The 68,610-nt window shown below is 35.2% G+C and overlaps 3 protein-coding genes and 1 pseudogene across 3 annotated transcripts; 1 reads left to right on the top strand and 3 right to left on the bottom strand.

Moving 5' to 3' along the window:
- Positions 1-32,991: 32,991 nt before the first annotated feature.
- On the top strand, positions 32,992-34,753 carry LOC149621030 (beta-1,4-glucuronyltransferase 1-like). The gene is made up of 2 exons (XM_089855322.1): positions 32,992-34,502; positions 34,577-34,753. Exons 1-2 carry the CDS (start codon positions 34,288-34,290, stop codon positions 34,596-34,598), a joined length of 237 nt encoding a protein of 78 aa, XP_089711448.1. The 5' UTR covers positions 32,992-34,287; the 3' UTR covers positions 34,599-34,753.
- Positions 34,754-44,437: 9,684 nt separating this feature from the next.
- Positions 44,438-46,621, bottom strand: LOC149621029 (beta-1,4-glucuronyltransferase 1-like). Its single transcript, XM_089855321.1, has 2 exons — positions 45,111-46,621; positions 44,438-45,036 (listed from the first exon to the last, which is right to left on the bottom strand). The coding sequence occupies exons 1-2, from the start codon at positions 45,323-45,325 to the stop codon at positions 45,015-45,017; spliced, it is 237 nt and encodes a 78-aa protein (XP_089711447.1). The 5' UTR covers positions 45,326-46,621; the 3' UTR covers positions 44,438-45,014.
- An 11,352-nt stretch (positions 46,622-57,973) lies between these two features.
- On the bottom strand, positions 57,974-59,283 carry LOC149621028 (uncharacterized; annotated as a pseudogene).
- A 7,049-nt stretch (positions 59,284-66,332) lies between these two features.
- LOC149621027 (uncharacterized) lies at positions 66,333-67,556 on the bottom strand. Its single transcript, XM_089854681.1, has 2 exons — positions 67,016-67,556; positions 66,333-66,367 (listed from the first exon to the last, which is right to left on the bottom strand). The coding sequence occupies exons 1-2, from the start codon at positions 67,554-67,556 to the stop codon at positions 66,333-66,335; spliced, it is 576 nt and encodes a 191-aa protein (XP_089710807.1).
- Between the last annotated feature and the right edge of the window lie 1,054 nt (positions 67,557-68,610).

The following is a 68,610-nucleotide window of genomic DNA, read 5'->3' as shown; positions in this document are numbered from 1 at the left end:
GCTCCGATACGCAAACTGCGAACGCGGTCACGTGGGTGTAACAACGGACAGACAGACAGACACACACACAGACAGACAGACAGACAGACACGGCCGTTACAGAACCTCTCCTGGACTACGTCACACGGAGAGGTAAAAAACTGTAGCCCCGATATTAAATTCATCCCATTCCCCAAACATAAAACCAAATTTGACCTATGGGTTATTTTTGTGCTCACTGCAGAAACGCACGCTTTACCAGCTATTGCAATTGTTTACTTCCTAAGCTAATTTAATGGACTTCTGCCATGTGTAATAGAATAATTGACATACCTAGTAAGCCATGAATACAACAAGCGTGAACAAAACGATGCATCATCTTCTTTTGAATTCTTTAAGGTTTAAAAGCGAGCGGCAAAATCAACTACTATTATGCCAACTTATGTAAGGTAAACCAATGATGAGTTTTACCGATTTGCCTTCCATCGCATACGTATGTTTTTCATAGTGAGGAAATGTGTCAGTCAACGAGTGTAGTACAAGGGTAACTACTATTAAAGGGTATTTCACCAATTCAATAATCAGGCCGAAATAATCATTTTTGTCGTTCTGAAAATATTCTCATATTTTTACGTCGCTTTGGCAGTATTTTCAATTAAAAAGAGAAACCTTTACTTACTTGCAAAAAGAACTTCATGATTGTCGATCTCAGTTTAATTGTTTCCGTCAGAGTTAAGAGAAGCCAAAAAATTGTCAGGATTCCAGACAGCACCGGACCACCCCCTCTACCATAAATAATGAGAATAAGCGCCAGGATCTGTGACATGAAAATTCAATTTATTTCACCAAATACTCTTGGAAAGTTGTTTTATGAAATTTTTTACATAAGTTCCGAATTGCAGGATGACAGCTAAATCATCCACGACCTCAAAATACCCGTAGTAAACTGATTTTCCAAATTTCAAAACGATGATTGCGGCCAATAACAAAACCAAGACCTGAAAATGCAAAGAAAAGACATTTTTAAAGGACGTTCTACGAAATAATATTATTCATTTAGTAGTGGAAATGTTAATTATTTGCTTGTGTTTCCACGACCTCTTCATCTGCAGGGCCTATAATCGTTAGAGAGTAAGGATAGCCTAATAACCAAAATATTTCTCCCAACTTCATTCACCCCTTTAATATTGATTTTGCATGCGAAAATTAATACTGATTTTGCATACGAATATTTTTTTTTTATTTTACTTTGTCTACGAAGGGATTTCCACACTAAGCCTGTGGCTTATTTACAGGTGGGTCCCTTTACAATGCATAGAGGGGTGGTGGCTAGCCCCTATGCCACAGCTAACCTACAGCGCCCTATACTAACTATTACCGTTAACCTCAGCAAGTTTTTATGGAAAGGAGAAACCGGGTTAGACCGCGGAGGAAAACTCCTTTTAACAAGCGGGGAGAGAACTTGCAAACTCTACGCAGAAGGATTTGTTTCCAGATTTTCAACCGGTGCCACAGTCCGGGATCGAACACGGGATCCTCTTGCTGCGAGGCGAAAGCGCTAAGCGCTACGCCACCCCACTTACTGATTTTGCGTAAGAATATTAGTACTGACTTCGCATACGAATATTAGTACTGATGTTGCATACGAATATTAATTCTGATGTTGCATACGAATATTAATACTGATGTTGCATACGAATATTAATTCTGATGTTGCATACGAATATTAATACTGATGTTGCATACGAATATTAATACTGATGTTGCATACGAATATTAATACTGATGTTGCATACGAATATTAATACTGATGTTGCATACGAATATTAATACTGATGTTGCATACGAATATTAATACTGATGTTGCATACGAATATTAATACTGATGTTGCATACGAATATTAATACTGATGTTGCATACGAATATGACTTGATACTGGCTTTAATCAAAAGTAATTATAAGAAACCTTTCCTAAGGGAGGAAAGTGTAAAAAGGCGAATTTTTTCCAAGACTTCGTACCGCGAATGTCCCCGCGCACTTATACGGCCGTAAACAAGGTAAAAAAAAATAGGGCCGCGTAGAGCGTAGAAATACATTCTCTGATCTCTCGATTGCGTCGGCTGCTTAAGTTAGTCAATCTCACAGATTCATTGTAATTTTTAACTTTATTCGCCGGGAGTGTGGCGCACTACTGTAAGCCAAGCTTCTGGGCGGAATAGTTTGGGGGAATACGACACATGTCGACGATCCTACCCTATAGGTGCCGACTGTCTCGTGTCCGCCGGAGGTGACTTGACCCCCACAGGGCCCACACCCTTTCCGTCACCTCCCAAGTAAACCTCATTTCCTTCCCTGATTATTCACATACTGAAACCTGAATAATCGTATCCTTGTCGCGGACCTATGGACCCAAGTTACATTGAAACCTCTTAAAAATAATTTTAACTTTTCCATAGTACTAATTCATGCATTAATTTTAGAGTTTGATGATAATCAGGCAGACTAGATTTTAGAATTTTCTTAGGTCTTTCATAAAATTAATCTCTTACCTTGCCTAACAGTATACATAGATTTGGACCAGTTTATTAATTGCAAATCTATAGGAGAACAAAGGCTGGGACCACTCCGGAGACCGGTTTATTATTTAGGACACTAGGGGGTCTATGGTCCCAAGGACTAGTTTAAAAAATATCCTTATTTCCCAGACTGGACTCTGAATATAATATTTGGCGGTTCGAGGATGTCTCGCTAGTTTTAACGTTACGCTTATGGCGTCTTTTATACTTCCCTCCCGTTGGAAGGTTTATTATATTACTTCTGCTTTAATGTATTCGATGTAACTTTTCTCGTATTATGTTTACTGTTTTGAAAAAATTCCTCTATGTGGTTAAAATTTCAAAGAGATCATTGCAATAGTTTTTCTTATAGAAAATAAAGTTGCTTATGGTGGTTTTTATTTGCATAAAATTATTCAGCCATTTTGGTTAAAACAAGACGACCCAAGGGCTCGTAATAGTAGCCCCATCGTACGAGTGAATAGCCCCTCTATATCCTACCCTATTGAGTGGATAGGTATATAAACATCACCCATTGATTAGATAAGACATTCGAATACCGGGCACGCGACTCTCAACTTCGGACTACGGACTACTGGACTCTTATACGTACGGGTATTATCTAGCAAACTCGCGCTAGCGTTATTTTAGTATATATTTTAATTGTTGTCTAATAAACTATAATTATCGCACATTCGCCTAATTATTAACGTTTATAAGTACACAACAAAATGGCGACGGATCGCGAGATCGTAAGTTAACAAAAAAAAATTTAGTTTGAATTCTAAATACCGGAAACCGATCCCGCGTAAAAAAAAATAAAGAAAACCCCTTAGATCAGTACGTCATAGGAAACCGAAAGTTTTTTTAAGTACAGTAGCGATAAAGTCCGCAAACGTTTATTCACGTGAAAACCGGGGAAATCGACACAATGGCCGCGTTCGGACGATTAAATACATTCGATAGTAATAACGAGTCGTGGGAACAATACGCGGAACGCCTGACAGCCTACTTCGTCGCAAACGAAATAGTCAATGTGGATACCAGGAAAGCTATTCTCCAGACGGTCCTAAGCCCAGATACATACAAGCTTTTGCGAGACCGGATACGCCCAGCAACGATTCAAGACAAGACATTCACCGAGCTGGTTGCCGTTCTTCACAACCATTTCAACCCTAAACCATTGCGCTGTATAGCAAGGCTACGTTTCCATCGGCGACACCGTCAGACCGGCGAATCAGTGGAGACCTACATCGCGGAACTTCAAAACTTGACGCAACATTGCAACTTTGACAAAAGGGAGGAAATGATCGTGGACCAGATCATTTTCGGCATCAACAATGATGCAATGCAACAGCGCCTTATTGCGGAAGAAGAAGAGAAAAAGACGATTACCCTCTCACGCGCCACCACTCTTTTGGTAGCTATGGAAAACTCTAAGCGTAGCATCGGGGAAATGAGATCGGAAGATACCACTAAAATGTCTCAGGTGAATCTCGTCCAATCTAAAGGAAGGCATCGACCAAAGAATGGACATGATATCCAAAAATCACAAAAAGGGAATCAACCCGCGTCAGCTAAGTCAAACTACGCAAACAAGCACCAGAACTCAAGAACAGTACCAGACTTCTGTAAGTGCATCCGATGTTTGAATCCTGACCATTACTCCCGCGATTGTCCATATAAGACCGCCAAGTGCTCCAAGTGTGATCGGATAGGCCACTTGGCAAGAGCATGCTTGGATCCACCGGAAAAATCCAGGACGAGGGAAATCCATAGAAAACCACATCAAGCTAATTATGTACAGACAGCGAACGAGAGCGAGTTAATTCATGTCCACCATTTTCCGGAATACGATGTGGATGTCTGCCAAATCCAAGATATTACACCAAATCCAAGCCGTGTGGCGCACATTCGAGAGTCCAAATCGAAACGTCATAGCTCGGAACATCCAAGGGCTGTAAACGCAGTACAGGACCACAACGAAGAAGTCCCACCACCTGACGTTGTAACCCTTGATGTTAATGGAACAGCCGTGTTGTTCCAGCTGGATAATGGATCGGGACATACCATGATGACACGGCAGGAGTTCCAGAAGCTCGTCCCTGCCGTACACCTAAAACCATTTTCACGAAAACTAGAATCATACACCGGAAACGAGGTCGAAGTCATGGGGCAAGCCGAAGTCCACGTGACCTACGACGGTAACGAAGATACACTACCACTGGTGGTTGTCAACTCCAATGGACCAAATCTCTGCGGCCGAAAGTGGCTTTTCTCAAAACTGAATATTTTGCCGTCGGTATCACACCGTAAGGAAAGGATTAATGCCGTGGAAAGCGAACCCGACTTAAAGAAGATTCTAGAGAAGCACGCCGAACTCTTCACACCCGGACTGGGAAAACTCAAGAACATCAAAGCTCACTTACATGTGAAACCGGAAGCAACTCCCAAGTTCTGTAAGGCCAGGACTATTCCTTACGCCCGTAAAGATGCAGTCGAGAGGGAGCTGAGACGCATGGAAGCTGAGGGAATTATAGAGAAAGTAGACTACTCTGCTTACGCATCACCGATCGTTGCCGTGCAGAAACCGGACGGCGGAATAAGAACCTGTGCAGATTTTAAGTCAACCCTCAACCCTGTGTTAAACATCGATACATATCCGCTTCCCAAGGCTGAGGATATCTTTGCCACGCTGGCGGGGTGCAAGTTCTTCTCCAAGCTGGACCTAAAAGAAGCTTATAACCAGATAGAATTGGACGAGGACTCCCGGAAATACACGGTCATCAACACCACACTTGGTTTATTTCGCTTCAACCGCCTTCCCTTTGGAGTAGCCTCAGCTTCTGCTATTTTCCAGCGAATTATGGAGACTGTCCTCAATGACATTCCTCAGGTCACGCCTTTCCAAGACGATACGTTAATCGGCGGCCGCACCCAACATGATCACCTAAAAATTCTTGACAGAGTTCTCCAGAAACTACGAGACTTTGGCCTAAAATTGAAGAGGGAAAAATGTAAATTCCTACAGACGGAAGTTGAGTTTCTTGGACACAAACTCGACAAAGAAGGGATACATCCACAGGAACAAAAGATGACGGCCATAATGAACGCTCCAGCACCACATAACGTCGAAACCTTACGATCGTTCCTCGGTTTACTGAACTATTATTCCCGCTTCTTGCCAAACAACGCTACACGTCTCGCTCCACTCTACGCCTTGCTGAAGAAAGAATCAGAATGGTCCTGGGGTAAAAAGGAAGAAGCAGCGTTCCTCGAAGCGAAACAGTCAATCACGTCATCCAACATCTTTGTTCACTACGACTTGTCGAAGGAGATCACTCTCGCATGCGACGCTTCACCGGTGGGGGTCGGTGCCGTTATCTCCCATATCTTGGACGGAATCGAAAAACCAATTGCATTTGCCTCGCGCAGCCTAACTCCTGCCGAAAAGAACTATTCTCAATTGGACAAAGAAGGCCTAGCGGTGATCTATGCAGTCAAGAAGTTCAAAGATTACCTATACGGAAAGAGATTCACCATCTATACGGATCACCAGCCATTAATCACGCTACTGGCCGCTCACAAACCAGTATCCATCATGGCAGCCGCCAGGATTCAACGTTGGTCCCTTATCATGGCAGCGTATTCCTACGAAATAAAATTTCGCAAGGGCTCAGCTAATGCAAACGCGGATGCCTTAAGCCGGTCTCCTTTGCCAATTGGGAACGTTACAAACACTCCAGCTCCAGCTGAATATGTGTTCGCACTAAAAGAAACGACCGATAAAGGACCTATCACATCGAAGTTACTGGCTGAAGCTACATTGGCAGATCCTACGCTCCAGACACTTCGGAAGTACATGACAGACGGGTGGCCAAAATCAAACAGACCTCCAGATCTTGAAGTCTTCTACAAACGACGTAACGATCTTTCCAATATTGGAGAAATCATCCTTATGGGAAATAGGATTATTATTCCCGAAGCCCAGCGCCAAGACTTCCTACTAGATCTACACGGCTCCCATCAAGGCATCGTCGCCATGAAAGCAGTCGCACGTTCACGATTCTGGTGGCCACGGATCGATGCTGATATCGAGACCCTCTCAAAATCATGCAAAGCCTGTCAACAACACGCACCTATGCCAGCGACCCAGTATCATCCATGGCCAACTCCTACTAAGCCATGGGAACGCGTACACGCTGACTTCGCAGGTCCCATAGACGGCCGATATTTACTAATTGTGGTGGATACATATAGTAAATGGTTCGAGATCGCAATAACTACGTCCCAAACTTCACATGCAGTTATCACTTTTCTTCGGGAATTAATCGCGCGTTTCGGGGTAATGCTTACGCTCGTTACAGACAACGCTACGTGCTTTACCAGTTCGGAGTTCGCGTCGTTTATTAAGGAAAACGGTATTACGCACTTACGGTCAGCACCTCATCATCCAGCCTCCAACGGTACTGCGGAACGCGGCGTCAGAACGGTAAAAGACCATCTAAAGAAAATCTCGCATGCTTCGGAAGCCGCGCAAATTATAAATAACGGTCTTAACGTACACGCGTCCGGACCTCTTGAGAAAAGAATCGCGCTGATACTCTTAAACCACAGACGCACGCCAACATCAAATGGACACTCGCCAGCTGAACTTATGCTGGGCCGACCCATCGTGACGCACGTAGACTTGTGCCATCCGCGAAACGCCACGCGCAAACCGCCGCTAAATAGCACTAAATACTTCGTTAATGACGCGGTTTACGTTCGCTATTTCGGGTCTGGTGAAAACTGGATTCCTGGAACGATCACTAACATCCTTGGGAATATGATGTTCATCATTGATACAGCAAATGGCGAAGTCCGACGCCATAGGAATCAGCTTCGTCCACGAACGGAACCACGGATCCCAAGAAAATCAGTTTCCCGAGCCATCGACCATCCAACTAAGGAGTTGCCTGTCTGGCAACCAGGACTATTTGCCTTTGCCCAAGAGGATAATCGACTCCCAGCAATACCAAGCTCGTCTCCGGTCACCAGACAATCACAATCCTCAACACACCTTCAGAGGACCGGAACTCCACCAAGGACTTCATCCAAATCCGATGCCATCCGCAAACCAATTGACGCCGATAACACTTCTATCGCCAGAACAAAAGCTCCGCGCACACGAAGAAGTCCAGCTCGGTACCAACCCGCGTAAAATACAATTAACGAACCATCCCATTATCCGAATAGACTATCCTTCCAAAAAAAAAAAAAAAAAAAAAGGGTATTGTCGCGTCCTAAGAATAAATGAACTAGGTGGCGCCACCAATTAATGTAAACGTAAACACACCCCCTTAGAAAGGTATATAAACATCACCCATTGATTAGATAAGACACTCGAATACCGGGCACGCGACTCTCAACTTCGGACTACGGACTACTGGACTCTTATACGTACGGGTATTATCTAGCAAACTCGCGCTAGCGTTATTTTAGTATATATTTTAATTGTTGTCTAATAAACTATAATTATCGCACATTCGCCTAATTATTAACGTTTATAAGTACACAACACTTAGGTCTTTCATAAAATTAATCTCTTACCTTGCCTAACAGTATACATAGATTTGGACCAGTTTATTAATTGCAAATCTATAGGAGAACAAAGGCTGGGACCACTCCGGAGACCGGTTTATTATTTAGGACACTAGGGGGTCTATGGTCCCAAGGACTAGTTTAAAAAATATCCTTATTTCCCAGACTGGACTCTGAATATAATATTTGGCGGTTCGAGGATGTCTCGCTAGTTTTAACGTTACGCTTATGGCGTCTTTTATACTTCCCTCCCGTTGGAAGGTTTATTATATTACTTCTGCTTTAATGTATTCGATGTAACTTTTCTCGTATTATGTTTACTGTTTTGAAAAAATTCCTCTATGTGGTTAAAATTTCAAAGAGATCATTGCAATAGTTTTTCTTATAGAAAATAAAGTTGCTTATGGTGGTTTTTATTTGCATAAAATTATTCAGCCATTTTGGTTAAAACAAGACGACCCAAGGGCTCGTAATAGTAGCCCCATCGTACGAGTGAATAGCCCCTCTATATCCTACCCTATTGAGTGGATAACTCCTCTATACCTTACTCTAATGAGTGAATAGCGCTATCTCTTACAATTCTTAAATGATTTACCGTGCATTTAATCACAGTGAATAGCCCCTCGATGCCCTACCCTAAACAGTGATACAATTATTACCAGTATAAATTTACTTATGCCGTAATTGTTAGTATTCCGGCGAATCGAAGAACAGATAGTTTTAGTGATTATCCCCTCGATGAGTTTACAAGTACTTAACGCTCAATTAATACACGTACAGAAAGTTTTAGTTTATGACATAGACTTGTGCCGACGCATAATTTTCGCATCTTATAAATTTCTAACATGAACTTATGGCCAGAAGCGTTTGAAAGAGAAAGAATTCGGTAAAACACCCAATAATTGTAATATCCCGGTGCCTTAACACCAATCTAAAAAGAACGTAAGTAAATACTTGCTTTTGCTTTCAAAATTTCCCTCGATTTCTTTGAATGTTGAAAGAGGGGAGCTGTCAAACTCTTATTGTCGACGGGTGAGAGGAATTTTTAAGGGAGAGTATATGGCTTAACCTAACTATCATAATCCCCACCCTTTTAAAATACACGAACGAAAAATATCACCTCACCACAATTCTCTCCAATGACGATCGAAAAATTTTATACTGTCTAAGGCAGCTGTTCTCTTTCACGACGCCCACACCACCACCAACAGGCCAGGTCAAACTAAGACCCACATCGTAGATGTTCATCATACGATGTGGCTAAAAAGGGAAATTTTCTCATAGAAGTCGAATGTGTTAAGTAGTGTAGAAAGCCACTCTTGGACTTTCGTCGTTTAAACGCGAATATAGCGACGTTACACATAATTAAACTAGGTTATCAATTAAAGACAATGAAACTAGATTATCCATTAAAGACAATTAAATTACATTACCGATTAAAGTTAATTAAACTAGATTACCGATTAATGGTAATTAAACTAGATTACCGATTAAAGTTAATTAAACTAGATTACCAATTAAAGACAATTAAACTAGATTACCGATTAAAGACTACCGCCTACCAATAGTGAATTAAGTTACCAACCGCCTACCAATACTGAATTAAGTTAACGACCCAGTAGCGTCGCTAGGGTTTGAAATTTGGGGGGCTAAATCTGGACAAAATAGTTATTATAAGAACTTAATAAAAAAAATGCATAATGGGTTCTTTGGAAAATGTGTAGACCTTTAAAAACTATACCGTAAATTTGTGTCAACGTGAAATTATTCGTATATTAAAGATATAGAATCTTTTATTGATTAATCAAAAATGTCTTGATTAGAATCAAGACCTTAAAAGTATCGATAAGACTGAGGTTATCACTTGACTGAATTATATGTTTTTTCTTAAGCATGCCTTTAAATTTCAATTAAAAAGAAAAATTAATATCTGACCCTTCAGTCAAGTGATAACCTCAGTCTTATCGACACTTTTCAGGTCTTGATTCTAATCAAGACATTTTTGATTAATATCTGTTCCTTCAGTCTTCATTTGAATTAAGATTGTTTCAAAATTTTGGCTTTAAACGAGAGCTCAAACACCATGCTAAAGTCCCTCTAACGGCGTATATAAAAAATTAGGGCTAAAATGCGTGTCTCTAACAGTGCTAAAACACCGTAACTTCAATACCCAAAACAACGTAAGTCACAGTAAGTGTTTTAATGATAAAAATCAATACTTAAACTTAATTTTTCATAATGAATCTATGGGAAGGCACATCACTGAACTGCTATCTTTCATTTAAGATGGTTCCCAAACGTAACGAATGAATAGTTTTCTTTATACACCATCCCAATTAAGGTCATTTTTCAAAAAAATCCCATGTTATCTCTATGGAACAATATAGTATTTTTCACCAAATGTCGGATTAATTTTATGGATTCTAAAAACATCCTTAGCAACTTTTTTCCTTATAGAATTAACTATTAGTTGAAATTTTAACCACAAAATTAGGGCCTAAATTTAAGTTCACTGGCAAAATTTCAAAGCAGCAAACACAATAGGAAAAAATTTACGGCCAATCAAAGAACCCTCCTTTAGCATTAGAGGCAGAATCAAGTCTTATCTAAGAGAGCGACCGCTCTCCTAGAATAAAGACTACGGAACCCATTATGAAGGATTTTCACTCGTCTTAAGTTTATTTTTAGTTTTGGTTAGCTTTTAGTCCACACTATTGGTACTCCCTTCGAAAGAACACGAAATATTTTACTGGTCTCCCTCTGTTCTTTTCTTCAAAATTTTACTGTTTGATATTGAAATTCATCTCTGCAGAGATGAAACTTAACGAATATATCTTTATAATTTTTTATATATTACTACAGAATTTTAGGTTGCTAACAGCAATGTTTTGGTAGGGTTTACGGATTATTTTTGGGGGGGGGGGGCTAAGTTTGGGATTTGGGGGTGCTATAGCCCCCCCCCCAAAAAAGCACTAGCGACGCCACTGTAACGACCACCTACCAATAGTGAATTAAGTTATCCACCACTTACTAATGATGAATTAAGTTACCAAGCGCCTTTCAAGGGTGAGTTAAGTTAAGTTACCGACGGCTGTTCTTTAATAACTGGGGCAACTAGAAAATTATGAAGCCAATATACTAACGTAGATAATAGTATGGACTGTGTTCAGATCTATGCAACATTGTACTAACAATAGTAGTTGGACATAACGTTAACAAAGTTAATTTTGTCTGTTTTTCATCGAATAAAGTGAAAATGTGGGGAATATTTTTTGATAATTCGAGGCAAAGTGTAGTTCTGTAGCTAGTAAAGACAATTTTAACTCAATATTACCATAATTTTGGTTAATTATTGCATTTCAAAATGAATTTGATCCTAACTTAGCTAGACCAAAATGGATATATATACTAAGCCAAATCATCTCCACGGCACCGAGCTCAGTATCCAAAGCTTGGAGCAGGTAAATCCTGCTGCCTCGAAATCGAGGCTCTAACGGTCTGGAGTGGACCCAAAGTTAATTACACACTTAGATTATGCCTACATTTAAGATTAATGGAATAGTCAGATTTCATTACATTGCCTCTTTTACAGCAAAGAGAATATAGGGGAGGAATGGAAAACGGGGGCAAAACTTGTCACTCTTTTCAATGCGCAGTACCGAGGCATTTCCGTTTGAGACATTAAATGGTATGTAGGTGGCGCGACTGAGCCGGAAACTCCCTCGTACCGCTAGTATAATTTAGGCGTAACATAACCATTTACGCTTGAGGAGCGGGGGAGGTTCCACTCCGCCCTTATATTCTCTTTGTTTACAGGGTTGTTAGGGTCTATCTCTACCACCTAACCCACACCCCCAATTTGGTATTCCTCCACCATAATTTTATCTATTGTCCTAATAGTTAGCTGCCACCTTTTCCAAAATATTCTCCTAATAGTTAGCTGCCACCTTTCCAAAATATTCTCCTATGAATTAGTTGCCACCTTTTCCAAAATATTCCCCTAATAGTTAGCTGCCACCTTTTCCTAAACATTCTCCTACTATTAGCTGCTACCTTTTCCAAAATATTCTCCTAATAGTTAGCTGCCATCTTTTCCAAAACAATGGTTCCAATAATTCGTTGCCACCTTTTCCAAAATATTCTGCTATTAATTAGCTGCCACCTTTTCCAAAATATTCTGCTATTAATTAGCTGCCACCTTTTCCAAAACCATGGTTCCAATAATTCGGTGCCACTTTTTCCAAAATATTCTGCTATTACCTGCCACCTTTTCCAAAACAATGGTTGTAATAATTCGTTGCCACCTTTTCTAAAATATTCTCCTATTAATTATCTGCCACCTTTTCCAAAATATTCTCCTATTAATTAGCTGTCACCTTTTCCAAAATATTCTTAAATGTGTTAAAAATGTGTATGGCCCTAATAACCCTGAAATAAAAGAGGCCATGTAATGAAATCTGACTATTCCATTAATCTTAAATGTAGGCATAATTCAAGTGTGTAATTAACTTTCGGTCCACTCCAGACCGTTAAAGGCTCGATTTCGAGGCAGCAGGATTTACCTGCTCCCAGCTTAGGATACTGAGCTCGGTGCCGTGGAGATGATTTGGCTTAGTATATATATATCCATTTTGGTCTAGCTAAGTTAGGATCAAAACACATTTTGAAATGCTAAGATTAACCAAAATTATAGTAATATTGAGTTAAAATTGTCTTTACTGGCTACAGAATTACACTCTGCCTCGAATTATCAAAAAATATTCCCCACATTTTCATTTTATTCGATGGAAAACAGACAAAATTAACTTTGTCCAAATACTATTGTTAGTACGATGTTGCATAGATCTGAACACAGTCCATACTATTATCTACGTAACCATTTAAGCTGCATAATTTTCTAGTTGCCCCAGTTACTAAAGAAACCCCGTTTTATGGAATATTTTCAAAACAGTAAACAGATATTAAAAAGTTATTTCCAATCAAATAACAATCCTTATACCCTTATAATGTATTTTCACTGAGAGTTTTTTGAGTACCAGAAACGCGTTTAACCTAAATTTATCTACAATATTTAAAAACAAAATATTCTACAGGGCCGGTAGGCCCTTGTAGATATGACATGACACCGTTCCGTAATGTTAAAGACAAAGTCACACCTTTTAGGGTTAGCGTCCCCTAGAAAAAGCATTAAAAAATTTTCGTTTTTTTAACGCAATTGTCATAGGCCATACGGAAAAAGTATAGCGAAGTTAGTTTTCGGAATACTTCTAAATTAACAAGCATTTATTAAATGGGAAACTTACCTGTTTCGATTTTTAATTAATGAATTCTAATTTTTGTAATTTAACTAATTAAGATAGTACAGACTGTTAAAAAAGTCTTTGCGCGTTGCAGTTTTCGCACATATTTTACTATATTTCAAAAACTATTCAAGCTAGCGCTCTGGAATAAAGTGCGTTATAAAAGTTTTGCATTTCTCTTTCATATTTTACCCGTTCCACAGTTGTCCTTTGCATACTTATACCGGAAACCGGAAATGTCAAAATTATCAACTTTGAAAATATTGAATTCTCGAGGATATAAATGAAATTTTCGGATTCCTTGGGGTCGATTCATATTTGAAAAGTTTTCACCAAATTCAATTCGGATGAATAGGTCACGAGTAATCAGCCTTTATTCAAAATCTGGCAACTTCGATTTAAATGGCGATAATTCATAATCGAGTATCGAATCTTTGTCGTAATAATGCTTGTTAGATGTTATGACACTTTATGCATATATATGATTGGTCTTGTGGCGCGATACTTTGAAACAATTCAGGCGCTCGTTAAAGGGATGGTGAAGTCATGGAGAAAAGGTGAAGTGGAAAATTAAGTAATTTTTTATTGATTCTTCTATAAGACCAATCTGCATAGTGAATTATCCAGGAAATAACACCGAACGATTTTTATACGTCAATTAGTTTGAAATTTCATGGATAATTTTAAATAAGGATCTCCGACCAATCGCGTAGAGCCCTGTCCTTTTATAAACAATTTTCTCGTGGCAGGTTCCGTGTTGAATCAATTTATTGCGAGATTTGAAACAATTTGCGTAATGTGACAATTGTGGCGCGAGACATGGAGCGTGCCACGAGAATTTTGTTAACAAAAAGGCACGTCGTTACGCGATTGGTCGGAGGTCCTTATTTAAAATTATTCTTGAAATCTTAGCCTAATTTGAATATTAAAATCAATGGGAGGTATTTGCTAAATTTTTCATTATGCAGACTGGTCTTATAAGAACCGATAAAAAATCACTTTAATTTCCACTTCCCCCTCCCTTTAAGAGAAAACTCGCGTCTTTTGAAGAGGAGAAGCGCTTTGAAAATAAATATTTTCAAATAGCAATTGTTATTTGGGCCATGATATCATAATATTTAGAACTCATATTAATTACGTCTAGGTCTTCAGCCCGACTCATTGCAGCCTAGTGAAAATCTCATTCATGATGGCATATGCGCTTCACGAGATCCCTACAAATAGACATATTCAACTATTCCATTAAGAAACAACTTCAGAGGAGATGGCTTCTATGCTAGGAAGGTTCGCTACGCGATTGAGCTTCGCTAAACGGAGCCTGGGGTTGCCTATAGCCTCCCGCGTATAGAGCAAATGTCAGGCCATTGAAAGATTTTATTTTAGAGGTAGGAATAGGGAACAGAGTAATCTAGGCACGTCAAAGTCCCGGACCCCCTTCGTCGGGACGGTGGGATATGAAAGAAGAGGCGGGTCATAGCGACAGAGGTAAAAAGGAATTACGTATTTTTCGCCGTCCCAGTCAGTAACGTCATAAAAACCTAGTTTAAGTGAGCCAATCTGAAATTTTAAACTTTTAATTACGTGTTGGAGGGAGGGGCTCTATATTGGTCTATAAGTCGGACTGAATTAAACACTGACCGTTCTCTATTCCTACTTCTAAAATTAGATATATCTCTGGTGAGGCTTAATAATAAAGCCGACCGCAACCAAAGCATGGGAAAGGCGTATTTCAAAACTGACGTTCAAAGCTACTGATGGAAAAGCCAAAAAATTAAATGAAAAAAAAATGAAAGCCGGCAACAATGGTCACAACTGAAAATAACAGCTAACAGCTAAAACGAGCCCGAACGGTAAAACTTGAAGTTAGTCTCTGCGCTGCTGGTCTGCTACTCCTTTCGTTTAGTTTCTATGGCAAGATTACTAGCTTTGGGAGGTATTGGGATATTAGGCCATTTTGTGTTTTAAGACTTTTATTGTGAAGGAAAGAAAACAAGCCATGTTTAAAGATATTTCGAATAACTTTTAATATCTTTATAAGTTTAAAAATATCTATAAAATTATTTGGACGAAAATTTTCCAATAACAAGATTTCCTTCGAGTTTCAAATTGAAGAATGTTCGTGTGCTTTATTGAACTATTCTTTTACAAACAAGGCAGTCACTTTCAGTTTTAAATGTTGCTTGATTTTTTATTGGACCTCCCCTAGCCTTTAAAGGGAGGATGAAGAGGAAAACAAAGTGATTTTTAATCGATTCTTCTTCTAATTATATGTTCATTTTGCATAGTGAAACCTCCAGGAAATAAAGTCTCCAAATGATTTTAAAATTCAAATTAGGCTCAGATTTTAAAGATAATTTGAAATAAGAAAGTCTGACCAATCGCTTAACGCCCTGGCTTCCTATTAACAAAATTCCGCTCTATATCGTGCACCACGATTGTCACATCGTGAGAAACTTTTATTAAATCTCGCGATAAATTCCATTGGGCATGGAGCGTGCCACGAGAATTTTGTCAATAGGAAGGCAGGGCGTTACGCGATCGGTCAGAGGTTAATATTTTAAATTATCCATAAAACCTAAACCGAATTTGAATTTTAAAATCATTCTGAGATATTTCCTGGATGTTTCACTATGCAGAATAGTCTCATAATTAGTAGAAGAATCGATAAAAACACATTTGTTCACTTCACCCTCCCTTTAAACACATTCTTAGTCTTATTCTTAAAGACAGACATAAAGTCTAATGAAATTAGGAGGTAAAGCATTGTAATATTCAACAGATCCGCCCGGTTCGCTGGTATTCTTTTCTGCGTAAGATTAACCAGCCCTAATCGTGACCGGTATTAATATAATTAATAAGCTAACAATTATTCTTATCTAACATAAAAAATAGTTTTAGTGTATGGTTTCAGGCTCTGAAGGACAATTGGCCAGCCCATGCGTCCCGACTCGTTGCAAGATTTCGGGCGAACGAAGAAAGTGACGCTTTTCACGGGGCTGTTCTTTCGCCCGACTTGAACCCTATTTAGCGTTTATGTCTCTCTTTAAATAAAAAAAGGGTTTAAGGGCTAGGGGAGGTTAAGTAAAATATTAAGCAACAATTGAAACTGAAAGTGACAGTCTTGTTTGTAATAAATAGTTCATTAAAGCAAACGAACTATCTTTAATTTAAAACTCGAAGGAAGTCTTGTAATTTGAAACTCGTAGGAAGTATTGTTATTTGAAAATTTTCCTCCAAATTTTATTAATATTTGTCAGCTTTTAACTAATTATTAATAAAGATAATAAAAGTTTTCGAAAAATTCTTCAAAAAAGGCATGTTTCTTTCCCTCATAATAAAAGTCTTAAAACACAAAATTCCCTAATATCCCCATTACTCCCTAACTGCATTTATCACGCCCGAAGTAATATATTTATATAAATGATCGAGCAAGTAACTGCATTGATGTTTTTTTTCACTACCCCTCGATGCCCAATAATAGTATTTTTGCCATAGAAAATAAACAAAAGGAGTAGCAGACCAGCAGCGCAGAGACTATCTTCAAGTTTTTACCGTTCGGGCTCGTTTTAGCTGTTAGCTGTTATTTTCAGTTGTGATCATTGTTACCGGCTTTCATTTTTTTTTTTTCATTTAATTTTTTGGCTTTTCCATCGGTAGCTTTGAACGTCAGTTTTGAAATACGCCTTTGCCCATGCTTTGGTTGCGGTCGGCTTTATTATTAAGCCTCACCAGAGATATATTTAATTTTAGAAGTAGGAATAGAGAACGGTTAGTGTTTAATTCAGTCCGACTCATAGCCCAGTATAGAGCCCCTCCCTCCAACACGTAATTAAAAGTTTAAAATTTCAGATTGGCTCACTTAAACTAGGTTTTTATGACGTTACTGACTGGGACGGCGAAAAATACGTAATTCCTTTTTACCTCTGTCGCTATGACCCGCCTCTTCTTTCATATCCCACCGTCCCGACGAAGGGGGTCCGGGACTTTGACGCGCGCCTAGATTACTCTGTTCCCTATTCCTACCTCTAAAATAAAATCTTTCAATGGCCTGACCTTTGCTCTATACGCGGGAGGCTAAAGGCAACCCCAGGCTCCGTTTAGCTGCAATGAGTCGGGCTGAAGACCTAGACGTAATTAATATGAGTTCTAAATATTATGATATCATGGCCCAAATAACAATATTTTCAAACCGCTTCTCCTCTTCAAAAGACGCGAGTTTTCTCTTAAAGGGAGGGGAAGTGGAAATTAAAGTGATTTTTTATCGGTTCTTATAAGACCAGTCTGCGTAATGAAAAATTTAGCAAATACCTCCCATTGATTTAATATTCAAATTAGGCTAAGATTTTAAGAATAATTTTAAATAAGGACCTCCGACCAATCGCGTAACGCCGTACCTTTTTGTTAACAAAATTCTCGTGGCACGTTCCATGTCTCGCGCCACAATTGTCACATTACGCAAATTGTTTCAAATCTCGCAATAAATTGATTCAACACGGAACGTGCCACGAGAAAATTGTTTATAAAAGGACAGGGCTCTACGCGATTGGTCGGAGATCCTTATTTAAAATTATCTATGAAATTTCAAACTAATTGACGTATAAAAATCGTTCGGTGTTATTTCCTGGATAATTCACTATGCAGATTGGTCTTATAGAAGAATCAATAAAAAATTACTTAATTTTCCACTTCACCATCCCTTTGACGAGCGTCTGAATTGTTTCAAAGTATCGCGCCACAAGCAGAGTTGGGCACTCCTCCTTAGATAGATTTTTTTCCTATCAAACTATCATAGATGGCGAAACTATCAATTCTTCTGGCTATATTTTAGAGTGGAACTCCTTCTTAGATAGATTTTTTTCCTCTCAAACTATCATAGATGGCGGAACTATCAACTCTTCTGACTATATTTTAGACTGACATTGATGGTTAGATAGATATTTTTCCTCTCAAACTATCATAGATAGCGAAACTATCAACTCTTCTGACTATATTTTAGACTGACACTGCTGGTTAGATAGATATTTTTCCTCTCAAACTATCATATTTGGCGAAACTATCAATTCTTCTAGCTATATTTTAGACGGGCATTATTTGTTAGATAGATTTTTCCCTCTCAACAAATCATAGATGGTGAAACTATCAAATCTTCCTTCAATATGTTAGATTGGCTCTCATTGTTAGATAGATTTTTTGCCTATCAAATCAAATTGAAATCTTTAGGAACGACTAAATTAATCGATTATTTAATTTCCGGACTTTAAATTTGATTGTTTTCGATCAAACTGATTTGGGCTCAACCTACTTTTACTCTGTTTAATCGATTCCTGATATTTCCTGATTTTGTAGAATTTCTAATATTTTCATATATTCATATAATTTCCATAATCTCATTTCTCAAGTTTGACTTTTAACTGTCTATAGTTCAAAAGCTACTATCCAAACTTTTTCAAATTATTCGCCCTTGATTTAATCTAAACCATCTACTATAAACGGTTAACTAATAATAATTAAAGGCAAAAATTGCAATTAAAACTGTGGGTAATAAAAATCAGAAAATCTACACTTTAATTTATCTAATTCTACGTTTGGATGATTTCGTGGAATCGTTCTTCCTCCTCGAGTAGTCGTTCACATCAGTGACAGCACGGAGCTTCTATATACAAGAAGCTCCGTCTTCACAGTTTGAACTGTTGAACCATCGTTTATTTTATTTTTATTTATTTGTTTGAGAGGGTTATAACGACTACCAAGTACAGAATCTTCTTATAGAATAAACCTACACTTGCTAACGTTCAAATATATTAAAAACTTCGATATCATTCAAAAAACGACTTATCTTTCCAGAAATTTTCATAACTATCAAAATTGCCTATCAAAGATTAGCACATAATTTTTTAAAATTAAATCAGAAAACAGATGTCGCCAAATAAACTCACTCAAAGAATCAATTTATTTCTCAAGGAATAATGCCTATCATTTTTTATGATTTCTAAAAGATGGGGTTAGTAGCCAGATCACGTTGAGAATCGATATTTTTCTCTAGAAGATTTCAACGAATCAATGAATCATATCAACTTCGAGTGCACTTTCTAAGCTATCAAACTCAATCGATCATTATAATTCAAATTTTTCTCGAAAATAACTATCAAAATTGATACTTTGATAGGGGCAGATTTAGTTTTCTATCGTATCAAGTGGTAAAACTATCAAATGATATGATAGTGCCCATCTATGGCCACAAGACCAATCATATATATATGCATAAAGTGCCATAACATCTAACAAGCATTATTACGACAAAGATTCGATACTCGATTATGAATTATCGCCATTTAAATCGAAGTTGCCAGATTTTGAATAAAGGCTGATTACTCGTGACCTATTCATCCGAATTGAATTTGGTGAAAACTTTTCAAATATGAATCGACCCCAAGGAATCCGAAAATCGCATTTATATCCTCGAGAATTCAATATTTTCAAAGTTGATAATTTTGACATTTCCGGTTTCCGGTATAAGTATGCAAACGACAACTGTGGAACGGGTAAAATATGAAAGAGAAATGCAAAACTTTTATAACGCACTTTATTCCAGAGCGCTAGCTTGAATAGTTTTTGAAATATAGTAAAATATGTGCGAAAACTGCAACGCGCAAAGACTTTTTTAACAGTCTGTACGTCAAAAAACTACTTTTGGGTCAGAGGTCAGCCTAACCTTATAGCGCGTTTAAACCTATTTTCTTCATTTCGTTCTCGTTGACAACTAGAAGGTCCTAAGTTTGTGGGTGCTAACAAGTTACGTTGACTAATTGTAAATGTTGGCTTTCTTGCTGATTTTCCTAATTTCTTAGCAGTAGTCTGTAGACTCTAACAAATTACTTTGGTAATTTTGGTATTTCGTCCGAGCTTGAGCACCTTTATATGTATTTTCTAATTAACTGTAGCACCCTTAATAAGAAATAGGTCGTTATCAGGTCGAATTTTCGTCTAGAAAAGTAATTCAGGTAAATTATTACAGTTAATAGAGGTTTTTAGGTAGGATTGCACTTTACGTGACCCATCCAACTAACAATGGTTTCTAGTTAATTGGACCATGAGGAGTCCGAAAAAAATAGTTAAAAAATTATCTGGCCGCCGCAAGTTGGTCAAAAAATTTTTTGAAAATTTTAAAATCCATGCACTTACCGCCATTGAAGTCGCTATCCGCTTAACGCATTCTGCACTCAATCTGGCAAAAGAAAGCCGAGGGGACTCTAAAAAATTGACGGACTCGCGCCGGAGTTATAGCTATGGAATTTTTTAAGCTTGCGGAAACCGTTTATTTCTGATAAAAGGACGGATATATAAATGCGAGAAAAACTGAAATGTTGGTGAAAATCGTTGAATTTTTAGGAATTAGATAATTGATAACGGTAAATTTTGGAAAAAGCCGTCAAATTTTTCGGGAATATTTTTTCTTAAATGTGTCAAATCCTTGGTAAATTTGATTTTTTGTAAAAAAAATTTAAATAAAAAGCATAGAGCTATTGCAACTATGTTTTAGAAAAGGTGTCAAATTATAGGGAAATTAGAAAATGTCAACGTCAATATTTCAGAAAAGGAGTCTAGTTTTTTTGCAACTATATTTTGGGAAAGGCGCCAAATTATTGAGAAAGTACCAAATATCAATATCAATATTTTGTAAAAGGCGTCAATTTATTTCAACAAAATTTGGGAAAAGGCGACAAATTATTGGGCAGTTAGCAAATGTCAACATCAATATTTTAGAAAAGGTGTCAAGTTATTTCAAATATATTTTGGAAAAGGCGTTAATTTATTTCAACTTCACTTTAGAAAAGGCGTCAATTTATTTCAACTATATTTTGAAAAAGGCGTCAATTTAATTCAACTATATTTTGGAAAAGGCGTCAATTTATTTCAAGAATATTTTTGAAAAGGCGTCAATTTATTTCAAGAATATTTTTGAAAAGACGTCAATTTATTTCAACAATATTTTGGAAAAGGCGTCAATTTATTTCAAGAATATTTTTGAAAAGACGTCAATTTATTTCAAAAATATTTTGGAAAAGGCGTCAATTTATTTCAACAATATTCTGAAAAAGGCGTCAATTTATTTCAACAATATTTTGGAAAAGGCGTCAATTTATTTCAACAATATTTTGGAAAAGGCGTCAATTTATTTCAACAATATTTTGGAAAAGGCGTAAATTTCAACAACATTTTGGAAAACGCGTCAATTTCAACAACATTTCGGAAAAGGCGTCAATTTCAACAATATTTTGGAAAAGGCGTCAATTTATTTCAACAATAATTTGGAAAAGGCGTCAATTTATTTCAACAATATTTTAGAAAAGGCGTCTAGTTATTTCAGCAATATTTTGGAAAAGGCGTCAATTTCAACAACATTTTGGAAAAGGCGTCAATTTCAACAATATTTTAGAAAAGGCGTCAATTTCAACAACATTTTGGAAAAGGCGTCAATTTCAACAATATTTTAGAAAAGGCGTCAATTTCAACAACATTTTGGAAATGGCGTCAATTTCAACAACATTTTGGAAAAGGCGTCAATTTCAACAATATTTTAGAACAGGCGTCTAGTTATTTGAGCAATATTTTGGAAAAGGCGTCAATTTCAACATTTTGGAAAAGGCGTCAATTTCAACATTTTGGAAAAGGCGTCAATTTCAACATTTTGGAAAAGGCGTCAATTTCAACATTTTGGAAAAGGCGTCAATTTCAAAAATATTTTGGAAAAGGCGTCAATTTATTTCAACAATAATTTGGAAAAGGCGTCAATTTATTTCAACAATAATTTGGAAAAGGCGTCAATTTATTTCAACAATATTTTAGAAAAGGCCTCTAGTTATTTCAGCAATATTTTGGAAAAGGCGTCAATTTCAACAACATTTTGGAAAAGGCGTCAATTTCAACAATATTTTAGAAAAGGCGTCAATTTCAAAAATATTTTAGAAAAGGCGTCTAGTTATTTCAGCAATATTTTGGAAAAGACGTCAATTTGAACAACATTTTGGAAAAGGCGTCAATTTCAAAAATATTTTGGAAAAGGCGTCAATTTATTTCAACAATATTTTAGAAAAGGCGTCAATTTCAAACATATTTTAGAAAAGGCGTCTAGTTATTTCAGCAATATTTTGGAAAAGACGTCAATTTCAACAACATTTTGGAAAAGGCGTCAATTTCAAAAATATTTTGGAAAAGGCGTCAATTTATTTCAACAATAATTTGGAAAAGGCGTCAATTTATTTCAACAATAATTTGGAAAAGGCGTCAATTTATTTCAACAATAATTTGGAAAAGGCGTCAATTTATTTCAACAATATTTTAGAAAAGGCGTCTAGTTATTTCAGCAATATTTTGGAAAAGGCGTCAATTTCAACAACATTTCGGAAAAGGCGTCAATTTCAACAATATTTTGGAAAAGGCGTCAATTTATTTCAACAATATTTTAGAAAAGGCGTCAATTTCAACAACATTTTGGAAATGGCGTCAATTTCAACAACATTTTGGAAAAGGCGTCAATTTCAACAATATTTTAGAACAGGCGTCTAGTTATTTGAGCAATATTTTGGAAAAGGCGTCAATTTCAACATTTTGGAAAAGGCGTCAATTTCAACATTTTGGAAAAGGCGTCAATTTCAACATTTTGGAAAAGGCGTCAATTTATTTCAACAATAATTTGGAAAAGGCGTCAATTTATTTCAACAATAATTTGGAAAAGGCGTCAATTTATTTCAACAATATTTTAGAAAAGGCCTCTAGTTATTTCAGCAATATTTTGGAAAAGGCGTCAATTTCAACAACATTTTGGAAAAGGCGTCAATTTCAACAATATTTTAGAAAAGGCGTCAATTTCAAAAATATTTTAGAAAAGGCGTCTAGTTATTTCAGCAATATTTTGGAAAAGACGTCAATTTGAACAACATTTTGGAAAAGGCGTCAATTTCAAAAATATTTTGGAAAAGGCGTCAATTTATTTCAACAATATTTTAGAAAAGGCGTCAATTTCAAACATATTTTAGAAAAGGCGTCTAGTTATTTCAGCAATATTTTGGAAAAGACGTCAATTTCAACAACATTTTGGAAAAGGCGTCAATTTCAAAAATATTTTGGAAAAGGCGTCAATTTATTTCAACAATAATTTGGAAAAGGCGTCAATTTATTTCAACAATAATTTGGAAAAGGCGTCAATTTATTTCAGCAATATTTTGGAAAAGGCGTCAATTTCAACAACATTTCGGAAAAGGCGTCAATTTCAACAATATTTTGGAAAAGGCGTCAATTTATTTCAACAATATTTTGGAAAAGGCGTCAATTTATTTCAACAATATTTTGGGAAAGGCGTCAATTTATTTCAACAATATTTTAGAAAAGGCGTCTAGTTATTTCAGCTATATTTTGGAAAAGGCGACAAACTATTGGTCAATTAACAAACGTCAACATCAATATTTTTCGGCAATTTGATAAATGTAAACACCATTTCCAAAATATCGTCCTTTACATTTACCAAACTCAGGAATAATTTGACGCCTTTTCCAAAATTTTGTCCTTTACATTTATCAAATCCAGGGATAATTTGACACCTTTTCCAAAATATCGTCCTTCACATTTATCAAATTCAGGAATAATTTGACACCTTTTCCAAAATATCGTCCTTCACATTTATCAAATTCCCGAATAATATGACACCTTTTCCAAAATATTGTCCTTCAGATTTGTCAAATTCAGGAATAATTTGACACCATTTCCAAAATATCGTCCTTCACATTTATCAAATTCCCGAATATGACACCTTTTCCAAAATATCGTCCTTCAGATTTGTCAAATTCCCGAATAATATGACACCTTTTCCAAAATATCGTCCTTCAGATTTGTCAAATTCAGGAGTAATTTGACACCTTTTCCAAAATATCGTCCTTCACATTTATCAAATTCCCGAATAATATGACACCTTTTCCAAAATATCGTCCTTCAGATTTGTCAAATTCCCGAATAATATGACACCTTTTTCCAAAATATCGTCCTTCAGATTTGTCAAATTCAGGAATAATTTGACACCTTTTCCAAAATATCGTCCTTCACATTTATCAAATTCCCGAATAATATGACACCTTTTCCAAAATATCGTCCTTCAGATTTGTCAAATTCCCGAATAATATGACACCTTTTCCAAAATATCGTCCTTCAGATTTGTCAAATTCCCGAATAATATGACACCTTTTCCAAAATATTGTCCTTCAGATTTGTCAAATTCAGGAATAATTTGACACCTTTTCCAAAATATCGTCCTTCACATTTATCAAATTCCCGAATAATATGACACCTTTTCCAAAATATCGTCCTTCAGATTTGTCAAATTCCCGAATAATATGACACCTTTTCCAAAATATTGTCCTTCAGATTTGTCAAATTCAGGAATAATTTGACACCATTTCCAAAATATCGTCCTTCACATTTATCAAATTCCCGAATATGACACCTTTTCCAAAATATCGTCCTTCAGATTTGTCAAATTCCCGAATAATATGACACCTTTTCCAAAATATCGTCCTTCAGATTTGTCAAATTCAGGAGTAATTTGACACCTTTTCCAAAATATCGTCCTTCACATTTATCAAATTCCCGAATAATATGACACCTTTTCCAAAATATCGTCCTTCAGATTTGTCAAATTCCCGAATAATATGACACCTTTTTCCAAAATATCGTCCTTCAGATTTGTCAAATTCAGGAATAATTTGACACCTTTTCCAAAATATCGTCCTTCACATTTATCAAATTCCCGAATAATATGACACCTTTTCCAAAATATCGTCCTTCAGATTTGTCAAATTCCCGAATAATATGACACCTTTTCCAAAATATCGTCCTTCAGATTTGTCAAATTCCCGAATAATATGACACCTTTTCCAAAATATTGTCCTTCAGATTTGTCAAATTCAGGAATAATTTGACACCTTTTCCAAAATATCGTCCTTCACATTTATCAAATTCCCGAATAATATGACACCTTTTCCAAAATATCGTCCTTCAGATTTGTCAAATTCCCGAATAATATGACACCTTTTCCAAAATATCCTCCTTCAGATTTGTCAAATTCCCGAATAATATGACACCTTTTCCAAAATATCGTCCTTCAGATTTGTCAAATTCCCGAATAATATGACACCTTTTCCAAAATATTGTCCTTCAGATTTGTCAAATTCAGGAATAATTTGACACCATTTCCAAAATATCGTCCTTCACATTTATCAAATTCCCGAATATGACACCTTTTCCAAAATATCGTCCTTCAGATTTGTCAAATTCCCGAATAATATGACACCTTTTCCAAAATATCGTCCTTCAGATTTGTCAAATTCAGGAGTAATTTGACACCTTTTCCAAAATATCGTCCTTCACATTTATCAAATTCCCGAATAATATGACACCTTTTCCAAAATATCGTCCTTCAGATTTGTCAAATTCCCGAATAATATGACACCTTTTTCCAAAATATCGTCCTTCAGATTTGTCAAATTCAGGAATAATTTGACACCTTTTCCAAAATATCGTCCTTCACATTTATCAAATTCCCGAATAATATGACACCTTTTCCAAAATATCGTCCTTCAGATTTGTCAAATTCCCGAATAATATGACACCTTTTCCAAAATATCGTCCTTCAGATTTGTCAAATTCCCGAATAATATGACACCTTTTCCAAAATATTGTCCTTCAGATTTGTCAAATTCAGGAATAATTTGACACCTTTTCCAAAATATCGTCCTTCACATTTATCAAATTCCCGAATAATATGACACCTTTTCCAAAATATCGTCCTTCAGATTTGTCAAATTCCCGAATAATATGACACCTTTTCCAAAATATCCTCCTTCAGATTTGTCAAATTCAGGAATAATTTGACACCTTTTCCAAAATATCGTCCTTCACATTTATCAAATTCCCGAATAATATGACACCTTTTCCAAAATATCGTCCTTCACAGTTATCAAATTCAGAAATAATTTGCCCCCTTTTTCAAAATACCGTCCTTCACATTTATCAAATTCAGGAATAATTTGCCACCTTTTCCAAAATATTGTCCTTCACATTTATCAAATTCAGGAATAATTTGCCACCTTTTCAAATTATCGTCCTTCACATTTGTCAAATTACCAAATAATTTGACACCTATTCCAAAATATCGCCCTTCACATTTATCAAATTCAGGAATAATTTGCCACCTTTTCTAAAATATCGTCCTTCACATTTGTCAAATTACCAAATAATTTGACAACTATTCCAAAATATCGTCCTTCACATTTATCAAATTTGCAAAAAATTCATCGATTTTCCCAAAACATTTCAGTTTTCGTCGCATTTATATTTCCGTCCTAAACGGTTTCCGCAAGCTTAAAAAATTCCATAGCTATAACTCCGGCGCGAGTCCGTCAATTTTTTAGAGTCCCCTCGGCTTTCTTTTGCCAGATCAGAGAGAATTTAGAAGGGGAGTGGAAGGGGTGGTTTGGAATGTAGCGCAACGTCGTCTGCTAAACGTTATCTAGGCAGGTCGATTTCCGGTATGATGCGTTTGTAACAGAGAGATTTTAGAACACGTGACCGGAAACTCGCCTACCCCAAAAAGCTCAACGCGACATCTTGTTTGAGCGTCATCACGTTTAATAGAATCAAAGGGGGGCCTTCCACTCCCCTTCTAAATTCTCTCTGGCCAGATTGAGTGCAGAATGCGTTAAGCGGATAGCGACTTCAATGGCGGTAAGTGCATGGATTTTAAAATTTTCAAAAATTTTTTTGACCAACTTGCGGCGGCCAGATAATTTTTTAACTATTTTTTTCGGACTCCTCATGGTCCAATTAACTAGAAACCATCGTTAGTTGGATGGGTCACGTAAAGTGCAATCCTACCATTTGTTCTTCTTGGCGAACGAGTTTCTTATTTCTTTTACTAAAAGTTTCTCTAGTAATTTTAGTTTACCACTTGACGGTCCATAAGAAGAATGCCTAGCAGACGTAAAAGTTTGCAAAACCTCGAACTTGGAGGCGGTATTATTTTAGTACTGGAGTGGTATTAAGATAAGAAAAGAATGCGTGTGGCACGTCTGCGGGGTGGGAAATAAGGATTTTTTAAACTGGACATTAGGCCAGCGATCCCCCTGACCTTGACGTGCCCTGGTCATTGGTCTTGGACACGAGCGACTAAAGCCCCAACACTTTTGGGGGCCGAAAGAGGGGTGCCTTGTGGGCGGGAGAATCTCGTCTGGCCTTCATTGGACGCTTTTCGCAGGTCCTTTTGTGTTTTCTCCTTAAACTGTCGCGATAATAGCGTACAAAGGCACAAAATGTCAGTCCAACATTGATATTCAGTCAATTCCTCTTCCATTTCTTTATCACTGCGACAAGAAGTATGTATCTTACTACTGGAGAAGAACGTGTTTCATTATTTTCAAAGCTCATGCTTTTAAAACGTAACTAATGTCAATTATTTAAACTAATTACAAAATATTACTGATAATTATGTTTCACTTATTAAAATATGTGTATTGGATGGAATGCTTTTCTTTACGAGTTTCTGTCTGCGTTTTTTCTCGGCTTTTAAGTGAAAGAAGCATGGAGTTATTAAAGGGGATGTGAAATATATGTAATATTAATAACGGAGATTGAACCCGCCAAATTCAGTTTGCAGTATAGGGACCGTCCATAAACTACGTCACACTCTTATGGGGGGAGGGGGTTTCTAAATTTGTGACGGTCCATGTCAAGGGGGGGTTCTTCGATGCGTGACGTCACATTTAGCATTGATTTTGTTACGAAGTCAGTAAGAGGGCGATTGGCTCTCTTATGTTATAGAAGAAGAAAGACAACATTCCATAGTCCACCGTTACAATAATTTACCAAAATTGTTATTCCATCATCGCTTAAATAGTAGAAAATTTAAGCAATTATCTACTATTTACACCTTTCTATATAGCCAATTTAAATAGCGCATTTAAAATAAACAGCGTAAACTCTCTTATGTCTCTGTTTATTCGCCCCTATTATTTGTGAGGATGAATCAAATCCCCCTGCCGATTGAAATGGTTTCGATTCTTTGGCAAATTTTCTAAATCTCAAGCTTGATAAGTCTGTTTTCGGTGACAGTGTCGAAACCTAAAAAGTGTGCCCCTTTAACTAAGCTTTATGGAACTTTTTTGAAGCTTATAAAAAGCTCATCCAGACACTAAAATTCTAAAGGTCAATCAGAGGGAAAAAGCTAAAAACGGAAGAGAACTTGAATTTTCAGCCGAGCAAAATATTTCTGAGAGGGCGGCATATCACTCAAGAAATTAATCAAATTAAATTTGTAAATTAAGTTAAATCATAGTGCGGAGGGGGGGGTTAAAGAAATGTGACGTGGTTTTTAGGGGAGGGGTCTGAGAAAGGCGTGACGAAGCGTGATCTGGGGGGACGGGGGGGTCAGAAAATGTTTTTTTTCTTGCGTCACGTATTTTATGGACGGTCCCAATTTTAACATACAACATTACGAAAATTTCAAAGACTTGGAAAACTAAATTTTTACTGAAAAACAATTACTTAATTGCCGGTGCATTTTTTTACAAAAAAAAAGCTTTATCAATGTCTGCTTCCTTAAAGAGAGCGCACGCCCAATGGTACCAGACTTTGCAGGATTCGCATTCAACCATATTCACATAAGAGTTTATTTTGGGACACAATCCACATTTCCAGTTTTCACGTTTCATTTGAATGATTTGATCAACCGCAACTGCGGAGTCGCTTGTAAGATAAGATTTTGAGAACTGTACAATTTCTTCAGTTTCGTTAATTACATCGTCCGAAATTTTTTCAGGATCAGCTTCAATCTCTTCCTCTTGGATCTTTCCTGACCCAAAAATTGCTTGCGTAACTTTGTCTTTATCGACGAAATACGACAGAAATCTTTCAATATTTTCTTTCTTTTGTATGCTAAAATTTCTTGCTAGTTTGGTCATTTTCTTTCGTTTTTCCGTTGGGTTTTCAACTAAAATTTCACGAGAAATTGGAGAAGCGGTATAAGAGTGATCATTTTTATCATGCACATCTTTAATTCGACCATCTTGCGTTAAATGACTGATTAAAGATGCTTTCTCTACGATGCTTGGTTTACAGTATCTGACATTGGCATTATTTCTCGTCTTGACAGTGGAAAAGAACCTATTTTGTTTCTCAATATTCTTGTTATGTGGTGTACGTTTATTTGACGTGACAGTGTTCTCGCATGAAGATGTAGATCCAGGCAGTTCTGAAACTGCAGATAAACGCAAAGCTTCCTTAGACCTTGAAAAATTTATTTCCAGGAGAGCCTTCGTAGATTTTATCTGTTTTCTCACGGTTTCTATGATATCATCGTTCTGGCAATTTCTTGCAGCCCCACATATAAGCCTTTTCTTTTTAATCGCCTTTCTTCATTTGTTGTTTATGGGGGTGGGGTTGGGTGTTCGACGTCTTACTAGAGGGGTTAGGAAGATGCAAGACAAACACCTACCTCTTTTTTCACTAATGATTCAACCTCGCTAACGCTAGACAAGATGTTAGAATGCAGTCAGTTGTGGAGAGTTAAGGCCTTTTAACGGGAACGAGGGGCTCATAAAATTTCTGAATCAAAAGTGACCGCGTTTTTGATGGTATGTGTCAATTGAGAGTCAAAATAGATTCTAATCCAAATTTTAATATTCAACATAATATTCAATCTTATTCATAAATTTCACACACGTTTATAGGGGTCAAAATAAAAATTAAACAAAAAATTAAAAGTAATATCCTCTATGGAATGTCTCCTTTAAGTTTCAAATTTAAATTTCAGGGGTGTTTAGGTTCAAATCGTACAGTTATGCACTAAAATAATAATGTTCAAAAATAGAAAGTTAGGATTTTAAACAAGTTGGGAAAACCAAAATATTACCTCTCCGAGTCAAGACGACTACTTACAAACTTATTTACCCAGATATGGAAATGTTTCTTAAGTTAAAATGTATGAAATATTAAAGCAGTATACAAAGCATAGCAAATATACTGTAAATCAGACGACATTTTACATCCAATAATGATATACTTGTACACATTAAAATCATCCGATGGGGGAGAAACGGGAAATGAAGAGATAAAACTTTGGAGGGATACTACCTTTACGTGTTTGTAAAGGCCCAATTTTCTACTCCTCAACTGTATGCCCTCTATGTTCAAAGCCATATTCACAATAGGGTTGCCATGTAAACACTATCCTCTCGTTTCACCTCAACGATTTTCTTAGTTTTGTCAACATGACTGTTAACGTTACATAACACCAAAGCTTATTTGTGGCTACACACACTGAAAGCACGAAAAAGCATGAAAACACGAAGCTATAATCCGATTACGATCAGACCTTTCACTGGTCTGGGCTGCGTTCAGCAGAGCTCACCAAAAAAGACAGCGGATTTTGGAAATGTTTACCGGTGAGCTCTGTCGTCATAGCTTCTCTCCGGTCATCGACGTTTTATAAATGACGCTAGCGCAATAAAGCGTGCAAGATACCAAGGCTTAACAAAAATTGTATGATAACATATTTATAGAGATAGATAACAACTTTTATAATTAAAATTAGAAACTAGCATATCTCTCAAAATTCTCGCGTGATCAACTGGTTTCACGCCAATTGAATAGCTATAGTCCCAAAGAGCTATTTGTATTAATTCATCCATGGTTTTTTCGCCAAGCTGAGAACTACACGTTTTACGTCACGTTATCCAAAAAGCCGACTATTTTCTTTGAGAACCGCGCTAGCTCAGCGCTAAGCACCGTGACGTCAAAATTCAAAAACAAAATCCCGTTATGTAGGACACTGTTAACAGCGCTGGGCTCTGCTGAACGCGGCCCAGATTTCCACCATGATTATAATATCTAAGCCTAAAGTGTACTTAACATCCATTTTAAATAATAATATTAAAAAACAATTTTGGAATATCAAAATGAAATAGAGCTTTAAAGCTACAAAAGTACTAAATGCATCATAATTACGAAAAGTATTTCCACATATTCACTTTATATTAAGGATAAAGGGAATATTATGGTTCTGTAGGATTCCTTTACACATCAAAACAAAACGAACTTCTAACGCAGCGCACTACTGTAACAACGGACGGACACACACAGACAAAAGCATAGACTGCTTTTTAACTCTTTCCGTATTAATTTTGAATTGAGAAACAAGATTATCTTAAATATTAAAATGAATATAATTAATATTTAATATTTTCTTCGCTAGTTATTCGCCTTATTGAACGTTACATCGTTTTAAAAAAGAACAATTAAACATTCTTGAGAGACTTGACTAATATTGGCGTTTGAAATGAAGCATACGCCGGTTGCTTCGCCTTATTCAAATAGGTAGTATATAAGGGTGTCGAACTACAGTTAAAAGCAAGAACAACCGCAATTGCGAAAACCTATCGTGGACAACCCACCCTAGGGAGGCTAGACGTTTCTCGTAACCCTAGCTGATCGCCGCGAATGTCTTAAACCAAACGATGACGATGGAGTAGAAGCCAGGTGTGCAGACTGGTGTCCATGTGGGATGGGCAAAAACAAAGACCAGAAGATGGTGGTGTAGAAGCCAGGTGTACAGACTGGTGTCCATGTGGTATGGACAAAAACAAAGACCAGAAGATGGTGGTGTTAGAAGCCAGTGTGTACAGACTGGTGTCCATGTGGGATGGACAATGACCAGAAGATGGTGGTGTTAGAAGCCAGTGTGTACAGACTGGTGTCCATGTGGGATGGACAATGACCAGAAGATGGTGGTGTTAGAAGCCAGTGTGTACAGACTGGTGTCCATGTGGGATGGACGAAGGCCATAAGATGGTGGTGATTAGAAGCCTGTAAGTACAGACTGGTGTCCGTGTGGGATGGAAAAAGACCAGAAGGTGGTGGTGTGAGAACTCGCCATAGAGTAGCCATTTCCGTGACTGTGAAAGCAGTTCGGAAATGGCGAACACGTTTGCTCCGATTTGGAAACTGCGAACGCGGTCACGTGGGTGTAACAACAGACACACAGACAGACACACGATCGTTACAGAACCTCTCCGTGACATACGTCACTCGGAGAGGTAAAAATGAATGAATCCGTCAACCATAATCTCAGTTCTTTAACCATAGTTTCAAATCAGTTTATCAAAATAGTTTCAAGTTTTTAATTTCTTACGACAAGTTGCTCCTCTTCCATATTCTTCTTAAGGGTTAAGGGTTCTTTTTTCTTCTTTCTTGTTACGCGATTTAAGGGTTTAATTATGTTTTTTTCTTTTCTTTCTCGATTTAAGAGTTTAATTCAGGATCTTTTTTCAGGTTACACGATTTAAGGGTTAATTATTATTTTTCTTTTAATATTTCGCGCACTCGAGTAGTATATCCCCCCACTTCGTACCTCCGTAGGTGTAGAATGTAGGTGTAGAATGTAGGTCAAGGTCACCAGTGTAAAAGTAGGTCAATGACCTATGACGTAATGAGTGACGTAATCAACGACCCCTCGCCGCCGGGGAAGCCCCTCGCGGGGAAACCCGCGCGCCCCCTCGCGGGAAAATACCGCGCGCCGCCTCGCGGGAAAACCGCGAAATTTGAAAACCGCGCGCAAACTCGCGGTGAGTCTGCGCATGCGTATGACGGTCTCTTCAACTGTATCTGTGACGTCATTGGCGAGAAAACACCGTGCGCCGTCTATTGGGAAACTCCTCTCTTCTACAACTGTATCTGTGACGTCATTGATAAGAGAGAGATAGCTTTAAACGTACATTGACAAGGGTTAAATCTTCTACAACTGTAGCTGTGACGTCATTAATAAGAGACGAGAATGGATAGCTTGAAACGTACATTGACAAGGGTTAAATCTTCTACAATTGTGACGTCATTGATAAGAGACGAAGATGAATGGATAGCTTTAAACGTACATTGACAAGGGTTAAATAGAAAATCTTTCTTTGAGAAAGTGTAATTATGGAAAATAAGTTAAGCCGAGTGTATTATAACAGTGAAAGTCCTCTCAGTTACGGTAGCGCAAAGAAATTGAAACAAGGAGTGAAAAATGTTTCGAAGAAAAAAATTAAGACTTGGCTTCAGTCTCAGCCAACATATACCATTCACAAAGCAAGGAGGATATACTTTCCAAGAAATCGTACTTACGTTACAACAGTCAGTGAAGTATTTCAGTGCGACTTGATCGATCTACGAAATCTTAAGAAAATAATAAAGGGTTTCAATATATTCTAACTATTATTGATATCCTCTCAAAATATGCTTGGAGTCTTCCTTTGAAAAATAAAACTAGTAAAGAGGTTTTGAAAGCTTTACGGAGAGTTATTAAAGAAAGCCGTTACGAATTAATGTTGATCAAGGTAGTGAATTTTTATCAAAATTGTTTAAAGATTATTTAAGAAAAGAGGGAATAAGTTTTTATACTAGTGTAGGTGCAACTAAATGCGGAGTAATTGAAAGGTTTAATAGAACTTTAAAGGATAAAATCTTCAAGTTGTTAACTAGAACGAAGAAACTAAATTACATTGATGCCTTACCAAAAATAATGAAATTCTACAATGCAACTGTACATTCAAGTACTGGTTTCGCTCTTATTGATGTCAATGAGAAGAAATTCCACCACAGAATTTGTATTAGTCTTAGACGTCGATATGATGCCCAACGATAACCTCCACGAAATGTTCCTGGAGTATGCCTGAGAAAATAGGCTCTTTCTCGAATCTCGAAAAGATGATAAAACTGTTTACGTTGTACCCGCATTCGAAATGAAAGAAATAGCCCAAATACCCAAGGATAAAACGGACAACGTTTGGAAATGATGGACGCCCACCTCTTTTACATTGAGCTTTGTTGGAAATGTCAGAAACATATTGACTACGAAGCCTGGTATAGAGAACCAATGACTAATAAGTTAGCTGTCATTTTTGAAGTCTTGTGGAGAGATCCTTGGGAACCTTTCTTCTTCAGCAGAAATTCAGCGCCTTATCATGATGAATGGTTTAGACAATATGGCTTTAATTTAAAAGTCAAGTAAGACCAAGATACCACCGTGTCTAGAAAGAAGAAACCATCGATAATTAACCCATTGATTAATATCTTTGCAGGTTTGCGAATTACACGTTGTAGGATACAAATTTTCAGTTTTAAATAACGCTTTTGTCATCCATAAGGGCCTGAAAATGGCCAACTCATTCCATAAAGAAAAGGATACCGATCAAGAAAAGAACCGTATCTTATTTCGACAGTTTAAAACTGAACTATAGGAAAAATATCCAGACTGATCCAGGAGGTGTTACTGACCTCGAAGCTTCCATTTACATGAAAAATATAAAACGTACAAAAAAGATGTAATTTATCAGGTTAGTTTTAAAGAGTAAGTAAAAAGAAAATCAAATCTACCTTACATTGTGTATAAAAACAATGGTCCCGGAAGCTTTGGAACAGATTTTGGCTGTTATGAAAAAACTGTCTCCATTGAGGAACTCTATTTAGATAATATAGGAGTTAAATGGTGTATATTCGTACAAGTTATTCTTATAATGACGTTATTTAATGTAAAGATTTGTATTTTAAAATAGGGATTTTGCTCATAAACTTGCATTGGTTTTGATAAGTAATCCAAATGTACCTTTTCATACTTTGGACCTATCAAATAACCTAAAAGAAGATAAAGGTAATATATTTTCTAACGAAAAAAGAAATATCAAAGACAAATAAATAACAACAACAGCTCTTCATTGTATTTCTTAATGAAATATCTCTTGTTTGTAAAGAAAAACAGAAAATAAATGTTACCAATAAACATTGTGGTGAACTTTTTATGAGGATATTATTTCTGCATTTTTCATAATAGCGCTGAACTGCCTATCTGTACGAGGTTGAATTCAGGGTTCGTACAAACCTGGGAAACTGGGAAAACTAAGGCAAATAAATAACTTTCAAAAATTCAGTGTTTGTTCTTCTTGGCGGTCTAGTGTAAACATGTTTTACTGTGCTTTGGTGTGTTTTATTGTTGTGGTACAGTGTAGTTTTAGAGTGTTTTATTGTACTTTTATTGTGTTTTATTGTAGTTTTATTGTGTTTTACTGTGTTTTATTGTAGTTTTATTGTACTTTTAGTGTATTTTATTGGTTTTACTGTATTTTATTGTAGTTTTATTGTACTTTTAGTGTATTTTATTGTGTTTTATTGTACCTTAGTGTATTTTAATATGGTATAGTGTAGTTTTAGAGTGTTTTATTGTACTTTTATTGTACTTTTAGTTTGTTTCACTGTGTTTTGGTTTGGTTTTATTGCGTTTTACTGTGTTTTGGTGTGTTTTTATTGTGGTTTTAGTGTGTTTTGGTGTGTTTTTATTGTAGTTTTAGTGTATTTCAGTGTATTTTGTTGTAATTTAAGTTATTTGTCATAAATTCACAAAGTTTCTGTAAGACTCAATATCATATTGATCATAATAATACGTGGAACAAAGTATTTAGTTTATTATTAGTTTATTTAGTTTATTATTATTATTATTATTAGTTTATTTAGTTTATTATTATTATTAGTTTATTATTAGTTTATTTAGTTTATTATTATTATTAGTTTATTATTATTAGTTTACTTAGTTTATTATTATTATTTATATATATTGTGCCTTTATAACATTAAAGTAAAACGAAATAAATTTCCTTACCTACATCCAAAATATCACTCCAAAATTATTATGATATTTTTCGTTTGAATCAACTAACCATTCCACGAACATCTGTCACGACAAAACGGAAACAGTAGGTGTACCATTTTTGAACGCTTTTCTCCCAATACCAGTTCAGTATAAATCTCTTCAACTAGAAAGTGTATTTTATTGTACTTTAAGTGTATTTTATTATGGTATAGTGTACTTTTAGTGTATTTTATTATGGTATAGTATTTTTTTAGTGTGTTTTATTGTACTTTTAGTGTATTTTATTGTGTTTTACTGTATTTTATTGTAGTTTTATTGTACTTTTAGTGTATTTTATTGTGTTTTACTGTGTTTTATTATAGTTTTATTGTACCTTTGTGTAGTTTTATAGTGTTTTATTTTACTTTTAGTGTGTTTTACTGTGTTTTGATTTGGTTTTATTGCGTTTTACTGTGTTATGGTGTGTTTTTATTGTAGTTTTAGTGTATTTCAGTGTATTTTGTTGTAATTTAAGTTATTTGTCATAAATTCACAAAGTTTCTGTAAGACTCAATATCATATTGAACATAATAATACGTGGAACAAAGTATTTAGTTTATTATTAGTTTATTTAGTTTATTATTATTATTAGTTTATTATTATTATCACAGGCGTGCGCAGGGTTTTCAGTAAGGTCGGGCCGCCTAGTTAATTTTGCGCCCCTACCCCCTAACAAAAATGTTCTTAAGAATTCCAAAGGCCATTCTTTGGAACCCTATGGAGCCCTTGGGATCATTTCCTAAAGGAACAATTCCCAAAGACTTTCTTTGGAATTTCCTAAAGAAGTCTTGAGACAAATGTCCAAAGAATGTCTTGCGATTATTTTCCAAAGAAATTCTTTTGGAATTCTAGAGATAAATTTCCAAAGAAGGTATAAGGTTTATTTTCCAAAGAAACTCATTAGGAATTCTAAAGATTAATTTCCAAAGAAGGTATAACGAATATTTTCCAAAGAAATTCTTTAGGAATTCTAGAGGTAAATTTCCAAAGAATGTATAAGGTTTATTTTCCAAAGAAACTCTTTAGGAATTCTAGAGATTAATTTCCAAAGAAGGTTTAACGAATATTTTCCAAAGAAACTCTTTAGGAATTCTAGAGGTAAATTTCCAAAGAAGGTTTAACGAATATTTTCCAAAGAAATTCTTTAGGAATTCTAGAGGTAAATTTCCAAAGAATGTATAAGGTTTATTTTCCAAAGAAACTCTTTAGGAATTCTAGAGATTAATTTCCAAAGAAGGTTTAACGAATATTTTCCAAAGAAATTCCTTAGGAATTCTAGAGGTAAATTTTCAAAGAATGTATAAGGTTTATTTTCCAAAGAAACTCTTTAGGAATTCTAGAGATTAATTTCCAAAGAAGGTCTTGGGTTTGTTTTCCAAAGAAATTCTTTAGAAACTCTTGAGATCAATCTCCAAAGAACATCTAGGGAATATTTGCCAACGAAATTCTTCAAGAATACTTGAGATCAATTTCCAAAGAACGTATGTGAAATATATTTTTCAACGAAATTCTTAAAGAATTCTTGAGATAAATTTCCAAAGAAAGTCTAGGGTTAATTTCCCAAAGAAATTCGATAGGAATTATTGAGATAAATTTCCAAAAAACGTCTATGGAATATTTTCCAACGAAATTCTTAAGGAAATCTTGAGATAAATTTCCAAAGAAGGTCAGGGGTTAATTTTCCAATGAAATTCGTTTAGAATTCTAGAGATGAATTTCAAAGGACCAGCAGATATATTAGCAATTATGCTTTACATATAATTATCTCAAAATATTTTACCCAAAATTGTTTTGCTTAAGTTTTCCTGCATAGGCATTGACTTGATAGCTAAATAATTAAAAACGTTTCACAAAGGCTTGTCCCGTAGCTAAGGCTCAGCAATTGCTGAAATGGTTTATCATATTTACCTATTTTCGTTTTTTTTTCCTTTAATAATTCGCGAGGTGTTTATGCAAAGGATAAATTAAATTAAAAGTAAAATACACGTAATTAAAATCGTGTTGTTTAGATTTACATGCAGGGAGTATAAGCTGGCAGTCGAAACTTTCGCTTTTGAAAAGTAAAATTAACCTTAAATTAATTCTTTTGTGACATGTTTTATCTTTATTTCGAGCGTAATTAGAGTCCCAAATAAATATTTTTTAAAAAATATTGTAGATAAAATTAGGTTAAACGCGTTTCTGGTACTCAAAAAACTCTCAGTGAAAATACATTATTAAACTTAACAACTACATCTGTATCTACTGCTTGGCCATTGAAGCCTCCAAAACCCCCTTAGTAACCCATACAATTGCACAAGATTAAAACTTTCTGCCGTTTACGGATAAGTCGATTATATGTCTGACTTTATAAGCAGTTTCGCACTGCATGCGGGAACTGCCCGTGCTATAAGAAGTGTTGTTCAGCATATTAGAACTGCACTCCCTGCATTGGGATATGGTTCTGCATGTGAGAACTATCCTCGTTTCTAGAGGGCTAGATTAATTTACCCCATAATCTTCCCTATATTTTCCGAGAAAATTCCAAAGATATTTCCCAAGAAAATTCAAACGTTATTTCCCAAGGAAATTCCAAAGTTATTTCCCAAGGAAATTCCAAAGTTATTTCCCAAGGAAATTCCAAAGATATTTCCCAAGAAAATTCCAAAGTTATTTCCCAAGAAAATTCCAAAGTTATTTCCAAAGCATTTTCCAAAGAAAAAGAAACCAATATTCCCCAATTTCCCTAAGAACTCCTTAAGGATTTCTAAAGAAATTTCCCAAGGAATTTTCTAAAGAGTTCTAAAGAAGATTTTTGTAAGGGTTAACACCCGAGACTATACGAGAGAACACAAAATTTTCCCGTCCCCCGTCTGACCATCGCATTTCTCATAGTGGCTCTGTTATTCACATTTCCGTTCCCTTTCGGCGTTTCGCTGATGTTCCTGCAGTCTGCAGAACTAATACCCAAATTTTGCGTCCTTATTTTTCCGGCTTTTGCGCCCCCTTGAAACATTTCATGTCGGGCCAGGGCCCACCCTGCCCGACCCGTGCGCACGCCTGTGATTATTATTAGTTTATTTAGTTTATTATTATTATTTAGTTTATTATTATTAGTTTATTTAGTTCATTATTAGTTTATTATTATTAGTTTATTTAGTTTATTATTATTATTTATATATATTGTGCATTTATAACATTAAAGTAAAACGAAATAAATTTCCTTACCTACATCCCCAATATAACTCCAAAATTATTATGATATTTTTCGTTTGAATCAACTAACCATTCCACGAACATCTGTCACGACAAAACGGAAACAGTAGGTGTACCATTTTTGAACGCTTTTCTCCCAATACCAGTTCAGTATAAATCTCTTCAACTAGAAAGTGTATTTTATTGTCCTTTTCGTGTATTTTATTATGGTATAGTGTACTTTTAGTGTGCTTTATTGTACTTTTAGTGTATTTTATTGTGTTTTACTGTATTTTAATGTAGTTTTATTGTACTTTTAGTGTATTTTATTGTGTTTTACTGTGTTTTATTATAGTTTTATTGTACCTTTGTGTAGTTTTAGTGTTTTATTTTACTTTTAGTGTATTTTATTGTGTTTTACTGTATTTTATTGTAGTTTTATTGTACTTTTAGTGTATTTTATTGTGTTTTACTGTATTTTATTGTAGTTTTATTGTACCTTAGTGTATTTTATTGTACTTTTATTGTATTTTATTATGGTATAGTGTATTTTATTGTGTTTTACTGTATTTTATTGTAGTTTTATTGTACTTTTAGTGTATTTTATTATGGTATAGTGTACTTTTAGTGTGTTTTATTGTACTTTTTGTGTATTTTATTGTGTTTTACTGTATTTTAATGTAGTTTTATTGTACTTTTAGTGTATTCTATTGTGTTTTACTGTGTTTTGTTGTAGTTTTATTGTACCTTAATGTATTTTATTATGGTATAGTGTACTTTTAGTGTATTTTATTGTACTTTTATTGTATTTTATTATGGTATAGTGTATTTTATTGTGTTTTACTGTATTTTATTGTATTTTATTATGGTATAGTGTATTCTATTGTGTTTTACTGTGTTTTGTTGTAGTTTTATTGTACCTTAATGTATTTTATTGTAATTTTAGTGTATTTTATTATGGTATAGTTTAGTTTTAGAGTGTTTTATTGTACTTTTAGTGTATTTTATTGTATTTTACTGTGTTTTATTGTAGTTTTATTGTACTTTTAGTGTATTTTATTATGGTATAGTGTACTTTTAGAGTGTTTAATTGTACTTTTAGTGTATTTTATTGTGTTTTACTGTGTTTTACTGTAGTTTTATTGTACCGTGGGGCATGCAAATCTAATTTAAAATAGTCTTTTACAACGTGATTACCGTGACACCAATCGGGAATATTGTGCGGTAATTGTGAGGGGCGCGTCATAACATAATTGTACTGTAGAAATGAAAGTTTATAATGCGCTTTAACTCGAAAACCTCTTGTGCCGAAAGATAGTTTAAAATGTTTGAATCGAGACACTCACCGGTTGCAGCGAGTGATTCTTCCAACAGTTGCTGGTTATAGACTTCGTTCAATAAAATACTATTAAGCTAGCTAGGATCCGAGGCTTCGTTATACCTGAAGGTGAATAATATAGCGCCTATACCGTGTTATATTTTGCTCCGTTATAACTAACAGGTGTTTTTATAAAGCAAAGGCAAGGTTGGTTGATGTCAAAGATAATTTGAAATAAACGTATGACGTCAAGGTTATCCGTGATAAAAATATATTTTTATCACGGTATAGGCGCTATATTATTCACCTTCAGGTACAACGAAGCCTCGGATCCTAGCTAGCTTAATAGTATTTTATGGAACGAAGTCTATAACCAGCAACTGTTAAAGGAGCAAAATATAACACGGTATAGGCGCTATATTATTCACCTTGAGGTATAGAGAACCAACCTATTCGTTATACGTATATTTCAAATTATCTTTGACGCCAACTAACCTTGTTTTCGCTTTATAAAAACACCTGTTAGTTATAACGGAGCAAAATATAACACGGTATAGGCGCTATATTATTCACCTTCAGGTATAACGAAGCCTCGGATCCTAGCTAGCTTAATAGTATTTTATTGAACGAAGTCTATAACCAGCAACTGTTGGAAGAATCACTCGCTGCAACCGGTGAGTGTCTCGATTCAAACATTTTAAACTATCTTTCGGCACAAGAGGTTTTCGAGTTAAAGCGCATTATAAACTTTCATTTCTACAGTACAATTATGTTATGACGCGCCCCTCACAATTACCGCACAATATTCCCGATTGGTGTCACGGTAATCACGTTGTAAAAGACTATTTTAAATTAGATTTGCATGCCCCACGGTACAATAAAACTACAGTAAAACACAGTAAAACACAATAAAATACACTAAAAGTACAATTAAACACTCTAAAAGTACACTATACCATAATAAAATACACTAAAAGTACAATAAAACTACAATAAAACACAGTAAAATACAATAAAATACACTAAAAGTACAATAAAACACTCTAAAACTAAACTATACCATAATAAAATACACTAAAATTACAATAAAATACATTAAGGTACAATAAAACTACAACAAAACACAGTAAAACACAATAGAATACACTATACCATAATAAAATACAATAAAATACAGTAAAACACAATAAAATACACTATACCATAATAAAATACAATAAAAGTACTATAAAATACACTAAAAGTACACTATACCATAATAAAATACATTAAGGTACAATAAAACTACAACAAAACACAGTAAAACACAATAGAATACACTAAAAGTACAATAAAACTACATTAAAATACAGTAAAACACAATAAAATACACAAAAAGTACAATAAAACACACTAAAAGTACACTATACCATAATAAAATACACTAAAAGTACAATAAAACTACAATAAAATACAGTAAAACACAATAAAATACACTATACCATAATAAAATACAATAAAAGTACAATAAAATACACTAAGGTACAATAAAACTACAATAAAATACAGTAAAACACAATAAAATACACTAAAAGTACAATAAAACTACAATAAAATACAGTAAAACACAATAAAATACACTAAAAGTAAAATAAAACACTAAAACTACACAAAGGTACAATAAAACTATAATAAAACACAGTAAAACACAATAAAATACACTAAAAGTACAATAAAACTACATTAAAATACAGTAAAACACAATAAAATACACTAAAAGTACAATAAAGCACACTAAAAGTACACTATACCATAATAAAATACACGAAAAGGACAATAAAATACACTTTCTAGTTGAAGAGATTTATACTGAACTGGTATTGGGAGAAAAGCGTTCAAAAATGGTACACCTACTGTTTCCGTTTTGTCGTGACAGATGTTCGTGGAATGGTTAGTTGATTCAAACGAAAAATATCATAATAATTTTGGAGTTATATTGGGGATGTAGGTAAGGAAATTTATTTCGTTTTACTTTAATGTTATAAATGCACAATATATATAAATAATAATAATAAACTAAATAAACTAATAATAATAAACTAATAATGAACTAAATAAACTAATAATAATAAACTAAATAATAATAATAAACTAAATAAACTAATAATAATAATAAACTAATAATAATAATAAACTAAATAAACTAATAATAAACTAAATACTTTGTTCCACGTATTATTATGTTCAATATGATATTGAGTCTTACAGAAACTTTGTGAATTTATGACAAATAACTTAAATTACAACAAAATACACTGAAATACACTAAAACTACAATAAAAACACACCATAACACAGTAAAACGCAATAAAACCAAATCAAAACACAGTAAAACACACTAAAAGTAAAATAAAACACTATAAAACTACACAAAGGTACAATAAAACTATAATAAAACACAGTAAAACACAATAAAATACACTAAAAGTACAATAAAACTACAATAAAATACAGTAAAACACAATAAAATACACTAAAAGTACAATAAAACACACTAAAAAAATACTATACCATAATAAAATACACTAAAAGTACACTATACCATAATAAAATACACTTAAAGTACAATAAAATACACTTTCTAGTTGAAGAGATTTATACTGAACTGGTATTGGGAGAAAAGCGTTCAAAAATGGTACACCTACTGTTTCCGTTTTGTCGTGACAGATGTTCGTGGAATGGTTAGTTGATTCAAACGAAAAATATCATAATAATTTTGGAGTGATATTTTGGATGTAGGTAAGGAAATTTATTTCGTTTTACTTTAATGTTATAAAGGCACAATATATATAAATAATAATAATAAACTAAGTAAACTAATAATAATAAACTAATAATAATAATAAACTAAATAAACTAATAATAAACTAATAATAATAATAAACTAAATAAACTAATAATAATAATAATAATAAACTAATAATAATAATAAACTAAATAAACTAATAATAAACTAAATACTTTGTTCCACGTATTATTATGATCAATATGATATTGAGTCTTACAGAAACTTTGTGAATTTATGACAAATAACTTAAATTACAACAAAATACACTGAAATACACTAAAACTACAATAAAAACACACCAAAACACACTAAAACCACAATAAAAACACACCAAAACACAGTAAAACGCAATAAAACCAAACCAAAACACAGTGAAACAAACTAAAAGTACAATAAAAGTACAATAAAACACTCTAAAACTACACTATACCATATTAAAATACACTAAGGTACAATAAAACACAATAAAATACACTAAAAGTACAATAAAACTACAATAAAATACAGTAAAACACAATAAAATACACTAAAAGTACAATAAAACTACAATAAAGCACAGTAAAACACAATAAAACTACACAAAAACACAATAAAAGTACAATAAAACACTCTAAAACTACACTGTACCACAACAATAAAACACACCAAAGCACAGTAAAACATGTTTACACTAGACCGCCAAGAAGAACAAACACTGAATTTTTGAAAGTTATTTATTTGCCTTAGTTTTCCCAGTTTCCCAGGTTTGTACGAACCCTGAATTCAACCTCGTACAGATAGGCAGTTCAGCGCTATTATGAAAAATGCAGAAATAATATCCTCATAAAAAGTTCACCACAATGTTTATTGGTAACATTTATTTTCTGTTTTTCTTTACAAACAAGAGATATTTCATTAAGAAATACAATGAAGAGCTGTTGTTGTTATTTATTTGTCTTTGATATTTCTTTTTTCGTTAGAAAATATATTACCTTTATCTTCTTTTAGGTTATTTGATAGGTCCAAAGTATGAAAAGGTACATTTGGATTACTTATCAAAACCAATGCAAGTTTATGAGCAAAATCCCTATTTTAAAATACAAATCTTTACATTAAATAACGTCATTATAAGAATAACTTGTACGAATATACACCATTTAACTCCTATATTATCTAAATAGAGTTCCTCAATGGAGACAGTTTTTTCATAACAGCCAAAATCTGTTCCAAAGCTTCCGGGACCATTGTTTTTATACACAATGTAAGGTAGATTTGATTTTCTTTTTACTTACTCTTTAAAACTAACCTGATAAATTACATCTTTTTTGTACGTTTTATATTTTTCATGTAAATGGAAGCTTCGAGATCAGTAACACCTCCTGGATCAGTCTGGATATTTTTCCTATAGTTCAGTTTTAAACTGTCGAAATAAGATACGGTTCTTTTCTTGATCGGTATCCTTTTCTTTATGGAATGAGTTGGCCATTTTCAGGCCCTTATGGATGACAAAAGCGTTATTTAAAACTGAAAATTTGTATCCTACAACGTGTAATTCGCAAACCTGCAAAGATATTAATCAATGGGTTAATTATCGATGGTTTCTTCTTTCTAGACACGGTGGTATCTTGGTCTTACTTGACTTTTAAATTAAAGCCATATTGTCTAAACCATTCATCATGATAAGGCGCTGAATTTCTGCTGAAGAAGAAAGGTTCCCAAGGATCTCTCCACAAGACTTCAAAAATGACAGCTAACTTATTAGTCATTGGTTCTCTATACCAGGCTTCGTAGTCAATATGTTTCTGACATTTCCAACAAAGCTCAATGTAAAAGAGGTGGGCGTCCATCATTTCCAAACGTTGTCCGTTTTATCCTTGGGTATTTGGGCTATTTCTTTCATTTCGAATGCGGGTACAACGTAAACAGTTTTATCATCTTTTCGAGATTCGAGAAAGAGCCTATTTTCTCAGGCATACTCCAGGAACATTTCGTGGAGGTTATCGTTGGGCATCATATCGACGTCTAAGACTAATACAAATTCTGTGGTGGAATTTCTTCTCATTGACATCAATAAGAGCGAAACCAGTACTTGAATGTACAGTTGCATTGTAGAATTTCATTATTTTTGGTAAGGCATCAATGTAATTTAGTTTCTTCGTTCTAGTTAACAACTTGAAGATTTTATCCTTTAAAGTTCTATTAAACCTTTCAATTACTCCGCATTTAGTTGCACCTACACTAGTATAAAAACTTATTCCCTCTTTTCTTAAATAATCTTTAAACAATTTTGATAAAAATTCACTACCTTGATCAACATTAATTCGTAACGGCTTTCTTTAATAACTCTCCGTAAAGCTTTCAAAACCTCTTTACTAGTTTTATTTTTCAAAGGAAGACTCCAAGCATATTTTGAGAGGATATCAATAATAGTTAGAATATATTGAAACCCTTTATTATTTTCTTAAGATTTCGTAGATCGATCAAGTCGCACTGAAATACTTCACTGACTGTTGTAACGTAAGTACGATTTCTTGGAAAGTATATCCTCCTTGCTTTGTGAATGGTATATGTTGGCTGAGACTGAAGCCAAGTCTTAATTTTTTTCTTCGAAACATTTTTCACTCCTTGTTTCAATTTCTTTGCGCTACCGTAACTGAGAGGACTTTCACTGTTATAATACACTCGGCTTAACTTATTTTCCATAATTACACTTTCTCAAAGAAAGATTTTCTATTTAACCCTTGTCAATGTACGTTTAAAGCTATCCATTCATCTTCGTCTCTTATCAATGACGTCACAATTGTAGAAGATTTAACCCTTGTCAATGTACGTTTCAAGCTATCCATTCTCGTCTCTTATTAATGACGTCACAGCTACAGTTGTAGAAGATTTAACCCTTGTCAATGTACGTTTAAAGCTATCTCTCTCTTATCAATGACGTCACAGATACAGTTGTAGAAGAGAGGAGTTTCCCAATAGACGGCGCACGGTGTTTTCTCGCCAATGACGTCACAGATACAGTTGAAGAGACCGTCATACGCATGCGCAGACTCACCGCGAGTTTGCGCGCGGTTTTCAAATTTCGCGGTTTTCCCGCGAGGCGGCGCGCGGTATTTTCCCGCGAGGGGGCGCGCGGGTTTCCCCGCGAGGGGCTTCCCCGGCGGCGAGGGGTCGTTGATTACGTCACTCATTACGTCATAGGTCATTGACCTACTTTTACACTGGTGACCTTGACCTACATTCTACACCTACATTCTACACCTACGGAGGTACGAAGTGGGGGGATATACTACTCGAGTGCGCGAAATATTAAAAGAAAAATAATAATTAACCCTTAAATCGTGTAACCTGAAAAAAGATCCTGAATTAAACCCTTAAATCGAGAAAGAAAAGAAAAAAACATAATTAAACCCTTAAATCGCGTAACAAGAAAGAAGAAAAAAGAACCCTTAACCCTTAAGAAGAATATGGAAGAGGAGCAACTTGTCGTAAGAAATTAAAAACTTGAAACTATTTTGATAAACTGATTTGAAACTATGGTTAAAGAACTGAGATTATGGTTGACGGATTCATTCATTTTTACCTCTCCGAGTGACGTATGTCACGGAGAGGTTCTGTAACGATCGTGTGTCTGTCTGTGTGTCTGTTGTTACACCCACGTGACCGCGTTCGCAGTTTCCAAATCGGAGCAAACGTGTTCGCCATTTCCGAACTGCTTTCACAGTCACGGAAATGGCTACTCTATGGCGAGTTCTCACACCACCACCTTCTGGTCTTTTTCCATCCCACACGGACACCAGTCTGTACTTACAGGCTTCTAATCACCACCATCTTATGGCCTTCGTCCATCCCACATGGACACCAGTCTGTACACACTGGCTTCTAACACCACCATCTTCTGGTCATTGTCCATCCCACATGGACACCAGTCTGTACACACTGGCTTCTAACACCACCATCTTCTGGTCATTGTCCATCCCACATGGACACCAGTCTGTACACACTGGCTTCTAACACCACCATCTTCTGGTCTTTGTTTTTGTCCATACCACATGGACACCAGTCTGTACACCTGGCTTCTACACCACCATCTTCTGGTCTTTGTTTTTGCCCATCCCACATGGACACCAGTCTGCACACCTGGCTTCTACTCCATCGTCATCGTTTGGTTTAAGACATTCGCGGCGATCAGCTAGGGTTACGAGAAACGTCTAGCCTCCCTAGGGTGGGTTGTCCACGATAGGTTTTCGCAATTGCGGTTGTTCTTGCTTTTAACTGTAGTTCGACACCCTTATATACTACCTATTTGAATAAGGCGAAGCAACCGGCGTATGCTTCATTTCAAACGCCAATATTAGTCAAGTCTCTCAAGAATGTTTAATTGTTCTTTTTTAAAACGATGTAACGTTCAATAAGGCGAATAACTAGCGAAGAAAATATTAAATATTAATTATATTCATTTTAATATTTAAGATAATCTTGTTTCTCAATTCAAAATTAATACGGAAAGAGTTAAAAAGCAGTCTATGCTTTTGTCTGTGTGTGTCCGTCCGTTGTTACAGTAGTGCGCTGCGTTAGAAGTTCGTTTTGTTTTGATGTGTAAAGGAATCCTACAGAACCATAATATTCCCTTTATCCTTAATATAAAGTGAATATGTGGAAATACTTTTCGTAATTATGATGCATTTAGTACTTTTGTAGCTTTAAAGCTCTATTTCATTTTGATATTCCAAAATTGTTTTTTAATATTATTATTTAAAATGGATGTTAAGTACACTTTAGGCTTAGATATTATAATCATGGTGGAAATCTGGGCCGCGTTCAGCAGAGCCCAGCGCTGTTAACAGTGTCCTACATAACGGGATTTTGTTTTTGAATTTTGACGTCACGGTGCTTAGCGCTGAGCTAGCGCGGTTCTCAAAGAAAATAGTCGGCTTTTTGGATAACGTGACGTAAAACGTGTAGTTCTCAGCTTGGCGAAAAAACCATGGATGAATTAATACAAATGTACGTTTAAAGCTATCCATTCATCTTCGTCTCTTATCAATGACGTCACAATTGTAGAAGATTTAACCCTTGTCAATGTACGTTTCAAGCTATCCATTCTCGTCTCTTATTAATGACGTCACAGCTACAGTTGTAGAAGATTTAACCCTTGTCAATGTACGTTTAAAGCTATCTCTCTCTTATCAATGACGTCACAGATACAGTTGTAGAAGAGAGGAGTTTCCCAATAGACGGCGCACGGTGTTTTCTCGCCAATGACGTCACAGATACAGTTGAAGAGACCGTCATACGCATGCGCAGACTCACCGCGAGTTTGCGCGCGGTTTTCAAATTTCGCGGTTTTCCCGCGAGGCGGCGCGCGGTATTTTCCCGCGAGGGGGCGCGCGGGTTTCCCCGCGAGGGGCTTCCCCGGCGGCGAGGGGTCGTTGATTACGTCACTCATTACGTCATAGGTCATTGACCTACTTTTACACTGGTGACCTTGACCTACATTCTACACCTACATTCTACACCTACGGAGGTACGAAGTGGGGGGATATACTACTCACTCGCGCTCCTTCTCTTCTTCAATTTAGGGGTTTTAAAAAAATGTTTCCGAGTTTCTCCAAAAAATTAAGGATTCAAATTGACGAAAAATAAAGGTATCAAAATGAATAAAAAAATCTCTCCGATTCTCTTCCAAAACTTAGGAATTCAAATTGATGAAAAATAAAGGTATCAAAATGAATAAAAAATATCTCCGATATAAAATAATACTCCGGACTTTTAAGGGTTTCTTAAGGGTGAGCCGACAGGGTTTCGTAAAGCAGTTCAGGAATCGACTGAGGGTGGGACAGGAGGGACTTCGTATATATAACTTCTAGTTTCTCGCAAGGATTTCTGGGACAATGACGTTTGTTGATTGACTTCGGTTTGGCGAATAGTGGACCATATTCATTACGTAGCCGGGCGGATTCATGTTATCAACGAATAGACAAAACTTTTAAATCTGGGACCAAATGGGGATTGGTCAGTTTAAGGGTTAAAAAAAATGTTCTAGAAGTTTCTCGGGCCAGGTACCAGGATAGTGACTCAAGGTCTTGTTGCTTGGGGTCTAAATCAGCGTGACATTTCTCTGGGTTCTTGGAAAAAGTTTTCGTTGCTAAGTATTTCATTTTGCACTATGATAGTTCTAGAACGTTCTGTGTCAACATTGAGGGGCTAGTTCCTTTTCTTTTGTACGAAATAATTCCTTTTCAGTTTTTTAAAGGGATAGGTTTAAGTTTAAAGGGCTAGTAATATCTTTATAATCTTAATTTAAAGATTAATCAAAAATTTTATTTGATTTTTGGGTTAAGATGGTTACATATCCCCACCTCTTCTGAAAAGTTCGTCCTCGAACTTAAAATATTCATCTTACCATCACGTTTATTTTTTTTTTCCCCGATGCATAGGGGTTTTAGTACTTGAAGACTTAATCAACTTGTTTCCATTCAAAAATTCGTCATTGGGGTAAAAAGTAAGGGTGCTATGTTTCAATTCTTCTTTGTCTTCGTCTGTTTCATCCTTCGTAAGGGAATTTTCATTCATTCCCTCCTCTTCGATAAAGAAGTTTTGCAATTCTTGTTTTTTCTCTGTATCCAAATCTATATCTTCTGGCATGCTTATGTCATTATTCACGCTCGTAGTAGCAGGGGTTGTATAGGTTTCTTCTATTCGCGTCGCATAAGGGTCTTCCGAACGTTTTTCTTCGCGCATAGTGGAGGGGAGGGATACTTTCTTGATTGTTCTTTTTTGGTTATAAGGGGTTAATGCAAATATGGGGTTTAAAATCTCTTCCTCCTTTCTAGTCTTTTCGACTCTTCTAAGGGTTTCATCTCTATCAATAACATTTTCTTCGGGTGATTTTTGTATATCTTTTATATGGGTATGTTTCGTATTAATTTGATGGGTATCAGATTCTGAACTCGAACTTGAGTTAGATCTCAAAGATTGGGGAGGGGAACCTCTAAGGGTTTCTAATGAATTTCTCATTCTATCTCGCAAGGCAACAATAGCCTCAATAAACATTCTTTGGGATTCGACATTTTGTTGGATAAATATTTTTTGGGAGTAAACATTTTGTAGGATTAATATTTTTTGGAATTCAAAATTTTGTTCAATTAATTTTCTCGTGTCATCCATATAACTAGATTTATCATTGTTTGTACGTTGAAATAAAATACCGATATTCATAATAATGTTCCTCAAGAAGTTTAAGATTCTATCATACGAAATTCCTACCAACAATAACATTATGTTAATGGCGATATATAATACTAGATCTGACGAGTTAAGGGTAATGTCCGTCATTTTGATTGCTCGATTTTTCTCAATATTTTCTCAAAATAATACAGGGTTTTTTTTTTTAATAATTGAACCAACTTTGACTCTCTTCAAGACATGTCAAAATCCATCATATTGATAAGATTCCGAAGGATCGAATCCTGCCGACTGCGCCAATTTATAAGCCTTTTCTAATTTTAATTCGCCTTTCTTCATTTGTTGTTTATGGGGGTGGGGTTGGGTGTTCGACGTCTTACTAGAGGGGTTAGGAAGATGCAAGACAAACACCTACCTCTTTTTTCACTAATGATTCAACCTCGCTAACGCTAGACAAGATGTTAGAATGCAGTCAGTTGTGGAGAGTTAAGGCCTTTTAACGGGAACGAGGGGCTCATAAAATTTCTGAATCAAAAGTGACCGCGTTTTTGATGGTATGTGTCAATTGAGAGTCAAAATAGATTCTAATCCAAATTTTAATATTCAACATAATATTCAATCTTATTCATAAATTTCACACACTTTTATAGGGGTCAAAATAAAAATTAAACAAAAAATCAAAAGTAATATCCTCTATGGAATGTCTCCTTTAAGTTTCAAATTTAAATTTTAGGGGTGTTTAGGTTCAAATCGTACAGTTATGCACTAAAATAATAATGTTCAAAAATAGAAAGTTAGGATTTTAAAAAATGAATCAATCCGTCAACCATAATCTCAGTTCTTTAACCATAGTTTCAAATCAGTTTATCAAAATAGTTTCAAGTTTTTAATTTCTTACGACAAGTTGCTCCTCTTCCATATTCTTCTTAAGGGTTAAGGGTTCTTTCTTCTTTCTTGTTACGCGATTTAAGGGTTTAATTATGTTTTTTTCTTTTCTTTCTCGATTTAAGGGTTTTACTTCAGGATCTTTTTTCAGGTTACACGATTTAAGGGTTAATTATTATTTTTCTTTTAATATTTCGCGCACTCGCGCTCCTTCTCTTCTTCAATTTAGGGGTTTTAAAAAAATGTTTCCGAGTTTCTCCAAAAAATTAAGGATTCAAATTGACGAAAAATAAAGGTATCAAAATGAATAAAAAAATCTCTCCGATTCTCTTCCAAAACTTAGGAATTCAAATTGATGAAAAATAAAGGTATCAAAATGAATAAAAAATATCTCCGATATAAAATAATACTCCGGACTTTTAAGGGTTTCTTAAGGGTGAGCCGACAGGGTTTCGTAAAGCAGTTCAGGAATCGACTGAGGGTGGGACAGGAGGGACTTCGTATATATAACTTCTAGTTTCTCGCAAGGATTTCTGGGACAATGACGTTTGTTGATTGACTTCGGTTTGGCGAATAGTGGACCATATTCATTACGTAGCCGGGCGGATTCATGTTATCAACGAATAGGCAAAACTTTTAAATCTGGGACCAAATGGGGATTGGTCAGTTTAAGGGTTAAAAAAAATGTTCTAGAAGTTTCTCGGGCCAGGTACCAGGATAGTGACTCAAGGTCTTGTTGCTTGGGGTCTAAATCAGCGTGACATTTCTCTGGGTTCTTGGAAAAAGTTTTCGTTGCTAAGTATTTCATTTTGCACTATGATAGTTCTAGAACGTTCTGTGTCAACATTGAGGGGCTAGTTCCTTTTCTTTTGTACGAAATAATTCCTTTTCAGTTTTTTAAAGGGATAGGTTTAAGTTTAAAGGGCTAGTAATATCTTTATAATCTTAATTTAAAGATTAATCAAAAATTTTATTTGATTTTTGGGTTAAGATGGTTACATATCCCCACCTCTTCTGAAAAGTTCGTCCCCGAACTTAAAATATTCATCTTACCATCACGTTAATTTTTTTTTCCCGATGCATAGGGGTTTTAGTACTTGAAGACTTAATCAACTTGTTTCCATTCAAAAATTCGTCATTGGGGTAAAAAGTAAGGGTGCTATGTTTCAATTCTTCTTTGTCTTCGTCTGTTTCATCCTTCGTAAGGGAATTTTCATTCATTCCCTCCTCTTCGATAAAGAAGTTTTGCAATTCTTGTTTTTTCTCTGTATCCAAATCTATATCTTCTGGCATGCTTATGTCATTATTCACGCTCGTAGTAGCAGGGGTTGTATAGGTTTCTTCTATTCGCGTCGCATAAGGGTCTTCCGAACGTTTTTCTTCGCGCATAGTGGAGGGGAGGGATACTTTCTTGATTGTTCTTTTTTGGTTATAAGGGGTTAATGCAAATATGGGGTTTAAAATCTCTTCCTCCTTTCTAGTCTTTTCGACTCTTCTAAGGGTTTCATCTCTATCAATAACATTTTCTTCGGGTGATTTTTGTATATCTTTTATATGGGTATGTTTCGTATTAATTTGATGGGTATCAGATTCTGAACTCGAACTTGAGTTAGATCTCAAAGATTGGGGAGGGGAACCTCTAAGGGTTTCTAATGAATTTCTCATTCTATCTCGCAAGGCAACAATAGCCTCAATAAACATTCTTTGGGATTCGACATTTTGTTGGATAAATATTTTTTGGGAGTAAACATTTTGTAGGATTAATATTTTTTGGAATTCAAAATTTTGTTCAATTAATTTTCTCGTGTCATCCATATAACTAGATTTATCATTGTTTGTACGTTGAAATAAAATACCGATATTCATAATAATGTTCCTCAAGAAGTTTAAGATTCTATCATACGAAATTCCTACCAACAATAACATTATGTTAATGGCGATATATAATACTAGATCTGACGAGTTAAGGGTAATGTCCGTCATTTTGATTGCTCGATTTTTCTCAATATTTTCTCAAAATAATACAGGGTTTTTTTTTTTAATAATTGAACCAACTTTGACTCTCTTCAAGACATGTCAAAATCCATCATATTGATAAGATTCCGAAGGATCGAATCCTGCCGACTGCGCCAATTTATAAGCCTTTTCTATTTTTAATTCGCCTTTCTTCATTTGTTGTTTATGGGGGTGGGGTTGGGTGTTCGACGTCTTACTAGAGGGGTTAGGAAGATGCAAGACAAACACCTACCTCTTTTTTCACTAATGATTCAACCTCGCTAACGCTAGACAAGATGTTAGAATGCAGTCAGTTGTGGAGAGTTAAGGCCTTTTAACGGGAACGAGGGGCTCATAAAATTTCTGAATCAAAAGTGACCGCGTTTTTGATGGTATGTGTCAATTGAGAGTCAAAATAGATTCTAATCCAAATTTTAATATTCAACATAATATTCAATCTTATTCATAAATTTCACACACTTTTATAGGGGTCAAAATAAAAATTAAACAAAAAATCAAAAGTAATATCCTCTATGGAATGTCTCCTTTAAGTTTCAAATTTAAATTTTAGGGGTGTTTAGGTTCAAATCGTACAGTTATGCACTAAAATAATAATGTTCAAAAATAGAAAGTTAGGATTTTAAAAAATGAATCAATCCGTCAACCATAATCTCAGTTCTTTAACCATAGTTTCAAATCAGTTTATCAAAATAGTTTCAAGTTTTTAATTTCTTACGACAAGTTGCTCCTCTTCCATATTCTTCTTAAGGGTTAAGGGTTCTTTCTTCTTTCTTGTTACGCGATTTAAGGGTTTAATTATGTTTTTTTCTTTTCTTTCTCGATTTAAGGGTTTTACTTCAGGATCTTTTTTCAGGTTACACGATTTAAGGGTTAATTATTATTTTTCTTTTAATATTTCGCGCACTCGCGCTCCTTCTCTTCTTCAATTTAGGGGTTTTAAAAAAATGTTTCCGAGTTTCTCCAAAAAATTAAGGATTCAAATTGACGAAAAATAAAGGTATCAAAATGAATAAAAAAATCTCTCCGATTCTCTTCCAAAACTTAGGAATTCAAATTGATGAAAAATAAAGGTATCAAAATGAATAAAAAATATCTCCGATATAAAATAATACTCCGGACTTTTAAGGGTTTCTTAAGGGTGAGCCGACAGGGTTTCGTAAAGCAGTTCAGGAATCGACTGAGGGTGGGACAGGAGGGACTTCGTATATATAACTTCTAGTTTCTCGCAAGGATTTCTGGGACAATGACGTTTGTTGATTGACTTCGGTTTGGCGAATAGTGGACCATATTCATTACGTAGCCGGGCGGATTCATGTTATCAACGAATAGGCAAAACTTTTAAATCTGGGACCAAATGGGGATTGGTCAGTTTAAGGGTTAAAAAAAATGTTCTAGAAGTTTCTCGGGCCAGGTACCAGGATAGTGACTCAAGGTCTTGTTGCTTGGGGTCTAAATCAGCGTGACATTTCTCTGGGTTCTTGGAAAAAGTTTTCGTTGCTAAGTATTTCATTTTGCACTATGATAGTTCTAGAACGTTCTGTGTCAACATTGAGGGGCTAGTTCCTTTTCTTTTGTACGAAATAATTCCTTTTCAGTTTTTTAAAGGGATAGGTTTAAGTTTAAAGGGCTAGTAATATCTTTATAATCTTAATTTAAAGATTAATCAAAAATTTTATTTGATTTTTGGGTTAAGATGGTTACATATCCCCACCTCTTCTGAAAAGTTCGTCCCCGAACTTAAAATATTCATCTTACCATCACGTTAATTTTTTTTTCCCGATGCATAGGGGTTTTAGTACTTGAAGACTTAATCAACTTGTTTCCATTCAAAAATTCGTCATTGGGGTAAAAAGTAAGGGTGCTATGTTTCAATTCTTCTTTGTCTTCGTCTGTTTCATCCTTCGTAAGGGAATTTTCATTCATTCCCTCCTCTTCGATAAAGAAGTTTTGCAATTCTTGTTTTTTCTCTGTATCCAAATCTATATCTTCTGGCATGCTTATGTCATTATTCACGCTCGTAGTAGCAGGGGTTGTATAGGTTTCTTCTATTCGCGTCGCATAAGGGTCTTCCGAACGTTTTTCTTCGCGCATAGTGGAGGGGAGGGATACTTTCTTGATTGTTCTTTTTTGGTTATAAGGGGTTAATGCAAATATGGGGTTTAAAATCTCTTCCTCCTTTCTAGTCTTTTCGACTCTTCTAAGGGTTTCATCTCTATCAATAACATTTTCTTCGGGTGATTTTTGTATATCTTTTATATGGGTATGTTTCGTATTAATTTGATGGGTATCAGATTCTGAACTCGAACTTGAGTTAGATCTCAAAGATTGGGGAGGGGAACCTCTAAGGGTTTCTAATGAATTTCTCATTCTATCTCGCAAGGCAACAATAGCCTCAATAAACATTCTTTGGGATTCGACATTTTGTTGGATAAATATTTTTTGGGAGTAAACATTTTGTAGGATTAATATTTTTTGGAATTCAAAATTTTGTTCAATTAATTTTCTCGTGTCATCCATATAACTAGATTTATCATTGTTTGTACGTTGAAATAAAATACCGATATTCATAATAATGTTCCTCAAGAAGTTTAAGATTCTATCATACGAAATTCCTACCAACAATAACATTATGTTAATGGCGATATATAATACTAGATCTGACGAGTTAAGGGTAATGTCCGTCATTTTGATTGCTCGATTTTTCTCAATATTTTCTCAAAATAATACAGGGTTTTTTTTTTTAATAATTGAACCAACTTTGACTCTCTTCAAGACATGTCAAAATCCATCATATTGATAAGATTCCGAAGGATCGAATCCTGCGGACTGCGCCAATTTATAAGCCTTTTCTAATTTTAATTCGCCTTTCTTCATTTGTTGTTTATGGGGGTGGGGTTGGGTGTTCGACGTCTTACTAGAGGGGTTAGGAAGATGCAAGACAAACACCTACCTCTTTTTTCACTAATGATTCAACCTCGCTAACGCTAGACAAGATGTTAGAATGCAGTCAGTTGTGGAGAGTTAAGGCCTTTTAACGGGAACGAGGGGCTCATAAAATTTCTGAATCAAAAGTGACCGCGTTTTTGATGGTATGTGTCAATTGAGAGTCAAAATAGATTCTAATCCAAATTTTAATATTCAACATAATATTCAATCTTATTCATAAATTTCACACACTTTTATAGGGGTCAAAATAAAAATTAAACAAAAAATCAAAAGTAATATCCTCTATGGAATGTCTCCTTTAAGTTTCAAATTTAAATTTTAGGGGTGTTTAGGTTCAAATCGTACAGTTATGCACTAAAATAATAATGTTCAAAAATAGAAAGTTAGGATTTTAAAAAATGAATCAATCCGTCAACCATAGTCTCAGTTCTTTAACCATAGTTTCAAATCAGTTTATCAAAATAGTTTCAAGTTTTTAATTTCTTACGACAAGTTGCTCCTCTTCCATATTCTTCTTAAGGGTTAAGGGTTCTTTCTTCTTTCTTGTTACGCGATTTAAGGGTTTAATTATGTTTTTTTCTTTTCTTTCTCGATTTAAGGGTTTTACTTCAGGATCTTTTTTCAGGTTACACGATTTAAGGGTTAATTATTATTTTTCTTTTAATATTTCGCGCACTCGCGCTCCTTCTCTTCTTCAATTTAGGGGTTTTAAAAAAATGTTTCCGAGTTTCTCCAAAAAATTAAGGATTCAAATTGACGAAAAATAAAGGTATCAAAATGAATAAAAAAATCTCTCCGATTCTCTTCCAAAACTTAGGAATTCAAATTGATGAAAAATAAAGGTATCAAAATGAATAAAAAATATCTCCGATATAAAATAATACTCCGGACTTTTAAGGGTTTCTTAAGGGTGAGCCGACAGGGTTTCGTAAAGCAGTTCAGGAATCGACTGAGGGTGGGACAGGAGGGACTTCGTATATATAACTTCTAGTTTCTCGCAAGGATTTCTGGGACAATGACGTTTGTTGATTGACTTCGGTTTGGCGAATAGTGGACCATATTCATTACGTAGCCGGGCGGATTCATGTTATCAACGAATAGGCAAAACTTTTAAATCTGGGACCAAATGGGGATTGGTCAGTTTAAGGGTTAAAAAAAATGTTCTAGAAGTTTCTCGGGCCAGGTACCAGGAGGCAACTCAAGGTCTTGTTGCTTGGGGTCTAAATCAGCGTGACATTTCTCTGGGTTCTTGGAAAAAGTTTTCGTTGCTAAGTATTTCATTTTGCACTATGATAGTTCTAGAACGTTCTGTGTCAACATTTAGGGGCTAGTTCCTTTTCTTTTGTACGAAAGAATTCCTTTTCAGTTTTTTAAAGGGATAGGTTTAAGTTTAAAGGGCTAGTAATATCTTTATAATGTTAATTTAAAGATTAATCAAAAATTTTATTTGATTTTTGGGTTATGATGGTTACACACATAGAGACATTATATCTGCAATCAGATCTTCCTTTTCCTTTTCGAGAGTCTCTTTTTTATTCGATTCGGCTAAAAGATTCACTAGAAAATTCTTGTCAGTGGGTTGTTGTCTTTCATTTCGGGTTGCGTCTACCAACGTATCACTAAGTAGTTCGCCTGTTATTGCACTTGACGTAGGCTCTACGATTCCACTGGAACTTCCTTCAATTTCTGAAATTGGGGCTACTTCAGACAGCATGATGTTAACAAGGTGGATGTGTTTACATATGTTTGTGTTAATTTGACGGTCCGGGCAAGTGCAAGAGAAAGTGTGCACGCATATTTTGCAAACGCTGCAAGTAGAAAAGCATTTGCAGATGATGTCATCTTTTGTCACCGTGTACTTCAGATTATCAAATGCGTCGCTTTCCGTATCTTTCAAGCTTTCTTCACTCGTCACTTCCCAAATTGATCTTCCAGTTTCTTTGACTAGAGTCCTTTGTAGGTTCATAGCTTGATTGTGTCTCTTAAAACCTTCCGTCGATTTCTTTGTAATCTTTCCTTTCGTCAGTTTGATGAACCTTTGATGAGCTTGGCTTCGGTCGTAATCCAATAAGTTTGCGAGACATCGGTCTAGTCTCTTGTTTTGCTTTCCATCAAGGAAATTGTATTTAAATAGCTTGTGGAACGCTTACATATTTGTATTTATTTCGGAACCAATTCGATAACACGAAGCCCATTCTTCCTTGCAAGAAACCCATTCCTTTTCAAAATAGTTCCCAAATGTTTCGGTTTTATCGTTTTCTTCCATTTCTCTTAAGCTCGTAGCAAGCATCTTCTCAAATTTTGACTGATCTAACTCGTCTATAAGTAGCGATAATCCTTTGAACAAATGAGAGGCTAATTCTTTGTCCGGAATTAGTGATAATTTTTTCCTGATGTCGTGATAGACGTGCCATTTGCATAGAAGTTTTTTAGTATTACCACCAAATACATTCATCCAACTGTTATAGTATTGAGGGGCTTTATCCGTCATTATGTATTTTGGAATGATTGAAGTAGTGTGTTTCTTGATTTCCGAAAAAAATATCTTCAATATTTCGCCATCTTCTCTGTTGGAAATTAGAAATGCGACAGGTGCGCCTTCTTTAAATTCGTCAATTACTAGTACTGTTATCAGTTTAAAATGATATCCATTTGTCTCATGTGTGGCATCCAAGCATACAATATTTTCTCCAAATTCTCTAAACATGTTCTTCTGAAATTTGGTCATAATGGCTAAAACAAAGTCCGATTTCGCCAAACCAAATACTTCATTAATCAAAACTGTCTTTGTACACAAAGACGCGAAAAAGTAAGAGATAAGTGTAGAAAATTAATTGTTTGAAGTAACAGATATTCAAATTTTCATTTTTGAAGACGTGATTATAAAACATCAATTATTTTAAAAAATTTCTTATCTTAGTTTTTTTCACCAAAATTCCTTAAGTAAAATGTTTTATCCTTAAACATGTGCATCATTTTAAAAATAGAAAACGTATGCATTTTATTTTCTTTTAAAAATTTAGAGTTAGTTTGAGTATTCGGGCCTATAAGGAGAATAAATGGGCAGAAAATTGTTGATAGCAGACAAAATAAAACAAGCATGAAAACTTAACAAAACGTGTTCGTTTATTTTAAAGTTTTCGAGGTTTCAAAAATTGACGTGTTGTATATCTCTCAAAAGATCACGATCAAGCTACAGTTCCTTTTGACTCTAATAACTACATCACAGTCAAAGGGCGAATGTAATTTTCGGTTCGCAATATTTTCAATTTTAAAATATAAAAATAAATTCTTCTAGCTCAATTTTTCAGATATCCGAGTATTGGAACATCCTCGAAGCAAATGTTTCTAGAAAATAAACAGTAGTATAAAGGTAGTTTCTCTGAAATTTTTGTGAAAAAAACTAAGATAAGAAATTTTTTCAAATAATTGATGTTTTATAATCACGTCTTCAAAAATGAAAATTTGAATATCTGTTACTTCAAACAATTAATTTTCTACACTTATCTCTTACTTTTTCGCGTCTTTGTGTACAAAGACAGTTTTGATTAATATCTGTCACTTCAGTCTTAATATGAATTAAAACAGTTTAGAAACTAGTATTTTAAAACGTATACTGAAAAGCAGGCGCTCCATTTAAGTCTTGTGGTGTTGCGCGTATATTAGTTACCACGTTTGAACTAACAAGGCCTTAACCATCTATTATAGAAGTATTAATCTTGATTGCTTCAACGCCCAGTCCAACTCAAATTGCCTTCCCGTCGTTTTCACGTGCAAAGCACAGTGGATGCAATAATACAAATAGATTCCAAAGACTTAGGCTAAAAAATTATTACGTAGACCTGTGTACAAAAACAATCTATACACCTGTGCACAAAAACAATCTATACACCTGTGCACAAACATATTCCATAGATCTGCGCTGGGTGACCACATTTCCTAAATTTTATAATTTTTCCTATTTTCGGATGTCTTTCTATTAGTTCCTATAATTTCGATAATTTTCCTATATTTTCCTATTTTTTGAAACTGTAGATATTTTGTGTCTCACTTTTGGTTTTGTTATATATCACCAAAGCTATGGAAGCCTCTAAAAATATTTGTCAGGGAAGTCTGTGAGGTTTAAAAGTTATAGCATATGTTTCTAAGATTACGTTCCATAAGCATGACACTTCCTATATTTCGAAATGCTAGAGACTTAATGAGAGCTAGTTCGAGAACGACGCGAGAATTGACTACACGCGATTTTCTACTCCATCTTCCTATTTAGTCTGTACTAAGCCTTTGACAGGGCCTCATCAGGCGTCGCTTAACGAGAATCTATGACGTTTCATTTACGTCACTTCGAGACAAGCTCTCAGTTTCCAGTGACAAATTTATGTAACATATCTTACGAACTTATGGTTATAATTAAACCAAAGCTCCTTTGTAAATCTTGTCTTATTACTTTCAAAGCATTTGCAACCTATATTTTGCTATTTTTTCAAGAGTAGTTTTCTTGTCTTTTCCAGTTTTTTTAATTATACATCTATATCTATATAAATCCTGACTGACTGACAGACTGACTGATAATAATCGCCCAGCCCAAACCGCTGGCCCCAGAAGGTTGAAAATTTGGAGGAACGTTACTCGTAAGTAGTAGGCGCGTACTAAGAAAGATTTTTCCAATCCGCCGCCATCTTCATAAATGGCGCCCAGAAATGTAACAAATCTTCTCTTTGTAAGAAAGTCCGTGAGTTTCAACCGATTTCACAAATATTTAGTACACTGGATTCCTTTAACCTATAGACGGGCTATATGGTCTTTCGGGATCGATTTGTTGCCATCATTTTAAATGGCGGCCAGATATTAAAAACCTTTCTTTATAGAATGTCTGCGTGTAAAGTAATAAAAAATGTCCCGACGAGCTGATGGGCGACGCCGAGTGCCTTCGCTCCTAGGATGCTACAAAAATATTAGTCGAATCAGTAAAATGTACCCATACTTGATGGAAGTTCTTACTACACTCAAGCGATGCCGCGGGTAACAGCTAGTCTCCTATAATTTCCTGTAAATCAATTGTAAATTTCCTATTTTCCTATAACTATTACAAGGTTATTTGTGGTCACCCTGAGTGCACAAACATATTTCGTAGATAACTTAGACTTGTGAAAACACATGTCATATAATTGTGTACAAACAGATCCCGTAGACTTGGGCACAAACAGATCCCTTAGAATTGTGCACAAACAGATCCCTTAGAATTGAGCACAAACTGATGTCATAGACTTGCGCAAAAAATGATGTCATAGACTTACGCACAAACAGATGTCATAAACTTATGCAAAAAGAGATGTTATATACCTGTACACAAAAATATTCCATGGACCTCTGCACAAAAACATTCCATACCCCTATGTTCAAAAATATGCTCAAGAATATCTCGTACACCAGTGCACAAAAATACTGCTAATCCATTTGCACAAAAATATCCCGTATCCATTTGCAGAAAAATGTTCTTTAGACCTGTGAACAAACAGATGCTGTGGCCTTTGCAAAGACAGATTCCTTAGACCTCTGCACAAACCGATTCAGTAGGCTTGTGCACAAAAATATTCCGTAGACCTGTGCACAAACAGATACCGTAGACATGTGCACAAACAGATACCGTAGACATGTGCACAAACAGATACCGTAGACATGTGCTTAAACAGATACCGTAGACATGTGCACAAACAGATACCGTAGACATGTGCACAAACAGATTCCGGATACTTGGACACAAACGGAAGTCACAGGGTTGTGCACAAACAGATGTCATAGACTTGCACAAAAAATACATCGTAGACTTGCGCAATAAGCGATGTCAAGGATATGTGCATATCAGATTCCACGGACTAGTGCACAAACAGAAGTCTTAGACTTGTTTACAAACAGAAGTCATAGACCTGTTTCCATAAAGATTCCATACCCATTTGCACAAAACAATTTCATACCCATTTGCACGAAACGATTCCATACCCATTTGCACAAAACGATTCCATAGACCTGTGCACAAAAATATTCCATAGACCTGTGCCCAAAGAGATTCCATAAAACTGTGCCCAAAGAGATTCCATAAAACTGTGCACAAAAGATTCCCTAGACCTGTGCTCAAAAAAATATGCCGTGGCCTGTGCACAAACAGATGCCGTAGACCTGTAAAGAAACAGATTCCGTAAACCTGTGCACAAACAGATGCCGTAGGCCTGTGTACAAAAAAAATTCTATAGACTTGTGCACATCAAGTTTCCATAGACCTATGCACAAAAGATTTCATGGAGATGTGCACAAATATTTCATGGAACTGTGCACTAAACATTATATATGCTTGTGCACATAAAGATTCCTTAGACCTGAGCGCTAAAGATTCCATAGACCTGTGTACATAAAGATTTCATACCCATAGCACAAAACTATTCCATAACCATTTGCACAGAAATATTCCCTAGACCTGCGCACAAAATATTTCATAAAACTGTGCTGTGCACAAAAAGATTCCATTGACCTATGCACAAAATATTCTATTGGCTTTTGTATAAACAAGTGACATAGACCTGTGTACAAAATATTCCATGGACCTGTGCACAAAAACATGCCTTGGACCTGTTCAGAAACATTCCATACCCCTATATGCTCAAAAATATTCCACACCCATTTGCACAAACATTTTCCGTAGACCCGTGCACAAACAGATTCCGTAGACTAGCGCATAAACAGATTTCATAGATTTGCGCACAAATATATTACGTAGACTCGTGCACAAATAGATTCCACAGACTTGAACACAAACAGAAGTCACACGGTTTTGCACAATCCGATATTATAGACTTGTGCACAAACAGATGTCATATGCTTGTGTAAAAAACTGATTTCATAGACTTCCTCAAAAAAAGATGTCATCGACATTTGCACAAGAGATTCCGTAGACTTGTGCACATAAAGATTCTTCAGACTTGTACACAAACATATTTTGTAGACCTGTACACACAGATACCATAGACTTGTGCAAAAATAGATGTCAAATATTTGTGCAAAAACACATACCTTAGACTTTTGCACAAACTGATGCCATAGACTTGTGCACAATCATATGTCCTAGACCGGTGTACAAAACATTCTATAGATTTGTGCACAAACATGAGTCATATACCTGTACACAAAAATATTCCACGGACTTCTGCACAAAAACATTCCATATTCCTGTACACAAAAATATTCCATGGACTTCTGCACAAAAACATTCCATATACCTGTACACAAAAATAATCCATGGACCTCTGCACAAAAACATTCCATATCCCTATGCTCAAAAATGTTCCTTACCCATTTGCACAAAAATATCACGTTCACCTGTGCACAAAAATATCACGTTCACCTGTGCACAAAAATATCACGTACACCTGTGCACAAAAATATTCGGTATCCATTTTCGCAAAAATATTCCGTACACCTGGGCACAAAAATATTCCAAATCCATTTTCACCATAATATTCCATACACCTATATGCACAAAAATATTCCGTACACCTGTGAACAAAAACAGTTCGTGCACCTGTGCACAAAAATATTCCGTACAATTGTGCATAAAAATATTCCGTACACCAATGCATAAAAATATTTCGTACACTTGTGCACAAAGAAATGTCGCAGACTCGCGCAAAAAGAGATGTTATAGACATGTGCACATCAGATTCCATAGAGTTATGCACAAACATTTTCAATGCCCCTATGCTCAAACAGATTTCAAACCCTTATGCTCTAAAAGATTCCATACCCTTTTGCACAAAAATAATACGTAGACCCGTGCTCAAAAATATTCCGTAGACCTTTGCACAGACAGAAGTCACTCGCGTGTGCACAAACAGATGTCATAGACTTGTGAATAAACAGATGTTATAGACTTGTGCACAAATAGATCTTATAGACTTGTTCACACACAGGTGTTATAGACTTGTGCACAAAGAGATGTTATAGACTTGTTCACACACAGGTGTTATAGACTTGTTCACAAGCAGGTGCTATAGAATTGATCACAAACAGGTGTTATAGACTTGTTCACAAACAGGTGTTATAGACTTGTTCACAAACAGTTGTTTTAGTCTTGTGTACAAACAGATGTTTTAGACTTGAGCATAAACAAATGTTATTGACTTGCGCAAAAAGAGATGTCATAGAAATGAGCAAATCAGATTCCATAGACCTGTGCACAAAAAGAGGTCGTAGACCTGTGAACAAACAGAAGTCGTAGACCTGTGCACAAACAGAAGTCGTAGACCTGTGCAAATAAAGATTTTTCACTTGGACACATAAAGATTCTTCAGACTTGTGTGTGCACATAATGTTTCTTCAGACTTGCGTGTGCACATAATGTTTCTTCAGACTTGTGTGCACATAATGTTTCTTCAGACTTGTGTGCACATAAAGATTCTTCAGACTTGTGTGCACATAAAGATTCTTCAGACTTGTGTGCACATAAATGTACCATAGACCCATGAACAAAAAATTCCATAGACCTGTGCACAGAAGATTCCATACTCCTGTACTCAAAAGGATTCGATGCAGATTTGCACAAAAACATTCCATAGGCCTGTGTAAAACAATAATCCAAAGACCTGTGTAAAACAATATTCCATAGGCCTGTGCACGAAATGATTGCATAGGCCTCTGCACAAAGAGATTTTATACTCCTTTGCACAAAAATATTCTGTAGGTCTGCGCTTAAACAGATTCCGCAGACTTGTACACAAACAGATGTTATAGTTTAGACTCGTGTAAAAATTTAATTACCTATAATTGGTAATTATCTTTAATTGCTTATTTTGTTTAATTATCTTTAATTGCTTATTTTGTTTAATTATCTTTAATTGCTTATTTTGTTTAATTATATTTAATTGCTTATTTTGTTTAATTATCTTTAATTGCTTATTTTGTTTAATTATCTTTAATTGCTTATTTTGTTTAATTATCCTTAATTGCTTATTTTGTTTAATTATCTTTAATTGCTTATTTTGTTTAATTATCTTTAATTGCTTATTTTGATTAATTATCTTTAATTGCTTATTTTGTTTAATTAAGTTTAATCTGTACTTCGCAACTAATTTAGTTGGACGCGCAATAGTTATAATGACAATTAAGCTAGCTAATTGCCCTACCAATTTGATTATCCGCAGTAAAACGACGTAAGTCCTAGAATGACTTTCTTTATTACTTAACCCAAGCAAAAAAGTCTTAAGTTCCACAGTTTAAAGGTAAACCACGTAATTCGGAGCAGGTACTTAAAACTATTAAAAACAATACTTAAACTTTGTTTTTCTTAATGAAACAAAAATTGGCGCCCACTTTAAAAATGGGGCTTTTATTTAAGACCGTTTTCAAATCTATCAAACGTATAGTTATTTTTGTAAGAGTAGTTACAAAATGGGTAAGTTTGGTAGGGATGCACCGATATATCGGTTATCGGTATATCGGCCGATATATCGGCCTATTTTTTTCATATCGGTATCGGCCAATATCGGCTTCATGTAAACCGATATTTCAGGGAAAAATTTGACAAGACATAAGGTACTCAATGAATACTAATTGAAACATATCACAACTAATTTATTCCCCAAATTTCAAATTTCCCTTTAAAAATGCAAGAATCTCAGTTTTATCCCGTTGTTCACGACTATGAGTAAATAATTTCCCTAGTTTCCCATACCTCCCACAAACAATCGAAGTCGACACTGACGTTCTCTAATGCGTTTGGTACGTGTCACTAATGTACACTCTGCATTTTTCACTTGTGGTCCAAAATTTTGCTTATAACGCTACTTCTTGTTGAACAAAGAACGGAGCTGTATTTTTACTAAAAACCAAATTAGACCACACAACTTTTTAAGGAAGGGGGCTAAGGCTAAAATAATGTAGCGGTACCACATTAAACGAAAGAGATGTGAAACATGTCTCTAATAAAACAATGGAAAAACGTAAATGGTCCTAAATAATGTTGATTCTACTCTTGGAAACGATATTCATGGAGAAATATTACTTTTTTATGGGCCGATAATATCGGCCGATATATCGGCCACGAATTTCCGATATATCGGCCGGCCGATATATCGGCTGTACCCATATCGGTGCATCCCTAAAGTTTGGAAAATTTCCCATGTTATTTCTATGGAGATTCTCAAGTTTTTCGCCAAAATCTGTGATTAATTTTATGGAAATGAAAACCACCCTTAGCAACTTTATGCTTTATAAAATAAACTATTAGGTGGATCATCTTGAAATTTTTACCACATATTAAGGGCCCGGATTTTAGTTCAGTAGAAAAATTTCGAAACAATAAACTTAATACGAAAAAAGTTAAAACCAATCCAAAACCTTCCTTATACATTAAAGCCGTCATCAGGCCTTATCTAAGGGAGCTACCGCTCCCTTAGAATATTCGGGAATAATATTTCGGTTTTCGTGTTGTTTTTTGTAAAGAAGTATAATGCCACTTTGTTTTTGAAGCTTTTCCTGGACGTAAGCATCTACACTGATATGGTCTTCTGGATGTTTTTCGACCGTATTAATTCCATAAGATTTGCATATATTATTCAAATCCTTTTTTTGTGCAATATGTTTTCGTTGAGTGACATCCATATTACTGTTGCGAATATCATCTAGGACCTTTTTCTTAGACACTCCTCCTGCCAACTTGGTAGCGATTATTTGCTTTTCATTTTTCGAAATTCTTAAATGGCATAGGTCATTTTCGTGACCATAATGTGATTTACATCCAACAAGTGAAACTGTACTATTGCAAGTAGATACTGAGACTTTGAGTGTCGCTGTACAGTTACCGTTTATTTTAGAGCTTCCCATTGATTTTGCTTGACGTTGGCCATTTGAATTAGATTGATACTGCCCTGATCTATTACAGTACCAATATTCCACCTTGCAATGTTTTCTCTTGCCTGTTTTGTCTTTCAAATATTGTGTAGCCTCTTTTCTTTCTTCCTCTTCCTTCCATATCAAAAAGTCTAACGGGAATACCATGCCGTTATAATAAAAAATATTCAAAAGTGTCGATATCTTCTTTCGGATCATCTTCAAAAAAACATTTACCCAGCCAAAAACTTTCACTACTATCAAAAACGGATTTATGCACTAAGAACGTGGGATCATAGCTTTAGCCTCTGGTACCATCCTCGCATACTTTATTGAGAAACTTCGTCTGCTTATATTTTGACACCACCCAAAAATTCTGTGTATAGAGACTTCTCTATTTTTGTGGTTAAATATTTTTTCCGAAATTGCGCCAGTGGTAAAAAAGCAAAGTGGACAACAATGCTATATAACTCCCGATTTAGTGGAATTAAGTTTTAAAGTTAAGAATATAAATAATTGATGTTTCTTTTTTAAGCATCTAGTTTTTCTTTCTTTATCAAAAACGGATTTATGTGAGAAGAACGTTGAAGGTAGCAAATTCACTACCCATCCTCGCATACTTTTTTGAGAAACGTCGTCTGCTTATATTTTGACTCCACCCACAAATTCTGTATATCTCTATTTTCGTGGTTAAATATATAAAGAAAGAAAAACTAGATGCTTAAAAAAGAAACATCAATTATTTATATTCTTAACTTTAAAACTTAATTCCACTAAATCGGGAGTTATATAGCATTGTTGTCCACTTTGCTTTTTTACCACTGGCGCAATTTCGGAAAAAATATTTAACCACAAAAATAGAGAAGTCTCTATACACAGAATTTGTGGGTGGTGTCAAAATATAAGCAGACGAAGTTTCTCAATAAAGTATGCGAGGATGGTACCAGAGGCTAAAGCTATGATCCCACGTTCTTAGTGCATAAATCCGTTTTTGTCTTTATATATTTAACCACGAAAATAGAGATATACAGAATTTGTGGGTGGAGTCAAAATATAAGCAGACGACGTTTCTCAATAAAGTATGCGAGGATGGGTAGTGAATTTGCTACCTTCAACGTTCTTCTCACATAAATCCGTTTTTGCTACTATTTATTTTGTCATATAGTAATTTAGGTTAGGTTAGGTTCAAATTTCAAACTCGGTTTTTTTTATTATTAATAAC

Source organism: Phalangium opilio, unplaced genomic scaffold (genome assembly GCF_054372755.1).
Source record: "Phalangium opilio isolate 3A_F unplaced genomic scaffold, DU_Popi_V2 ptg000209l_1, whole genome shotgun sequence".
In the NCBI taxonomy this organism is placed as follows: Eukaryota; Metazoa; Arthropoda; class Arachnida; order Opiliones; family Phalangiidae; genus Phalangium; species Phalangium opilio.
Note: the sequence above shows the minus strand (reverse complement) of the source record. Positions and strands in the feature narration are given on the sequence as shown.

Excerpts from the sequence above, each read along its gene's own strand:
- LOC149621030 (XM_089855322.1), top strand. The coding sequence starts at position 34,288 with ATGATGGACGCCCACCTCTTTTACATTGAGCTTTGTTGGAAATGTCAG. Across the intron at positions 34,503-34,576 it reads GGCTTTAATTTAAAAGTCAA|GTTTGCGAATTACACGTTGT; the intron begins GTAAGACCAAGA and ends ATATCTTTGCAG.
- LOC149621029 (XM_089855321.1), bottom strand. The coding sequence starts at position 45,325 with ATGATGGACGCCCACCTCTTTTACATTGAGCTTTGTTGGAAATGTCAG. Across the intron at positions 45,037-45,110 it reads GGCTTTAATTTAAAAGTCAA|GTTTGCGAATTACACGTTGT; the intron begins GTAAGACCAAGA and ends ATATCTTTGCAG.
- LOC149621027 (XM_089854681.1), bottom strand. The coding sequence starts at position 67,556 with ATGGTATTCCCGTTAGACTTTTTGATATGGAAGGAAGAGGAAGAAAGA. Across the intron at positions 66,368-67,015 it reads GGAAAAGCTTCAAAAACAAA|CTCCGTTCTTTGTTCAACAA; the intron begins GTGGCATTATAC and ends GTAAAAATACAG.